We start from the raw sequence: 71574 nt of genomic DNA, 5'->3' as shown, positions 1-71574 counted from the left end.
ACTTGAGCGTGAGAGTGTGTGTTGGTCGTGTGGTGTGTGCATGCATGTGTGCGTGTGAGAGAGAGAGAGTGTGTTGCATGCGTGTGTGGTTGTGTGTGTACGTGGGACTGTTGCGTGCGTGCATGGTTGCGTGTGTGAGTGTGAGTGTTGCGTGCATGCAGTTTGTGTGCATGCATACGTGTGTGTATAATCACCACACCAGCTCCTGTGTCTTAAAACAGACGGCTCAGCATATCAATACAAGGCCACCTTGTCTGCTATGCCCCGGTCATGACTTCGAACCACCGTCCAATATTTTTTTATTGTTTTTTCATTCTTATACACGCCGACGGGTGGGCCCAATGGTAGTGACATAATGTGATGCAACACTAGAGGTGCCACATGGAGCGTTTAACTGGTCAACTAGTCGTGTCTTCAGCAAATACAGAGCTGTACGGTGAGCCCATGACTGTATAATAACCACAAATCATAAATGGTGACCGTAATGAGTGGATTCTGAAGTCCAATGTACGTATCGTGCTTTCGCTTCAAATTGTAAGTGCATCTAGTGCCCCTTAGTGATTTTGGTGTATTGAAGACTTATAGGTTAAGGGACTGATGCATTTGTGAGTGTACACAGGTCTATAAGTCTATGAGGAGTTTGATATTTACAGAGAAAGTCGACCCCTAAAAATGAATGTTTTCAATTGAAGACTTTGGATTTCTGAAAACTTTGAAAGTGAAGAAATTGGTGTGCACCTGAAGACTTGGTATTCATACGAGGAACATGAAGCGTGAAGACTTTTGTTTTCGTAGTTTCATTTTCTCTTTCTTGAGTCATAGGAAACACCATACTGTTAAAGGGGGTCGAGGAAATACTAAGGAAAAATTTCCGAGTGATGCTCAACTCAAAATCCTACACCTACCAATCCCTTCGAGTGAAGCCATTGGAGATCTCATATAGCTCAGTCAATTTCTTCAGTGACAGAGACGAAGTTCTTCTGGTCTCTGAGGAATTTGTTCTGACTAAGGAGTTAGGAATTCGCCAGTGCGGATTGCCTACAAGTGAGGAACATGATAGCCCTGAGGAATTTCATAGTCAAATTTCCGACCGTTGCTGTGCTACGCGCCAGCTGTCCCAAAATATCTACCCACCTAACGGTCATATCATTGAAGGGCATTTATGTCTTATCATGTCGGGCTGCTCCCTAGGCTATAAATAGCCGCCCCCTACAACCAATAGCTGGTTGGCTGCTCCGAGAGAAACTGACACTTGTCATTTGAGAGCATCCCATCCTCCAAAGACTTTGAGTGAAAATCATCAAGTGAGGAAAACCCAAACCCAAACACCTACAAACCCAAAGTGATTGAGCATCACTGAAGAGATTGATCCTACGTGGATCCGACGTTTGTTACCTTTGAAGACTGTGCATCTTCCAGACGGTTAGGCGTCATGGTCTAGAGCGTCCAAGAGGAAATTGTGGATTGCCGAGTGACCGAGTTTGTGAAGGTTTGGAAGTCACGTGAAGACTTACCACGAGTGATTGGGCGAGGTCTGTGTGACCTTAGCTCAAGGAGAATACGGTGAGGACTGTGTGTCCGGGACTGTGTGTCCTCAGGTTTAAATACCTAGCCGCTTCAACCAGATGTACAACTGTCACAGCAGTTGGAACTGGTCTACCAAATCATTGTCTTCACCAAGCCTACTGGTTCTATTTCCTCAACTCTTTCATTTCCTCATAACTATGTTGTGTTCTTATTCATATCTGTTTGAAGACTTTGACTGAAGACTTCCTCAATTTCCTCAGTTCAATTTCTTCAGTCTGTTTGTCTTCATTCTGTTTTATCTTGTGCTTACGCTTGTTGTACTCTGTGTCTGTTATCATTTCATCATGATGTCCATGTTTATGTTATGTCATGTATGCATCTGAGTACTTATTCCGCTGCAATTAGTTCTTCGCTTAGGAATTTCCTCACCCTGAAATTCCTCAGTGAAGAATTCTTAAAAATCGCCTATTCACCCCCCCCCCCCTCTAGTCGACTTAACGCACTTTCACTTGGTATCAGAGCAAGGTACTCCCTTGTTCTGTGTGATTTTGGTTTAACCGCCTGGAGTTTTAGTTATGTCGACCGCAGGTATGATCAAGGTCTCTGCTGGGAGTCCTACCTTCGATGGGATGGACTAACCCTACTGGAAGAATAAGATGCGAATGCATCTTGAGGTAATAGACAACGATCTCTGGTATGTTGTGGAAAATGGTGTTCCCTTTGTCACACCTTCTGTGAATGCTGCTGATGTGAAGAGATTCAAGCAACTCAATTCTCAAGCGAAGAACATCATATGTGGCCATCTGAGTAAAGGACAGTATGGCAGAGTGAGTGCTTTGGAAACTGCTAAGCTTATCGGGATAGGCTGTCCAAAGTAAATGAAGGAGTCTCGACACAGCGTGATTCTCATGTTGACATTCTTTGCAATCTCTTCAACCGCTTCAAAAGACTCGACAATGAAAATGTTCAGCAAACCTTCGTTCGCCTCACTGACATCTCAAATGAGCTTCAAGCAATTGGTGCCACTGACATCACCGACCATGAGGTGCTGAAGAAATTGCTAAGATCGCTTGATTCCTCATTTGATAATCTGGCACTGATGATACAAGAACGTGGAGATTACAAGTCACTTGATCCCGCTGATATCCTCGCGAGGCTAAACACTCATGAGTTTCAGCTTGCTGAGAAGAGAGATCTCTATGGTTCGAGCTATGGTAGATCACGCGCCCTAAAGACCAAGACAGTCTCTGAATCTGAAGGTGAAGATTCTAGTAGCAGCCTTGTTGATCCTGAAGAACTGAGCCAGGAGCTAGCATTGCTCATGAAGAAATTTCAGAAATTCTCAAGGCGTGGTCGCTTTGGAAATCCTCAAGGAGTGATGATTCCTCATCCCGTGACTACAAGAAGAGGCTATGCCACAAATGCATGAAACTTGGTCACTACATTCAAGATTGTCCTCAGTGGGAAAAGGAATCAAAGAAGAAGAAATACAAGGATTACAATTCTGATGACTCAAAGAAGAAGAAGAAATCTTCAAAGTCTTCATCATCAAAATCCTCGAAGTCTTCATCTCACAAGAGGAGCAGCTCTAAGAAGGCTCGGGCATTCATTGGCAAGGAAATGGACTCTGAAGCCGAATCTGAGGAACATGAGGAAGAGGAGGCATCTGAGGAGTCAGAATCTGGTGTGGCGATCCTCGCCCTCGCTACTGCGTTCGTCAGCAAGTCCATCTTCAACACTGAAGAAAATGGCTTCCACAACAAGGCTGATGACGATGATAACTACGCTCCCACCTATTGCTTCATGGCAAAGGGTGCCAAGGTACTCAAATATCCCTCCTCTGAATCAAGTGAGGATGAATCTGATGAAAACCTCAAGCCTAGCTACTCTAAACTTGCTAAGATTGTTGTGAAACAACAAAAGGCCTTTGAAAAGGTTCAAAACATGCTAGACAAAAGTGATGATATGTTGGGTGAAAAATGGATCGCACTAAAACTTTGACTGAAAATCTTCAGAGACTTCAGACTAAGTTTGACAACCTTCAAAGTCATCATAACACTCTCTTATCTGATCATGAGAAGCTTTCTTATGAATTTCTTCAAAGAAAGCAAGATCCTGAAAAGCTAAGGGTGAGTTATGAAGATCTTCAGAAGGAGCGTGATTCATTACTAGCTCAACAAATCAGCGCTGCTCAGGAAGAATTTATTCCTCCATGTTTGAAGTGCATTGGACGTGAATCTGCTAATTCTTCACCTGAATGTTCAAATGCTTCTAATATTACAAATTCTTCGCTTGTCTCTGCTATCACTAATTCCTCATCTGAGGATATTGCTATTATCACTAACGATGCAGGGCTGAAGGAATTGTATATGGCAGGCATGTACAAAAGCCTCAAAGGGCATCAGGCTCTTTGTGATGTGCTTAAAAAGAAGATCCTCAACAGGAACCCTAGGAAAGAGGGTATTGCCTTTGAGAGGAAACTCAATGCTAATGGGACATACTAGAAGCCTGAGCAGTACCCCAAAACCTCATGGGTTGCTGCAAAGGGACCTCCAGTAGATCCATCTACTTTATCTGGCTTTACATGTGAATCTCCTCATTCTTCTAATGAGTCATTTGACTCCAACTATAAACTGTTCAAAAATGAGAATGGTGAAGTATTTACTAGATATGTTGGCACTAACTGCAGGAATAGTTCCCCTATGAAGAAAATCTAGGTTCCCAAAAGGTGCCCTGAAAGTCTTCAGGTGAATGTCATCATGACACCACCTGTGAAGAATAGGACCCCAGATCGAATTCTTCATATGGACCAAACTCTTCATATGGATCCAAGTCCTCATACGGACCAAATTCCTCACGTCGACCAAATTCCTCAAAAGGATCAAAGTCCTCATATGAACATCATCGTGCTAACACTTCTGTTTCACAGGGAAGACCTAAGGGCTATGAATATGAGCATTATTCTTCTAAAAATTATGTTCATAAGTCCTTGAAGAACTTCTGTAACATCCCAAATTTTCAATTTGGTATGTTATACATAGATCATCATTGCATATCATGTTTTATTGCATTTTGACAAATCCTCGATAAATCCTAAGCAACTCAAGGACCCTCGGAGAGAGTTGGGGATTTTCTCGAATTTTTATATTTGATTTTCATCAAATAATAAGACGAGGATTTTGGTTTTAAATATTTTCTCTCCGGAAAAATATTTCATTTTAAAAATAAACGAGAGGAGAAAATATGACTTCTCCAAAACAATTGAAATACTGGAGGAAAAGTGTTAAAATCATTTATTGGAATTTATTTGGATTTTATTTGCAATTTTTATTGCATTAAAAATATTGCATGTTTTCAAAATATTTATTTTTTGTTAAAAAACTGTTCACCCTATTCTAGATTTTCTAACTAGACGGGGAAAATTTATTTTATATTTGTCTGACTTTTATTTATTTTTCTATGAATTTTTTTCCGCGGAACGTATTTTAAAAAAAAAGACGCGCGCCCGCAGGGCCGAGCCCAGGCCGCCGGCCCACCCCGCGCCCCTCTCCTCTCCCCGCACGGCCGCCGCCGCGCCGTGTCCGCCATGGACACGGGAAGCCCCGTCGCTCGCCCGCCCCCTTCCCCAAGCCACCTCCGGCTTCCCCCCCCTCCTATTTATACCCCCCTCTCTCTCTCCTCTCATCCCGTCGCCGCCGCCGCCAAACTCGCCGAGCCGCCGCCGCCGCACGGGAGTCGTCGCCCTCGCACCCCCCCAGCCCGCACCTCGCCGCCCTCACCCGGAGCACCGCCGGAGCCCCGCCGGAGCACTGCCCCGACGAGGTACTGCCTCGCTGCCCCGTTCGTCGTTGCCGGTTTTTGTTAAAAAAAACCCTTCGTTTTAAAAAAAACCATAGATCGGTGTTTTTTTCGGTTTTATTATTTTGCGAGCGTTCACCGAACCGTTCGTTTTAACGAACGCGTTCGTCGGTTTTTCTCTGTTAACGAACGTCCGTTCTTTAACCGTTCGTCTGTTTTTCTTTTTCGTCGGATTTTTCTACGATTATCTCAGATTCGATTTCTGATCGAATTTTCGTTTCTGTTTAACTTCTCGCTCGTTTATCGAAATCAGGCGATTCAAGCGCCTAGAATTTCGTCTCGAAATTCTCTTTCCGTTTAACCTACTCAAACAAGTTTTTGCTACAGTAAAATTTGACCTAGATCCAGATTGGTAAACGATGTTTCTTTCTTTCGCCGTTTGACTTTCGTTGTTTCTTTCGAGTTGATTCTTTTTGCAAACCGGAGTTCTTAAGTTGAACTTTCTGGTTGGATCTTTCATTCGAGTTTTACCTGTGCATTAGATGAGTACTGATTGTATGCTTGTTTGTTTGCGATAGAGTACCCGGAGTGTGCCGCTTGTTACTTCGAATCGCTAGGTTTTGTGGATCATCAGCAAGGCAAGTAACACTTTGATCATATACCTTTCATACCCAGTTTTTTTTTATTGCATTAGATCTGTTTTACTCAAACACTTGCATTATTAGGATCTAATTAAATTGTGGGTATTGGGAAGTAGTTGAGGTAGAACCTATTACCTGTTTTCTTATCAAACCCTTGGGAGTTACTTCTACGTTGCTATTATATTGCCATGCTATGCTCGTAGACGTGGATTGGGTTTGAGTGAAATTCATGACAGATGTGAGATTGTTAATAATGGTTTACTTAAGGTGGCAACTAAAACTCACATCTGGGTGGATTGAGGTACCTGGGTATTCCAGGATTGCCTGTTTTTCTTTTGGACCGCCACCCAGGTTCAAAGGGATCATGAGATTATTCATGCTAGAAACTTCCGTGTGCAGCCGCAAGCTATTATGGGCTCTAGCATAGTTGACTAAGTTGTGTGAACTCTTACAGTGGTAGACTAGCAGATGTAGGGGAAAGTAGGTGTAACTGTCTACCCATACGTAAGGTGCAAACACTTCTGAAAGACTGTGTCTCGGTCATCCGTTACTCAAACACCATGTAGTGCGAGTAATCCAACGGAGGAGATCGAGTCTTGTGGGGAAAAGTGCACAAACCTCTGCAGAGTGTACAAACTAATCATGGTTAGCCGTGTCCCCGGTTATGGACAACTTGAGTATCTAGTACTTAGATTATCATGTGAATCTCATCACTATGTTACTTCTAATTAATTTTGTTGGGTTATTGATGACATTTAATTGGGATTGAGATGCTGTCAACCATCTCAATGTTTCACAACCACCATGATAGTTAAATAAAATTTATTCCTTTGAAGTAGGATAAAATTGGCTTTTCGCAAAACTGTAACCATAGAGCTTTCCACCAGCCATATATGCATGTAGTATAGCATTGTTATTGTTCATTATTCTCTATGTGTTACATTGCCAGCATATTCTATGTGCTGACCCGTTTTCGGGCTGCAACGTTTCATGTTGCAGACTTTTCAGACGACGAGTAAGGTGCCTTAGGTCGTGGTCTTATACTCAGTGATGCCGCTGGAGTTGATGGACTCACTTATCTTCCAAGTCTTCCGCTGTTATCATTTTAGATGGCCTTAAGCCATGTTTATCATACTTAATCTCTTCGGAGATATTCGATGTAATAAGTGTGTGATTGCTACTCTGTTATAAATCCTCCATTTGTACTGTGCGTGTCAGCATTACTGATCTAGGGATGACACTGGTGCACAGCAGCACAGAGCATTTGAGGTTTGGTCGCTACAAAGTTGGTATCAGAGCACACGCTGACTGTAGGACACGACCACTAAGCTTAAGCCCTAGAAAGCTTCTCTCTTCTCATTTCTGACCCCTCTCCACTTTCTACTCTTTTAGGAATGGCGAATGCAAGGAGCAAGTTCATGCAACCAGATGAAGACACGCCGTTTGGTCGACATTTGAAGGAAGTCACTAAGTACTTGAACATAGGAATACCAAGCATCACCGGAACCTACAACGCCACGTTACCCGAAGAGGAGAGCTGGAAGATTCAAGTTCTCATTCCAGGAAGGACGTTTGTGCCAGTTACTGAACCCATAAGATTGGTTTTCGAAGCACCAACTTGGAGTTTAGGGAAGAGCATGGCCGCACACATCGCCATGGGACGCATTGGAGAAGTCTATCACCAGGAGCTTAAGGATACTATTTACCAAATTTGTGGACGCCGAGACGCGCAATGGGAGATGATCAAGACCAAGAAGGATGGATCAATTGCAACCTTCATCCAGGAGCAAAATCAACATATTCGTCGCCAAGAGAACCAGATGTGCACGGACAAGGAAGAACTGAAGAAGGCATTAACGAAGATCAAAGAGCTCCAAGAAGAACTCAAGGCTACACGCGAAGATTATTTGGAGGAAATCAACGCACTAGTAGGGAAGAATGACGACCTGGAGAAGAAGATTGGAGTATTCATGGGAAATCCAGTGCCACAAGCAGAAGCCGATGAATGCACTTGTCCGGATAACTACATCATCATCGACGACACCGATTCGGAACCAAGTGAAGACGACTGGGTTGATGAAGCTGGAGCAGACATCATGGAGTCTTCAACGGATCAGAATTTCTAGTAGACCACCATATCAGTAGTAGTTTTCCCCCATTTATTAGTATAGTTCAAGCACCTTGTAACGCTAGTTAGATCGATTGTTTTGCCTTGTTTGAATTGATTGAGTGATATTGATTGTATTTGTATCATGAGCATATGGGTAGTGTTTTCCCTCTAGACCTCATTCTATTCTTAACTCTCATCTTTTCTAAACCTATCAGATGCCTCCGAGGCGCGACACCGGATTTGTTTTCCCGCCAGAGATCACCCAGTTGATTCAGCAACAAAATGCCCTGATGCAAGTGTTAGTGCAGAACCAAGGCAACAACAACAACAACAACAACAACAACAACAACAACAACCCACCGCCACCACCACCTGTTGATCACTTAGCCCGTTTCTTAAGGCTAAACCCGCCGGTGTTTTCCAGTAGCACCGAGCCGATTATAGCAGATGATTGGCTCCGCAAAGTTGGAAGGGAGTTGACCACTGCAGGATGCACAGATGCGGAAAGAGTGTGTTTTGCCGCACATCAGCTTGATGGACCCGCAGCATCATGGTGGGAGAATTATACAGCCACGCACCCTATTGACACTGTCACATGGGACCAGTTTCAGCAAGCTTTCCGTACAGCTCATGTTTCAGCAGGAGCTATGGCTATGAAGAAGCGCGAGTTTCGCAACCTACGCCAAGGAGGACGCACCGTAGGCCAGTATGTGGAGGAATTCAGTAAGTTAGCACGTTATGCACCAGATGACGTTGCTACAGATGCTGCCAAGCAGGAGAAATTTTTGGAAGGGCTGAATGATGAGCTGAGTATGCAGTTGATGGTAGCAACCTTCAACAACTACCAGGAGCTGGTAGATAGAGCTCTCATGATTGAAGGGAAGCAACAACATATTGAAAACCGTAAGAGGAAGTATGGACAAGGGAAGTACAACTCAGGAGCTCAACAGAAGCCTCGTTTTGCCCCGAAGCCGGGAGGACAGTTTCAGCATACCCATGGAGGAGGAAGTTCGCAAGCATACCCATGGAGGAGGAAGTTCGCACCACCATAATGGCTCTAAAAATGGTAATGGGAATGGAGGAAGCAACGGACAGAACCGCACCAACCCATCTACCCCAGCCAAGAGGGACCTGAGCCAAGTCACTTGTTTTAAGTGCCAGAAGAATGGACATTATGCCAATGAATGTCCTGAAGCCCAAAATGGAAATGGCAATGGAAGCTCTGGGAGGAAGCCGAACCCGTTCAACAAAGGACACGTGAACCACGTGAGCGTGGAGGAGGTTGAAGCTCAGCCTGATGCAATAACAGGTAAGTTTTTGGTTAAGTCATTTACTGCAACCGTTCTTTTCGATACTGGTGCATCGCATTCATACATATCAAGGGGATTCGTGAATAAGTTTAAGATGTCCACCAAAGTTCTCAGAACCCCTATGTTAGTAACCTCGCCAGGAGCAGAGTATATGGCCACCCAAGGATGTTTTCAGATACCATTGTCCATTGGTAGGCATGTTTTCCCCTCAGACCTCATTGTTTTGGAATCGCAAGGTTTGGATGTGATTTTGGGTATGGATTGGCTATCGTTGTATGGAGGAAACATCGACTGTGCCAGCAAGACGATTTTGCTTACCACCCCAGAAGGAAAAAGGATCAAGTATGTATCCCGGCATATGCCGAAGAGGACTCAAGTAAATTCCTTATCAGGAGTTGTACAGGAGGAAGTACCAGTGGTGAAGGATTATCCGAATGTATTTCCAGAAGAGTTGCCAGGCATGCCACCAGATAGAGACATTGAGTTCTTGATTGAACTTTTGCCAGGCACAGGGCCAATATCTAAGAGACCGTACAGGATGCCCGCAAAGGATTTGGAAGAAATTAAGAAGCAGATCAAGGAGTTACTGGATAAAGGCTATATTCGCCCAAGTTTGTCACCTTGGGGATCACCAGTACTTCTAGTGGAGAAGAAAGATGGATCGCTGAGGATGGTTGTTGATTACCGAGGATTGAATGAAGTGACCATCAAAAACAAGTACCCACTGCCGATGATCAATGATTTGTTTGACCGCCTACAAGGAGCTAAAGTATTTTCCAAGATCGATCTACGATCAGGATACCATCAGTTAAAGATTCGAGAGCAGGATATACCAAAGACGGCTTTTACCACCAGATATGGATTGTATGAGTATACCGTTATGTCATTTGGACTGACTAACGCACCTGCCTATTTCATGAACCTGATGAACAAAGTGTTTATGGAGTTTCTGGAAAAGTTCGTCGTGGTGTTCATTGATGATATTTTAATCTTTTCCAAGGATGAGGAAGAGCATGAGGAGCATTTACGATTGGTACTTGAGAAGCTCAGAGAACATCAGTTATATGCCAAGTTCAGCAAATGTGAGTTTTGGCTGAAGGAAGTTGGATTCCTTGGACATGTTATTTCTGGAGAAGGAATAGCAGTAGACCCAGCCAAGGTTGACACAGTGACAAGTTGGGAATCACCCACGACAGTTGGAGAAATCCGGAGTTTTCTTGGACTTGCAGGATACTACCGTAGATTCATCGAGAATTTCTCGAAAATTGCTAAACCCATGACTGAGCTATTGAAGAAGGACACCAAATTCAATTGGACTGAGGAATGTGAAGCTAGTTTCCAAGAGCTGAAGAAACGATTGGTTACATCACCAGTGTTGATTCTGCCAGATCAACGCAAGGATTATGAAGTTTATTGCGACGCTTCTCGTCGAGGACTTGGAGCAGTGCTTATGCAGGAAGGAAGAGTTGTGTCATATGCTTCACGACAACTTAAACCCCATGAGAAGAATTATGCTACGCATGATTTGGAATTAGCAGCCGTGGTGCATGCATTGAAGACATGGAGACATTTTCTCATCGGAAACCATTGTGAGGTGTACACGGATCACAAGAGTTTGAAATATATTTTCACGCAGAAGGAGTTAAATCTCAGACAGAGGAGATGGTTGGAGCTCATTAAAGATTATGATATGAGATTGCATTACCACCCAAGAAAGGCTAACGTAGTAGCAGACGCGTTGAGTCGCAAAAGTCATGTCAACACCCTCATGACAGGAGAGTTACCTCAGGAGTTAGCCGAAGACCTTCGCGAGCTATGTCTGGAGATAGTCCCAAGAGGCTATTTAACGACATTGGAGATTCAGTCTACCTTGATGGAAAGGATCAGAGAAGCTCAGAAGACAGACAAGGAGATTGAAGAGATAAAGGAGAAGATGAGCAAAGGAAAAGCCAAGGGATTTCGTGAGGACGAGCACGATACCTTATGGTTTGAGGACCGCGTATATGTACCAAATGATCCGGAGATCAGGAAGTTGATTTTGCAAGAAGCCCATGATTCACCGTACTCGATTCACCCAGGGAATACCAAGATGTATTTGGATTTGAAGAATACTTTCTGGTGGACCAGAATGAAGAAGGATATTGCAGAGTATGTAGCAGTTTGTGATGTATGTCAGAGAGTGAAGGCAGAGCATCAGAAGCCAGCAGGATTGCTACAACCATTGCCGATACCCGAATGGAAGTGGGATAAAATAGGCATGGATTTTATCACGGGATTACCCAGGACTCGTTTAGGCTATGACTCAATATGGGTTGTAGTCGACCGTTTGACGAAAGTGGCTCATTTTATTCCAGTGAAGACCACTTACACCAGTGCTAAGTTGGCAAAGATATACATGACCAGGATCGTATGTTTGCATGGAGTTCCGAGGACCATTGTATCAGACAGAGGAACCCAATTTACCTCGAAGTTTTGGAAGCAGTTACATGAAACATTGGGAACCAGGCTGGAATTCAGTACAGCTTTTCACCCACAGACAGATGGACAGACCGAGAGAGTCAACCAGATTTTGGAGGACATGTTAAGAGCTTGTGCACTAGATTATGGATCTAGTTGGGACGACAATTTGCCATATGCGGAGTTTTCGTATAACAAAGTTATCAAACCAGTTTGAAGATGGCCCCTTTCGAAGCCTTGTACGGAAGGAGGTGTAGAACACCGATGTTATGGGACGAAGTTGGAGACCGTCAGTTGTTTGGACCAGATTTGATTAAGGAGTCTGAACAGAAAGTGAGGTTGATTCGCGATAGGCTCAAGGTAGCCCAGTCCAGGCAGAAGAGTTATGCTGATTCTAAACAAAAAGAGACAGTTCACGAAGTCGGAGACCGAGTTTATCTTCGAGTATCACCCCTTCGAGGAGTGAAGCGCTTTGGAGTTAAGGGAAAGTTAGCGCCCCGTTTTATCGGACCATACAGAATTGTGGAACGTATGGGAGAGGTTGCCTACAAGCTGGAATTGCCCGAAGGATTGTCTGGAGTTCATGATGTATTTCATGTTTCCCAGTTGAAGAAGTGCCACGCAGAGATGGCTGAGATACCACTGAGAGATACTGTGCCACTGGAAGCGATTCAGCTGGAAAGTGATTTGACTTATGAGGAGAAGCCAGTTAAGATTCTTGAGTATGCCAGCCGAGTTACCCGCAGCAAGGTTATCAAGTTTTGCAAAGTCCAGTGGAGTCACCACACGGAAGATGAAGCCACCTGGGAGCGAGAGGAAGATCTACGGAAAGACCACTCCCACCTGTTTTCTAGCCAACCCGAATCTCGAGGGCGAGATTCATCTTAAGGGGGGTAGGTTTGTAACATCCCAAATTTTCAATTTGGTATGTTATACATAGATCATCATTGCATATCATGTTTTATTGCATTTTGACAAATCCTCGATAAATCCTAAGCAACTCAAGGACCCTCGGAGAGAGTTGGGGATTTTCTCGAATTTTTATATTTGATTTTCATCAAATAATAAGACGAGGATTTTGGTTTTAAATATTTTCTCTCCGGATATTTCATTTTAAAAATAAACGAGAGGAGAAAATATGACTTCTCCAAAACAATTGAAATACTGGAGGAAAAGTGTTAAAATCATTTATTGGAATTTATTTGGATTTTATTTGCAATTTTTATTGCATTAAAAATATTGCATGTTTTCAAAATATTTATTTTTTGTTAAAAAAATGTTCACCCTATTCTAGATTTTCTAACTAGACGGGGAAAATTTATTTTATATTTTTCTGACTTTTATTTATTTTTCTACGAATTATTTTCCGTGGAACGTATTTAAAAAAAAAGACGTGCGCGCCCGCTGGGCCGAGCCCAGGCCGCCGGCCCACCCCGCGCCCCTCTCCTCTCCCCGCACGGCCGCCGCCGCGCCGTGTCCGCCATGGATACGGGAAGCCCCGCCGCTCGCCCGCCCCCTTCCCCAAGCCACTCCGGCTTCCCCCCCTCCTATTTATACCCCCCCTCTCTCTCCTCTCATCCCGTCGCCGCCGCCGCCGCACTTGCCCGCCGCCGCCGCCGCACGGGAGCCGCCGCCGCCGCCGGGAGTCGCCGCCCTCGCACCCCCCCCCCCCGAGCCCGCACCTCGCCGCCCTCGCCCGGAGCCCCACCAGAGCACTGCCCCGATGAGGTACTGCCTCGCTGCCCCGTTCGTCGTTGCCGGTTTTTGTTAAAAAAAACCCTTCGTTTTAAAAAAAACCCTAGATCGATTTTTTTTCGGTTTTATTATTTTGCGAGCGTTCACCGAACCGTTCGTTTTAACGAACGCGTTCGTCGGTTTTTCTCTGTTAACGAACGTCCGTTCTTTAACCGTTCGTCTGTTTTTCTTTTTCATCGGATTTTTCTGCGATTATCTCAAATTCGATTTCTGATCGAATCTTCGTTTCTGTTTAACTTCTCGCTCGTTTATCGGAATCAGGCGATTCAAGCGCCTAGAGTTTCGTCTCGAAATTCTCTTTCCGTTTAACCTACTCAAACAAGTTTTTGCTACAGTAAAATTTGACCTAGATCTAGATTAGTAAACGAAGTTTCTTTCTTTCGCCGTTTGACTTTCGTTGTTTCTTTCGAGTTGATTCTTTTTGCAAACCGGAGTTCTTAAGTTGAACTTTCTGGTTGGATCTTTCATTCGAGTTTTACCTGTGCATTAGATGAGTACGATTGTATGCTTGTTTGTTTGCGATAGAGTACCCGGAGTGTGCCGCTTGTTACTTCGAATCGCTAGGTTTTGCGGATCATCAGCAAGGCAAGTAACACTTTGATCATATACCTTTCATACCCAGTTTTTTTATTGCATTAGATATGTTTTCCTCAAACACTTGCATTATTAGGATCTAATTAAATTGTGGGTATAGGGAAGTAGTTGAGGTAGAACCTATTACCTGTTTTCTTATCAAACCCTTGGGAGTTACTTCTACGTTGCTATTATATTGCCATGCTATGCTCGTAGACGTGGATTGGGTTTGAGTGAAATTCATGATAGGTGTGAGATTGTTAATAATGGTTTACTTAAGGTGGCAACTAAAACTCACATCTGGGTGGATTGAGGTACCTGGGTATTCCAGGATTGCCTGTTTTTCTTTTGGACCGCCACCCAGGTTCAAAGGGATCATGAGATTATTCATGCTAGAAACTTCCGTGTGCAGCCGCAAGCTATTATGGGCTCTAGCATAGTTGACTAAGTTGTGTGAACTCTTACAGTGGTAGACTAGCAGATGTAGGGGAAAGTAGGTGTAAATGTCTACCCATACGTAAGGTGCAAACACTTCTGAAAGACTGTGTCTCGGTCATCCGTTACTCAAACACCATGTAGTGCGAGTAATCCAACGGAGGAGATCGAGTCTTGTGGGGAAAAGTGCACAAACCTCTGCAGAGTGTACAAACTAATCATGGTTAGCCGTGTCCCCGGTTATGGACAACTTGAGTATCTAGTACTTGGATTATCATGTGAATCTCATCACTATGTTACTTCTAATTAATTTTGTTGGGTTATTGATGACATTTAATTGGGATTGAGATGCTGTCAACCATCTCAATGTTTCACAACCACCATGATAGTTAAATAAAATTTATTCCTTTGAAGTAGGATAAAATTGGCTTTTCGCAAAACTGTAACCATAGAGCTTTCCACCAGCCATATATGCATGTAGTATAGCATTGTTATTGTTCATTATTCTCTATGTGTTACATTGCCAGCATATTCTATGTGCTGACCCGTTTTCGGGCTGCAACGTTTCATGTTGCAGACTTTTCAGACGACGAGTAAGGTGCCTTAGGTCGTGGTCTTATACTCAGTGATGCCGCTGGAGTTGATGGACTCACTTATCTTCCAAGTCTTCCGCTGTTATCGTTTTAGATGGCCTTAAGCCATGTTTATCATACTTAATCTCTTCGGAGATATTCGATGTAATAAGTGTGTGATTGCTACTCTGTTATAAATCCTCCATTTGTACTGTGCGTGTCAGCATTACTGATCCAGGGATGACACTGGTGCACAGCAGCACAGACCATTTGAGGTCTGGTCGCTACAACTTCTCTGCTTACTCATATGCTTATCCTAACTCCTCCTATGTGAAACAAAGTGGACTGGCTTCTATGCCACCTTTCTCTTATGGAGCCCGCAAAATTATGAACTCTTTGCCACCCCTTCAGATGTGGGTGGTGAAGAAAAATAACTAATCTCTTATTCAGGGTCAGGTCTCCAGACGTACTTAAACGTCTGTAGAATTTGTTGGAGACCTGAATTTGCCTGAAAGGACGCAGGCTAATCATGAAGAAATGAATCCTCATTTCTCACATCCTCATACTGCTTTATCTGTTCTATTGCTGGATGAAATTGTTCTGATGAAATTGATGTCATATTCTTCACTGATGAAGTATATGAGTTTGTAAGTTGCACTAATTCATCTGCAGGATGATGTACCCAAAGCCACTGAGTGGGTCCTCGATAGTGGATGTACGAATCACATGACTGGTGACAAGAATCTATTGATGGATGTTCCCTTATCTCCATCGCATCTGAAGCATATCATCTTCGCTGACAAAGGCAAAAGTAAGGTATTGGGTCTAGGTAAGGTTGCGATCACAAAGGATCGACACATGGACAAAGTCATGCTTGTCGAGTCCTTAGGATACAACCTCAAGTCAGTCCCAATGCTTTGTGATCTTGATATGGTTGTTATCTTTGGCAAGTATCGTTGTGTTGTGATCATGGAAGCTGACAACTCCAAATTCTTCGAAGGCTTTAGGATAGGAGATCTGTATATTGTTGATTTCTCTACAGGACCACAACCAGCTATATGTCTACTTGCAAAAGCTTCAGAAGGCTGGCTATGGCATCGACGACTTGGTCATGCTGGCATGAGGAACTTGCACACGCTCGTGAAGAAGAAGCATGTCATTGGCATTGATAATGTCAAATTCCTCAAGGATCACTTGTGCGGAGCCTGTGAAGCTGGAAAGATGACCAAGGCCAAGCATCCAGCGAAGACTATCATGACTACCACTCGACCATTTGAATTGCTTCACATGGATCTCTTTGGTCCTAACCATTATTCTGCATTCACTAATGAAGCATCTCTATATGGCTTTGTTATTGTTGATGATTACTCTCGTTACACATGGGTGCATATTTTCATTTACAAACATGAAGTGCAGGAAGTCTTCAGACGATTTTCCTCGAGGGCTTCCACCAACTTTGGTGTGAAGATAAAGCACACCAGAAGTGACAATGGAACTGAGTTCAAGAATACTGGTCTTGATGACTATCTTGATGAACTTGGTATTACTCATGAGTTATCTGCTCCTTATACTCCTCAGCAGAATGGCATCGTGGAGCACAAGAACATGACTCTTGTTGAGATGGCTTGCACTATGCTTGATGAATACAAGACGCCTCGTCATTTCTGGATTGAGGCGATTGATACTGCGTGCCACATCATCAACAGGGTATATCTTCACAAATTCTTCAAGAAGACAGCATATGAACTCCTCACTGACAAGAAACCCAATGTGAGTTATTTCAAAGTCTTCGGTGCTAAATGTTGGATTTGAGATCCTCATCACAATTCTAAATTTACACCGAAAGCACGTGAAGGTTTTATGCTTGGTTACGGAAAGTACTCGCACACCTACAGAGTCTTCAACAACGTTCACCACAAAGTTGTAGAGACTGTAGATGTGCGGTTCGATGAAACTAATAGCTCGCAAAGAGAGCACCTACCTCCTGTGCTAGATGGAAGGTCACCTGAGGAATCCATCAAGTTCAAGGCTACTGAGGATGTCATTCCTACCGAAGAATCTGCTGAAGAAGTCATTCCAGAACGCGAAGAACATCATGCTAATGCACCTGAGGAAAATGGTGCTGATGAAAATGTTGATCCAATTCCTCAACGACAACCCGCTCATCCTCGTGTTGCAAATGAAGTGCAGATTAAGAAAATCATCAGCGACATCAACATACCAGGTCCTCTCACACGCTCAAGAGCTTCACATTTGTCTAACTTTTGTGGGCACTTTGCTTTTGTCTCTATCACAGAGCCCACTAAGGTAGATGAAGCATTTCTGGAGCCTGAGTGGATTCAAGCTATGCAAGAGGAATTACATCAATTCGAGCTCAACAACGTCTGGTAGCTGGTCAAACGTCCAGATCCTCGCAAGCACAATATCATTAGCACAAAGTGGATCTATCGCAACAAGCAAGATGAAAATGGCCTTGTGGTGAGGAATAAGGCACGGCTTGTAGCTCAAGGCTACACACAGGTTGAAGGAATTGGTTTCGATGAAACTTTTGCACCTGTTACTAGACTTGAGGCTATTCGCATATTACTTGCTTATGCTAACCATCATGATATCATCTTATATCAAATGGATGTGAAAAGTGCATTCCTCAATGGTAAGCTTGAGGAAGAAGTATATGTTGCTCAACCCCCAGGTTTTGAAGATCCAAAGCATCCCGACAAAGTCTTCAGCTCAATAAGGCCCTTTATGGCCTCAGGCAGGCCCCTCGCGCATGGTATGATACTTTGAAGGAATTCCTCATGAAGAAAGGCTTCAAACCCGGTTCACTTGACCCAACTCTTTTCACTAAATCCTATGATAGTGAATTGTTTGTGTGCCAAATATATGTTGATGATATCATTTTTGGATGTACTGACCAACGTTACAGTGATGAATTTGCCTATATGATGAGTGAAGAATATCAAATGTCTATGATGGGAGAATTGAAATTCTTCTTATGTCTTCAAATTCGTCAACAGTGCAATGGCATATTCATATCTCAGGAGAAATACCTCACGGATGTACTGAGGAAATTTGGCATGCAAGATTGCAAAGGCGTCAAAATCCCTATGCCCACAAATGGCCATCTATGCACTGATGAAAATGGTATTGACTTTGATCAAAAGGTATACTACTCCATGATTGGTTCTTTATTGTATTTATGTGCATCTAGGCCAGGTATTATGCTTAGTGTTTGCATGTGTGCCCGCTTTCAAGCTACACCGAAGGAATCACACCATAAGGCTGTGAAGCATATTCTTAGATATCTAGCTCACACACCAACACTTGGATTGTGGTATCCCAAGGGCTCGGCTTTTGATCTCATTGGATATTCAGACTCTGACTGTGCTGGTGATCGTGTGGACCGCAAGTCAACATTAGGCACATGCCATTTCCTCGGACGATCTTTGGTCTGTTGGTCCTCGAAGAAACAGAACTGTGTATCACTGTCTACTGCTGAAGCTGAGTACATTGCTGCTGGTTCTTGCTGTGCTCAATTGCTGTGGATGAAGCAAACCCTCAAGGACTACGGTGTCAACATGAAGAATGTGCCTCTCTACTGTGACAATGAGAGTGCTATCAAGAATAGCTCATAACCCAGTGCAGCACTCGAAGACAAAGCACATACAGATTCGTCATCATTTTCTTCGTGATCATGTGTGGAAGGGCGACATCTCTATTGAGCATGTGAAGACTGAAGAACAGCTAGCCGATGTCTTCACAAAGCCCTTGGATGAGAAGAGATTTAGCAAGTTGCGGTGTGAGCTAAATATCCTAGAATCCTCAAATGAAAAAGACACACATCCTAACACTTATGCAAAATTGATGACTTAGATGTGCAACACACGAAGAAAAGTTTTTCTTCAATCAATGAAGACTAACACTCTAAGTGTGAAGAAATTAACGAAGAATTTGATTCTCAGAACCCTACGACAATTGTACGCGGTGTCTGAAATCATCATTCCTATACGGTGGGTCACGCCACCAACAAAAGTTGAAATCTTCAATTTGAGTTTTTCTTCATTTTTGAAATTCCTCAGTTGTTCAATTTCGTCAACTTTTAGAAGTCTTCACTCTTCCCATTGTTGTTCTTCACTGGCTATATATATATATATATATATATATATATATGAGTTTATGTCCTCTACGGCATTCACAAATTCTTCATGTGCGTTCTATTTGAAACTCGTTCAAAAAATTTCACTGTGTCCTTGTCAGCTGAAGAATTTGCGAACGAAACTTTAAAATTATCTTATCTAAATTTTCAGCGTTTGCCGCTCAAACTGTTCCACATTCCACGATGGATTTATCTATTCACCCACGATCTCGCACGATCGCCACCTCTCAGTACATGGGTGACACATGTCACGCGAATGAGAAAGGTCAGGGCACGTTCGTCCAATTTCCTCGGGCGAGCAGTTTTTCACCACGGCTATAAATACCCCCTCCCTTCCTCACTTCATTTTTACTCCGCTCGACCTCACTCCCTTGCTCGAGCTCTCAAACCCTAGCTCCGCCGCTACTTCCATCATCGCCGGTGAGGAAGAGCTTCACTGCCTCGACCTCGTCGCCGTCGTACTCGCGTCGGCCGCGGATTTCTTCACTCCGCCGCCGCTGTAGCTGTCTTCCTCTGCCAAGTTAGGACGTGGAAGATCTGAACTGACGAACTTCTAAATCTAAACTTCCCAGTTCGTCGTGTTCTTCATCAAGGGTAATTAAAAGTTACTTTTACTGCCCTTGTTGATTCTGATGTTTTCTACAAATCTTCACACATTAAACACCTCACACGACATCTGTTTTTGATCTATTTCCCTAAGCAACATTTTTCTTCAAGATTCCTCAATTGTGTGGATTTTCAATCTGTACAACTCTAGAACCTAAGACAAAGAACGCTTAGTGAAATTCCTCAAGACTCATCTGGTCAAATTCCTCAAACTTGTTCTATTTACAAAAACTTCTGAGAACGCATATGACCTCTCTAAATTATTCGCAACTATATTCTGTTCACAGGTACACATGTCCGCTGCTAAATCACTAGGTTCTCATCAACTTAACTCATTTGCAGCGTTCCTCGAAGAAAAGTTGCACACCTCTTCAGAGAATTCTATTGTTCAGATTCCTCAGCTGAAGAAAATGGCAGATGGCAAGAAACCTCAGAAGGGAGGTAAGAAATTGGAAGTCAACACAGTGTTTGAAATCCCTGAGGACATCTATGATGAATATTGCACTCCTGATGAGGCCAAACATGGCAAGGAGACCAAAAATCAGCGCAAGGTGCGCATACAAAAGATAGAGAGGAGATGGGCCAGAGAATGGAGGGAATATCACTATGTTACTCCCAAGTACATGAAGAAATTCGCTGTACACCCTCCATGCCCAAGACCTCCATTGGCACCTGGCCAAGAAGCTAATCCCTCTAGCATCAGAAGAGGTGAGGAATTTCCCAAGGAATGGGCCAAGCGTCAAGCTAAGCTGGCCAAAATGGCAAAAGAAGCAGTGAAGAAATTCAATGAAGATTCTGCTGCTGCCACTGCGGAGGCATCTGCTAGCAAGCCAAAGAAGGCTATGCCCAAGAAGCCTGCACACAAGCCTAGTGCTTCTGCTTCAATGCCCTCACGGCCAAGCTCCTCAGCAATGCCCTCACGGCCCAGCTCATCAAAGCCCTCACGGCCAATTCCTCAAGCTGCTCCAGCTCCTCCAAAATCCTCAGTTCCTCCTTCCAAATCCTCAGCACCTGCGCATCTCGCCTCGTGCCAAAGGACAACTGGCATCTCTATTGCCTCAGGAGCCTCTGCAAGTTCTTCCGCTCCTCCGCACTCCTCAACAGGCCCCACTCTGCTGAAGACAAAGTCCACTACTGGACGAGGTTCTTGACCAAGTCCTCACAAGAAGCAGGTCGCCTTCCAAGTACCGTCTGATGACGACGAAGCTGATGATGAAGAACTCGCTGAAATCATCAGAGACAGGCAACACAGGGCCGCTAGAGCCAAAGGCAGTAATGTGCCATTGATGTTGGATCCAAAGTTGATCCTCGACTTCATCGACTTGTGGTATAAGGAACCCAACACACCTCTTCCTGAGATGAACCTCACTCCTGGTCAAAGTCATGTGTTGACGGCCTTCATTGATGAAGAGAAATGGAAATATGAACAGGGGAGTAAGGTGAAGAAAGCGCAGTACAAGAAAGAGCGCTTTCTGAAGCAAAATGTCTTGAAGCTTTCACCTGAAGAACTTGTAGCTCTGCAATCAGCGATCAAGAATCTGAGTGATGAATTTGATCGTTACTATGCTGACTGGCTTGGTACCAAGGTCAGATTTATGAAGATAACTGAGAAGTTCACTACCAATGTTGCAGCCCCAACGCAACAAGAAATCCCTCAGGCTGAAGCATCTTCTCAGCCTACAGAAGAACATGCCAGCACCGCTGATGAAAATCAGGCTATTGATGAAACTGCCAGTACCAGGGCTGATGACTGCATCCCAGCCGCTGATGAATATGCCAGGGCAACCACTAGTGTTGCGCCTAAAGAACAAGTCATGCCAGCTGAAGCTTCAACCGCTGTGCTTGAAGAAATAGACCATGCCAGGACAACTGCATTAGTTGTGCCTGAAGAAACTGAACGAATATCCTCTGCTCCTCCTGCACCTACACCAAGTACAATTCTTCCTTCTGCATCAGATGTGAAGAAGACCAAGGCTGCAGAGCGTGCAGCTGTGAAGAAAAGGAAAGCATCAACTTCATCAGAATCTTCAGCTCCGAAGAAGATGAAGAAATTGACCAGCTCTTTTGAGAATCCAATTGATGATGTTCCAGTCTCAAGCATACCATCAAAGGAACTCGTTCCCTTTGGTGAGGACTATGCGATCCCAAGCGGATCAGATGAAGATATTCCTTCTACTGCTACTTTAGAGCAGTTGGATGAAGAAATTGAAGTGGATACAATCCCTTCAACCCCAGTCGTCTCATCGTCAGTGCCTCAGTTCACAGCTGAAGAGGCCGGCGTTGAAGAAATGAGTGAAGAAGATGAGGATGTGGACATTGGGAGCATGACACCAGTGATGAATGATGACTTTTGGGAAAGTCAGCACCCCAATTCTCCCTTGTTCACTCCTTTGCAACAAATTCCTCAGTCCCCAGTGCTTACTGAAGTTCAAATGGGCTCTGACGAACCTAACTCCACTCCTTCCATTCATGAAGAGATTCCAGCCACTACTGCTGATGAAATTGTTGCTGAAGAATTGAAGACACGGGCTGCAACTGAAGAAGAAACTGAAATTCCTCAGCCTGTGGATCCTGATATTGTGATTCCTAAGGTTGTGATTCAATTGACAGACACTCCTCAGCCCAAGCCAAAGGATCCTCTCTCAAAGAAGCAAAAATTCAAGGCCGATAACTTCTTCCACGAGCACATGTTTTTCACGGATTACAACCCATATGACTCTGCTCGTCTTAGAAGGAAGCGTTTCTGGACTGCCAGCCAGGCCAACTTCTATTCTTCACTGCTTTTCAACAAAGACAAAGTCTTCGACCATGAGCATATTCCTCACGTGGACATGGAATCACTACCTTGCTTCGCGCCAGTCCTCGGTATTCTTCATGAAGCTAGACTGCTCAACTTCTGCACGGATATTGTTGATTGGAATGAAGAACTAATTCTTTAGTTCTATGCAATGCTGCACATCACAGGAAATGCTGAAGATGTGAACTCTTGGGTGTTGGATTGGATGACAGAGAATACTCATTACAAAGCACCGGCCTCTGAATTGCTTCATGCCCTGCCTGTCAGTCCTCCCCTTGAAGGTGCTCGTTGTATATACCATGAACCTGAGCTTACAGATCATTACATGCAAGTGTTGATGAAGCCACTGAAACCCGGTCAAGCCCCAAGGACCAAGTCCCTCGTCAAGGAATTGTTGTATGTGCCTAGAACTGTCTATTGCATTCTGTCGAAGACATTGAGTCCAATCAAAGGCCACGACTCGAATGATGAAGAAGTCGTTGGCATCATGAAGAATCTGCTATTCAATATCATGCATGGCATTTCAGTCAACTACCATGATTTCTTCATGAGGACTCTTGCAAATGTTGCATTATCTCCATTTGAGTTGAAGCCTTACGCTCCTTGGATTATGAGATTCCTCAGAACAAGGTCTTCACTCAACTACAAGGCTGACACACTCAACCATGGCAACTACTTGCCCCCCATTGAAGTCCTCAAATGGACATTTTCCTCAGCTGATGAAAAGGGCAAGGCCAGTGTTGTTATTGATGAAGGCATTCGTCCATTGGATGGTCAATTCCACAAAGTTGTATCCTACTCCACCAATGATGACTCTGCCACTCATGACTCTGCCGCCAATGCTTCCAAGCAAAATCCTCAAGGCACAGCTCCAAGGGTGATGACTGATCATGAGTTTCTCCTCAGTCTTCACCAGAAGGTCGATCGCAACCACAAATGGGTTAAGCATCAGTTTGGTTCAATTCTTCACAACATGACTGCTACACACAATGCAGTGAAGAAAAACCATTACTACCTCCATGATGTCTTCGGTCGCACCTGGGCTGGTCTGTCACATCTTTATGGTGAAGAAGATCTGAAGCAAATGGGTCTCAAGCAGGACTTTGACTGGTCTCAGCCGCCGGCGAAGAAATACAAAAAGTCAAAGTTCCCTCCTTGGTGGCGATCTCATATTCTTCATCACGCGACACAGATGAGCATGAAGATTTGGACGACACTGCGGCAGGCCCTACTACAACAACCGACCCCAACAACGCTGGCGCTCCTCCATCAACATGATATTCTTCAGGGGCGTTAGTCCTCATTTTTTCGACCCTTTTGGTCATTCGATGACAAAGGGGGAGAAATTTGAGTTAGTCTTCAAGCGGGTCTCTCTATATGGGCATTCTTTTGCTAAGTTACAACTCTTGTTCTTTTGAAGACTTTATTGGATCGAGTTGTAAACTTAAACCCGATGGTGGTTTGATACTCTTGCTATGTTCCTCTACATGCTTATTCCTCATATATGTTAATGCATGCATGCTGAATTACATCAGTCACCATATTTCATCATGCATTTCAAATTCTTCATATTATATGTTAAATGCGTGTATGAATTACAAGATATAGGGGGAGATCTCCATGATTCTACTCTTCAAGTGTGCATTGCTTCAAAAGCAAATTCCTCACTATGCACATCTTCAGGGGGAGTTCTTCTATATCTTGCAATAAAATTCCTCAATATAGGTATTTACACTCCATATGTTTTATCCCCGTTGAAAACTTAACCTATATTGTCATCAATCACCAAAAGGGGGGAGATTGTAAGTGCATCTAGTGCCCCTTAGCGATTTTGGTGTATTGAAGACTTATAGGTTAAGGGACTGATGCGTTTGTGAGTGTACACAAGTCTATAAGTCTATGAGGAGTTTGATATTTGTAGAGAAAGTCGACCCCTAAAAATGAAGGTCTTCTATTGAAGACTTTGGATTTCTGAAGACTTTCTGAAGACTTTGAAAGTGAAGAAATTGGTGTGCACCTGAAGACTTGGTATTCATACGAGGAACATGAAGCGTGCAAACTTTTGTTTTCGTAGTTTCATTTTCTCTTTCTTGAGTCATAGGAAACACCGTACTGTTAAAGGGGGTCGAGGAAATACTAAGGAAAAATTTCCATGTGATGCTCAACTCAAAATCCTACACCTACCAATCCCTTCGAGTGAAGCCATTGGAAATCTCATACAGCTCAGTCAATTTCTTCAGTGACAGAGACGAAGTTCTTCTGGTCTCTGAGGAATTTGTTCTGACTGAGGAGTTAGGAATTCGCCAGTGCGGATTGCCTACAAGTGAGGAACATGATAGCCCTGAGGAATTTGATAGTCAAATTTCCGACCGCTGCTGTGCTACACGCCAGCTGTCCCAAAATATCTACCCACCTAACGGTCATATCATTGAAGGGCATTTATGTCTTATCGTGTCGGGCTGCTCCCTAGGCTATAAATAGATGCCCCCTACAACCACTAGCTGGTTGGCTTCTCTGAGAGAAACTGACACTTGTCATTTGAGAGCATCCCATCCTCCGAGGACTTTGAGCGAAAATCATCAAGTGAGGAAAACCCAAACCCAAACACCTACAAACCCAAAGTGATTGAGCATCACTGAAGATATTGATATTGCGTGGATCTGACGCTTGTTACCTTTAAAGACTGTGCATCTTCCAGACGGTTAGGCATCATGGTCTAGAGCGTCCAAGAGGAAATTGTGGATCGCCGAGTGATCGAGTTTGTGAAGGTTTGGAAGTCACCTGAAGACTTACCACGAGTGATTGGGCGAGGTCTGTGTGACCTTAGCTCAAGGAGAATACGGTGAGGACTGTGTGTCCTTAGGTTTAAATACCTAGCCGCTCCAACCAGATGTGCAACTGTCACAGCAGTTGGAACTGGTCTACCAAATCATTGTCTTCACCAAGCCTACTGGTTCTATTTCCTCAACTCTTTCATTTCCTCATAAATGTGTTGTGTGCTTGTTCATATCTGTTTGAAGACTTTGATTGAAGACTTTCTCAATTTCCTCAGTTCAATTTCTTCAGTCTATTTGTCTTCATCCTATTTTATCTTGTGCTTACGCTTCCTGTACTCTGTGTCTGTTTTCATTTCATCATGATGTCCATGTTTATGTTATGTCATGTATGCATATGAGTACTTATTCCGCTGCAAGTAGTTCTCCGCTTAGGAATTTCCTCACCCTGAAATTCCTCAGTGACGAATTCTTAAAAATCGCCTATTCACCCCCCCTCGAGTCGACTTAACGCACTTTCACAAATACAATGATAGTCACTGTATATATCGCGAGAGAAAGATGAAACATGCGTGAATGTGTTGGGGCGTACTTTTAGAGGACCTGGAGATAGTTTGTGTGCGTACGTGAAAGGGGCGTAGAGGGGGTGTATGCGATGGAGAGAGAGATGTTCTTCGTTTCTTTATTATGACTAACTTTATATATAGTATAAAAATATAAAAATGCATAGTGCGGAATAAATAACATTGGGGGCACCATGCAATGCAAATTAACGTTCATACTCCTCCATATAACTTTGTAATGTTGTATATATGTAGAAATTATAAAATAATTTTTTGGCCACACTTTGTGTGGTTTTATTCAAAAGGAATGTTGTATGCGAAATAAACGTGAAGAGAGGTCTTTTTAGATCAATGGGTACGTGATGTAACATGTGTGAATGTGTAGTTGATGTATTTGGCAAGGCCTAGAGAGGTATGTGTATGTATTACATATTCAAGAGAGGCATGGATAGAGGGGCCGGCGGGGGGCATGGGAGGGATAGCACGAGAAATGAGAGAGGTCTAGAGAGAGAGATGAATAGGATGTCACGGCGAGAGATGCCCTTGAGTGTGTATATGCAAGGGGGAGGGGATAGAGGCATGAGGAGAAAATGTTTTGTGTGGTGTCTGTGTTGGTATGTGTGGGTGTGAGAAGATAACAAGACCTGGGGCAGAGGGTGTGTCACCGCGTGAGGTCCGGTGGGCCGAGGTGAGGCCCTTAGTTCGGTTCCGTCCTGCGCCACATTGGTCGGCCCGTGACGCATTTAGGGAGACCCATGGAGGACTAGTCGTACAAGACAAAGATAGCAGAGTCGTGAAGGACTTTGTGTCCACTGACAAAGTCGTCTAGAATTTGTAACCCTAGGTCCTCGGACTAAGGTAACCCCTTATCTCTGATATTACTATTCATCCAACCTAACTTTAAGGGGCATCCTACAGAATGCTCTACTAGAATCATACTCGTCAATTAGGAAGAGAGGTGGAGACAATGCATGAGAGACAGGCCTAAAGATAAAGTGCGGGCGGGAGACACGTAGGCAGGTCTATGTGTATAGAAAGGGTCGATGGGGATTGTGCGTGTGTATGCTTGTGAGAGGAAGAGTGCTTGTGATAAAGGTTAGTGAAAACAGCCGTAAATGGTTACGATAGGGAGGGAGGGTTATATCGAGAGCATGCCTGCGAGAAAGACACCTCGGGAGAGAGTGTGTGAGCATGTGTGAGAGACCACCGATGGATATACACCGTGTGCGCGTATGTGTGAAAGAGGAAGTCAACGTGTGTGTGAGGAGGGGTCTATGGAGAGTGAAACTACACGTAAAAGACTGATGTACACATTGATTAAAAATATAAATTGTATCCGAATATTAGGATGGAATCATGATATTTGCAATTCGCATAAGGAACGATCATTGATCCATCAGACATCTATATTCTATCGAATTTGAGCATGTCTATGTTATTATTCGACATAATTGATCCACAGAGTTAGTATTTTGAACTCCGGACAATGCATCGCTTTAGCAATCGAATATAAATGTGAGTATATAGTTCACGTTGTGTGTGTAAAGCACATTATACATACAAAAGTTACACAATGAACAATATAAATAGCTAGCTATTAACTAGCATACATTTGAATTCAACTTAAGGTGGTTTAAAAAGTTTGAATTCAACATGAAGTCCATTCAATTATTTGAATTCGATATCATGGCATTTGTAAATCGTACCTAAATTATGGGGCATGTCATATCCAAAGGTATAATGTGTAAGCTAAGCAGATGATATTTAACCAAATTGGAAGCAATACAAGGTAGACATCCGGCTGGCGTGGTGAGCATGATCATCGAGGACCTGAGAGCCTGGTGGGAGGCGGTCTGCTTCGCAACCTTCGTGGCTTTTTAGTTGGCTTCCAGGTGATGCCTGTCTGTGCATAATTTAGGTACGATTTACAAAGCCATAGAATAACAATCATCAGCTTCGTACCTTGATGGTCTCGGAACATCGTACCTTGATGGGTATGGTGGTTGAGAGGATTCTGTCCGCGAAAAGCGGATTGAATGAAGCCTTCATGGGCCTTCTAAGAGGCTTCGAGGTACGTAATGTTATATTTTCGATTGTGCTCTATACGCAAAGTGCACCTGTGTATAGATAGTAGCCCCTGAGACTCTGGTTGGCGTCCCAAGGGAGGCAATCAGAGGATCAAAAAGATATGCCCAGGAAATAATCTAATTAATTGGAACACATGCTGTTACCTCCATGACGACTGCCCACGCTACAGAGGTTGCAGGTCTGAAGCAAAAACTTGATGTGGCGAATGACGACATCACGCTTATTAACAGGCGGCTTGACGAGGCACAAGGTATGTTTTGGGGCAGTCAGTGTATGCATGTATAATAACATGAGCACGAAGCTAGAACTATATACTGAGACATGCGTAACTGCAGATAGTGCTGCCACGGTGGAGACCCTTCGGGCTGAACTTGCCCGAGCCAAGGAGCAAGCCCGGATTAGTAATGTGGCTGCCAAGAAGGCAGCTGATGAGTTAAAAGCCGAATAGGCTGCTCAGCGCCGGTGTGAGGAGAGAATGTCTACTATGGCGCGCGAGCTAAAGGAAGCCACTGTTCGGTGCGAATTCCTTGAGAGGGATAACAAAGCCAAAGCGGCCGATCTCGACAAGGCCTTACAAGAGGCGAGAGAAGCACGGTCCGAGTCTCGAGCGGCTCCGGAGGAGATCCGACAAGCTGGGGAGATAGCGGCCGGTAAGCCTTTTTTGTTACAGACTAAATTCGGCGATCCGAAGTATTCCCCGCTTAATCAAATGTGGAGCTATCCAAATGCATTCTTGGACTTGCCGAAGAGCGCCTCCAATGCGGCGCAATTTTACGAAGCGCAAGAAGGGTATGCAACGGAGAAGCTTTTCTGGTCACAATTCGGCACGCCAAAGCGCCCTGTGCTGAACGAACAGAGGGCCCAGTGGGCCGAGCTCCACAAGATATCCGGTTCTGCCATGAAGGACGTCGTGGTTCGGCTGTGGCCGACTGAGCCAATTCCGAATAGTTATTTTGGTTTGGTGCAGCGACTTGTGGATGTGGTGCCGCGTATCGACGCCGTGAAGCGATCAGCGTGCATTGAAGGTGCACGGATGGCCTTTGCCCGTGTCAAGACGTATTGGGCAAAGATGAAGGCCACCGATATTGCAGCGAAGAGTCCACCCGGGGGCAAGGACAAACACACGTCGGAGCATTATTTTGAAGATGTCCTAGAGGGCGCCCGCTTAATAGAGGTTCAGTGCTCAAAGGATATGGTCTTCGAGTGAATGTGACGAAATTGTAAGAACAATATTATGATACTTTGAGGCTATGCCTAAAAGTTTTTGGCTCCTCCTGTGCGGCCGTTTTTGTATAATCTAAAAGTTTTCCAGTCGTCGGCCTCAGCCCCCTCGCATAAAATACGGGGGTGTTCGGAAAAGCACTTGATCACTCTTGACCCAACGTCTTGGTCCGTGAAGGAGGTGTCAGTGCGGCGAACTAGGCAATCGGACTATAGGGTTTTAACACTTTCACTTAGCCATAGGAGTTTGACGGTGGGTCTACGATATAGCCCCTGGTATGTACGTAGTTATTCGAATACGGTGCATTACATATGTGACCAGAAGAACGGTCCTTCGTGTAATACGGAAGGAATCGCGAAAGATTCTGATAAGTCATCTGGTTGACCAGCTCTCGCCGCATCATGACAGACAATTTTCGGCTTTCTCTACTGAGGTGCTCATCCGGATAAACCAGGACACAATCGCAGTAGTTCTCCATTTACTACCCTAGCCGATAGAGCGGAACGTAAGGTAGTAAGCATAGGAGTCGGGCAACCCAACTATTGACCAAAGACATGATTCGGAGCTGATGCATATAAGGCCAAACTTGTGACGCCGAAGTGTGCTACAAAGCTATTCGGACTTGCCGGCAATTCTTTCGTTCCCATATTAAGCCCCTGGAAATTTATGCCGAGGTGCGTGTGAAACAACCGAAGAAGCAAAATTCAGTTCTTTAGAAAAAGCGAATACTAAATACGGATTATGCTCACTGGAACCTGATTGATATGTCAATTGCCATTTTACAGATAATAACGCCCCGACTCAGGCTATTTGACATGCCGGTGGTCGAAGGTTGAGGGAGAAGGCACCTTACATGCTCGAAATAGAGAGTGCGGTCTACGAAAAATTATTTGGACCTCCTGTCGCACGTCTGTGCCGCCTTGCCCCTGTGAAAGGACTCCTTAACAGGAATAGCCTTTGGGTAAGTGTACAAAGCCGAACTCCGAAAGAGTCCGTGAGATGACCAGTCTTTGAGCCACCTGTGGTAAAAGATAAAAATAGTTAGAAAAGAAAAGGAGGTTATGGGAGTGCTTGAAGGCCTGTCCGTATTGTTCCTTCGCCAATTGTCACGACCGGGTTTTCGGGATAATAATTCTCCAGAAAACGGCCATTGTGCTCACCAGCCCCAGGATTACTGTTAGCTGATGAGACACCAACTTGATACAAGAAAATCCAAGCAAGTACAAAAATATGTAGTACAAGGCCATAGTGGCCTAGGGGTACAATTTGGTTTTCTAGTGGTTGATGGCGGAAGCGGTTGTGGTTCATCTGCGTCTATGGGACTCCATTTCCCACAAGAACAGCTGACCAGGATAACTCCTATCTTCGCGAGGCTGCAAAAGTCAACACATAGGTTCCGAGGTTGCCACCGCGATGCTTATCCCCAAGAAAGGAATCTGGCCAAGACAATAGCCAGGGACAAGCCAGTGAGTACATTTGAATGTACTCGCAAACATTAAGAACACGGGTATAATATATCAAACACGTTCCGGATTATTATGAGATCACACGTCTGTCACGAAATATACGAAAAACCATGATGTACACATGTGGTTAAAATAATCCAAAGTAAAATACTGGGTGCCAAACGAGGGTCTGAATGACTCCTCGAGAGGAAACTGCAAGAATAATAATACTGGTGCCAAACGAGTGTCTGAATGACTCCTCGAGAGGAAACTGCAAGAATAATAATACTGGTGCCAAACGAGTGTCTGAATGACTCCTCGAGAGGAAACTGCAAGAATAATAATACTGGTGCCAAATGAGTGTCTGAATGACTCCTCGAGAGGAAACTGCAAGAATAATAATACTGGTGCCAAACGAGTGTCTGAATGACTCCTCGAGAGGAAACTGCAAGAATAATAATAGTGGTGCCAAACGAGTGTCTGAATGACTCCTCGAGAGGAAAATGCAAGAATAGTAATGCCGCAGTCGGGCGTCAGGGCGACACCACATAAAGGGCTTTTAACAGAAAATAAAAGACATACATGCCACAGTCGGACGTCTGAGCGACATCACATAAAGGGCTTACTAGAGAATAATCACAGTGAATATCCAGGAGGTAGAACCATCCCAGGGATACTCGATAAAATACATAACATAAATAGTTAGTCCAAAATAACAAAGATCACAATCCATATGTGCCACAAATATAAACAATATTTAGTTCAGTCGTTTCTCCATCCGAAAACCGATAAGCCGTATCTCCATCCGAATACCGTTACTACGATCCAGTTAAAACGTTCTCCATCCGAATACCGTTACTACGATCCAGCTAAATCGTTCTCCATCCGAATACCGTTACTAGATTTAACTCAGACTGTGGTTCTTACTCAAGAACATGACTATCCAACAGGATATATCCTCTGCAGAGGGAGTACCATTTTCCCACGAGTAACGGGTTTACTTAGTCCATCGGGACTAATTCCGTCTACGGTCTTTTAATTGAAAACACGCCTGACCTGCACACACCAGCTTAACTCACCAGTGTCTGGAATCACCCACGACACCCGCCAAGCAAAACTCTAAGTGGGGAGGCTACAACCTCGACGTAGCATGGGATCAAATTTCTATTCGCGCGCTCTAAGGGGGTGCCCCCCCTCTCGGTCCCAACCGGAAACACCCATGCCCCCGGACCAGGTGGCCTGCCTACCGGATGCACCCGGTATCTTCCACCATGGCCTCTCTGTACGGTGTGTGCCTTGGTGAGGGGTTGGCAACCTACTGAACCATACCCCATCCACGACAGGGACAAGTGGTGGTACCAACAAATAGGGAAGCTACTGATCAAGACTCGATCTACGACCGACTCAGGTGGTCCGAGTATCCTCCAACAATATTACCATTTATGAAGTAAATCACCACTCCTCAAGCCTCACCATGCCATACCGGATATACTCGTCTCGACGAGGGACTAGGGACAAGCTCGTGTCTACCCAAGACCACGACTTTCCCAGCTTCCTTCCGGTATGCATGAGAAGCTTACGAGGATGATCCAAATCACTCGTGTATCCATTGCTGACCACAAAACAACTCCAAAGTGTCCTCATGTACAAGACCTCATCGTTACATGGAAAAGACTCATACTCCAAGCCAAAAGGTGTTGTAATCATGTCAGAACACCACAACAAAATATTATGCCAGAGTTCAGAAATGCTTGCCTTCAAGTGTATGCATGTGGGGTGCACTTTTGAAGGTTGCCTTTATCTCCAAAAATCCTATTTGAGAAATATACAAACAACACACATTTCAACAACAGTACAAAAAGTTGCCTCAAATATTTTTAAAAAACTCTTAAAATAAACTAGAGGTAATTTGAGAGAGGTGGGAAAAAGAATCAACTCATTTGGAGTTCTATTTTAAAAGTTATAGCCAGTCAAACATCAGTCAAAGTTCTGTTTTAATAAAATCAGAAAAAAGGAAAACGCTGCGGGGAAAATACGCTTTCAAAGCAGAGGTGACGTACTCCGGTCTTTGCGCTATCACTTAAACAGAGAGAGTGGCCGCGCGGGTCACAGACAGTGGGTCCAGAGGGCCCACTGGTCAGGTTTGACTGGTCTCCCTCTCCCTCCTTTCTCTGTGCCCGAACGGTGGCGGGGCTCCGGCGATCGCCGGCGACGAACGGCGGCTCCCCAAGGGGTCCCGAGGGCGTGGATGGATCCGTCAGACCGAGGCGGCTCTCCCGGTGGGCGTTAGGCAGGTGGGGACGGAGGAGGTCACCGGCGGCGAGCTCCGCGGCGGAGGTGGCTACGGTGGTGAAGTGATATTTGGGTTCCTGAGGTCCTTGGTCGAAGCTGATGATTGTTATTCTATGGCTTGTGATTTTTCGTTAGTTAGATTTGAACATTGTAATAAGGAGGCAAATAGAATAGCTCATGAAATTGCTAGAGTAGTTAAATTTTCTGAGACATGGGATTGGTTTGAGGAACCTATGAACGATATTGTAAATTTTCTTATAGACGATGTAATCATTATTGCTAATAAATAAAGAGGATGTTTTATTAAAAAAAAAAGAATGTCGGCAAGGGATCCACAGGAGTTACATGACGTGCTATGCACGAAGGAGTGGGAGTGGTGGCATAGCATACCAGAGGAGGAGAGCGTGATGTGCTACACTCTGGGTAAAATACTGGATGGCCGAGGCCATGGATGAGGACGTTGGAGGTTACCTTGACCCAAGGCTCGCCTAAACCTACCTCATTAGTGAGAGCGACATGCCTCTATTTTGTGACAGATGTCATTGCCGCCAAGGTTGGTTGGCGGGCGAGGAATGTTGGGCAGGGGATGGCAAGCAACGACGGGGGACGACAATGTTGGGAGGGTGCAAAGGTCGGGATGAGGTTCGGGTGGCGGTGGGGAGGACATCGGGATGATGACCGCGGTGGCGAGGTTCAGGTAGGACAAGAATGGGTCGGGGCGATTGGGGTCGATTGCGGTAGCGAAAGCGGCGAAAGCGCAGGCAACGGCGGTGATGGTTGGAGGAAATTACTTTGTCCATTTTGACCAATGTTGAGGATATCGCTTATCGGTAGCGTATCGGTCAACTGGGGATTAGAGATTAATCAAAAATCGACCGATTAAACAATAATATCGTTTGACTATTAATCGGTCATTTTTTGCAAATTCCAGGTTCCCAGCACTAAAATATGTTATATTCATCACCAAAACAATATTGGACAAGAAGTGTCACCTTGATTCCTAGCCTTTGAATCCTCGTGTAACGACAAACAAAATAGGACAATAGTACATATTGCATAACAAGGTCCACAAAACGCAAATAAACATAGTTTTTACAAACATAGTGCTATGAATAGAGCCGATTTATCGGTAGATTCCTAATAAATCCTTGTCATGGCGATAAATCAGCCCAAACGATAAACTGTGAAGATAAGGCATAATTTTATCGGTCACCCCAAGAATAAATCGGACGATAAATCACCGAATTGGAAGAATTTTTTAATAATGATTTTGATCAGAATTTCTTAAGATTAATTGCTCATTTATCATGCATATTCAACCATCATTATGCTATTTTATCTCTCTCGTCAATCGAGGGGGTCCATAGAATTAATCCAAGGTGATTCTTATTCAATCAAATTTTGGGCATAACTGATTGTGACCCAAGAAAAGAAGGGGCCAAATTAACCATGAAAGGACAAAATAGGTGAGCTGAAATGACCACAACGGAAGACATGAATGGGCCAAATTAGTCGACCAAGCCCATTTAGATGACTACGATGGACAAGAACAGCAAAGCTTTTGATGAAATGCTTGTTGAAAGTATGCCCTAGAGACAATACTAAATGTTATTATTTATTCCAAGTTTGTAATTAATGTGTACTTATGTTTTGTGCTATAATTGCAATGGTTCTCGAGTGTGCAATAACCAGGGGGCTTAGAAGAAAACTCATATGCATGTATGGACAATAAACGGTAAATAGATTCCTAGTCTCACCTCTAAGACTAGCCCAAGTGGTGCATGATGGTTTCGTTTTCCTGATCATGAGCATAAGCTAGTGTAACGAGGATGCCAACAACCTTGAGGACACAATGTTAGAAGAGCACTTGTGTTGAAATGGCCAAAATTAAATGTTATACTATGAGATTCTTTCGTCACGAGTTTATAGTATATAGCACAGAAATGTTAATATTTGTGCGATTTTTTAGACCATGAGAGTATCGAGTTCCTTCATACCGGATGATGCACTTTGGGGTTCGTCAAACGTCAACTGTAATAGGGTGATCATAACGGCAACTTGTTGGTTCATCGGAAAAGTATGGCGACGGATTGAATAGCTCGAGACTGAGATTTTCTCCTACGGTGATGGAGATATATTCTTGGGACCCTCTCGATGTGACGGTGTCCATCATCGTTTGGCCAGACACAACGTGATTAGATCACAGGGATGCTCGAACATGGGAACAAGAAAAGAGAAAAAATAGGTAACGATGAAACTGGCATAGTTATTCACGGGGATGTTGATAAATCTCACCTCGGGTTTTTTAATGTACTGCAAATCAAAAGGAATAACACACGGTAACTATAGGTTAACTCGATAATAATTTGTGTAGGTATAGGGATCAATATTAATGTCCATGGTTCAACTATTGATCATTGAACACAAGGAGTTCCGGTCATGTCTATACTTTACCGAACATGTGGGGTCACACGCTTAATGGTCATTGATCTATTGAGTACTAGATGGGTTAGGAGCTTGAAAGGAAATCACTGAAAAGGTTTAGTATACGTTGTATATATTTTTGAGAGAGAATCGAATGTGTTTCAGAGAAAAAAGGGAGACCGGAAAAGTCCCAGAGGAGAAACAAAAGACATGGAAGTGCTCCGGGAATTTTTTGAAGCCCCCTAGAAGTGTTAGGGGGCATGGACTGCCACATAGGCAAGCCCTATAGGTTGTTGGTTGCATGGTCCTTTGAGCCCAATAGGTGGGCGCCTCCCCCTAGCCTTGGCGCCCAAGCTAGTTGGTGCGGCTAGGGTTAGGGCTGGGACCCACCCCTTAGTGCGCCGCCCCTAGGAGAGAGAGCTCCTCCTCCAAGTCTCCTCCCTACCCCTACACCTATATATAGTGGAGGGGCAGGCCCTCTATTCACAAAATTTCAGACGCAAGGGTTGCCCCTCTCTACCTCGTTCTCCACCGGAAAATTGTTTTGTACGTTAGGCTCCTCCACCCCTTCTAGGTCTCCAACGCCACTAAGTTCTGTACGGAGAAGCACTATCAGAGCGGTGACTACGTACGCATGGATACCCATAGAGAGAAATTATCGCGGTTTCAAGATTGTAAATCCTAGCTGCGGGAATCTGCATCAACGATCTTCACCAACTCTTCTTCCGCTGCAACTCTATTTAGTAAAGATCCAATCTAATCCTCATGTGTACCTTCATAATGTTCTTGGTTCGATCTGTAGAACGAATTTTTTCCTACTACATTTTTCAACAATGATTTTGCCATAGATCATGCCACATCAGATCCCACCTAGCATTCACATCATCCCACACACTACATGGATAACACCAGGTCTAATCTGACATGGTGTAGGCCCATGGGTTAGACAAAAAAAGAGCCATAGAGAACAAAGTGTAACTCAGTTTGGCACGTTCCTTGAGGTGGAACCTACTCATTCGGCTTTAAATCCTAGAGTAGGTATGTGTGCTCACATTTTTCTGAATTTGTTTCATAATTTAACAGATTCATTCTTTCAATGATAAGCACTGCAGGAATTAGTGTATGTGCATGTGTGTGACATTGTGAACATCCATGATTCACACTGTATTTCACAAAAAAGATGGTGATGGACATCTATGATGAAAATGTTAGGAATATCATGCTATAGTCCATTAGTGGAGAGCTCAACTTTTGGCGATCCATTTTTATCATAAAAGGAGCATAGATGAAGTATGATGACAATTATGTGGCCAAATATGCCTCCTCCCCACGAAAAGAGTAGCGTTCCCTGCCTCCTGTTGGCACCGCCGCCGGTCCGCCTCATCCCCGGTGGCCTTAGGGCCATGGTGGGGCGGTGGATCCCGGCCCCTGCTGGCGGGAGGGCTCCGTTTTTAATTGTTCCATTGAGTATTGTTAGGTTCGTATTAAGCTTAGGAAGACGAGACGGTGGCGGCTCCCTGAAGATGGAACAAGGTTCTCCTCGCCTAGCCCCTGTTCCGATGGTGCGTCTAGAATCATCGGTGGGCGCGTGGAGGTGTGTATCCGACAGATCTGTCCTTGGTAGATTTGCTCGGACCTGGTCGTAGTTCTATTGGAATAGTTGTATTGAGATAGGACTAGTGTTTAACTTGTAATCCTCTCATATCTCTGCTTCTATTTATATCCTCCTGTACCGACCTTCTCCTGTATTCACAATCGATCTCTCGATCGTCAGACTTGTAAGCCACGGCATCCCTAATATAAATACAATCGCGGCCCGAGAAAAGGGTTCAACGCTTCCCACAATATTTACATGGTAATCAGAGCATCTTCTTCCTAGATCGAGAAGAGATCACATCTAGCCTTCCCCAAAACCTCGCCAAACCTCGCTATGACTTCGGCCTCCACCCAATCCAGCACCATGAGTGCGCTCACCACCTCCCTCGCCTCCACATCCACCTTCGCCCCTTCATCCAGTAGTTCTCAGGCCATGTCCCTTGGATCACCACCGCAGGAGAAGCTCACGAGGAACAATTTCCTCATGTGGAAAGCCATCGTGCTGCCACAAATCAAGGGTGCCCAGATGGCGCACCACCTCAATCCGATGAGCCACGCGCCGCCAGAAACTCTCACCATCACCAAGGATGGGAAGGAGGAACAGATTGCAAACTTCGCAAGGTATCTCTGGTACGCTCAATAGCAGCAGGTTCAAGGTTTCTTGATGGGCTCCTTGTCTCGCGAGATTCTTGCATATCGTCACCTTGGAGACTCCGACGGAGGTGTGGGCAGCGACCCACGCCACGTTTGCTGCCCAAGCCATCAACACTCGAATAGAGCTCACAAATCTAAAAAAAGGTAACCTAACCATGACTGAGTATCTTTCCAAGATTAAGATGTTGTCTAATGAGATTGCATGCACGGGAGTGGCACTAGGCAGTGCTGAGATCGTCTCCCACGTCTTGGCCGGCCTCGACCTCGACTATAACCTGGTCGTGTCTTGCAGCGCGGGTCGAGCCCGTGACTATACAGGAACTCTTCACCCAGCTGCTGAGCTTCGACGCTCGCCTCAACCTTCTTCATGGGACGAACATCCGCCAATCCTCTGCCAACGCCGCTTCACATGGTCGTGGAGCAGGCCGTTGGCGCATCACCAAGGACGGGGCCGCAGCAGCGGCGGCTGCGGACGCGGCAACAGCCAAAACATGTGCTCTAGTGGGGGCAGCTTCACCAACAACAACGCCCCCATGCGCTCTGGAGGAGGTGGCTACACCAACAATAACACCTCCTCTGGATCTTCCTCCTCCAACTGCGTTCGATGTCAGCTATGCAAGAAGGCAGGGCATGAAGTCATGGATTGCTGGCATCGTTACGACAAGGACTATCTCCCTGATGCACGTCTCGTTACGGCTGCAATGAGGGAGCAAGGTGGTGGAGATGCCAATGTTTGGTACGCGGACTCGGGAGCTACTGATCATGTCAACAACGAGCTAGAGAAACTGGCCATGAGGGAGAAATACTTCGGCAACGACCAGATTCACACCACTAGCGGAGGAGGTATGGACATACATCACATTGCTCAAGCATCTATTAATTCCCCTACTCTTAAACGTGATCTAGTTCTTAAAGATGTCCTTCATGTTCCACAAGCCGGTAAAAATCTTGCATCTATGTCTTGTTTGACTGCCGATAACAATGTCTTCTTTGAAACTCATCCTACTATTCTTTTTATTAAGGATCGGGCAACGAGGGAGCTCCTTCATCACGGTAGATGCATTGGAGGTAGGGCTGGAAAAAAGCTCGAAGCTCGCGAGATAAACAAGTAGCTCGTGCCTCGGCTCGAATCGACTCGAACTCGAAGAATAACGAGTCGAGCCGAGCTTTAGTTTAAGATCCTTTATAGACCAAGTTAAACGAGCCAATCTCACGAGTACTCGTGTAACTCGTTAGGCTCGATACAATAGATCAGCCACTCCCAATACAAAGAAAGATCAGCCACTTAGCACCCTACGTCCCAGGCGCACAACACAAGGCTCGGCCGTTGAAGGCCTAGCCGCCTAGGAGACTCATGCGTTACAAGGAAATTACAAATTTTAGTGATATATATGTTTAATATATACATAATCATTTTTATCATATTTGAGGGCTTTATGTTTATATCTTGAACGAGCTTAACAAGCTAAACGAGCCAACTCGCGAGTTATACGAGTCGAGCCAATCTTGGGTTTGAGCTCGTTATAGTAACGAGTCGAGTCGAGCTAGCTCGTTAACGAAATGAGCTCTAGCGAGTCGAGCCGAGCTGGCTTGACTCGGCTCGAATTCCAGCCCTAATTGGAGGCTTGTATCCCATCACATCCGGAGCATTTAGTCGAAAGCGTCATCGTCAAGTTTACTCCGTCGTCAATCCCTCCTTGGCAAGATGGCATCAAAGATTAGGACATCCTTCTTCAATCATAGTCAAGCAAGTAGTGAATAAAGACAATCTTCCATTGTCATCTAGTCAAAATATTGAGTCTGTTTGTGATGCTTGTCAATGTGCAAAAAGTCACCAACTTCCCTATCCTAGGTCAAATAGTGTGTATCATGCTCCTTTGAAACTTATTTTTAGTGATGTATGGGGTCATGCAAGAGATTCTTTTGGAAGAAAAAAATATTATGTTAGTTTTATCGATGATTTTACGAAATTTACTTGGATATATTTGCTTAAGTTCAAATCTGAAGTTCTCTCCGCATTCCAAGAATTTCACAAGCTTGTTGAGCGTCAATTTGATAGAAAAATCATTACAGTCCAAAGTGACTGGGGAGGGGAGTATGAAAAGCACAACTCATTCTTTCGTGATATTGGCATTGCTCATCATGTATCTTGTCCTCATGCTCATCAACAGAATGGCTCTGCCGAGCGTAAACCCCGCCATATAGTCGAAGTAGGTGTATCCCTTCTTGCTCATGCATCAATGCCACTAAAGTATTGGGATGAAGCTTTTATTGCAGCCACTTATCTTATCAATCGTCTTCCTAGCAAAGTTATTGGTAACATCACTCCTTTGAAAAAATTGTTCCAACAAAAGCCAGACTACAATTCCCTCAAAAAAATTGGATGTGCTTGCTATCCCAATCTTCGTCCATACAATCGTCATAAACTTGAGTTCCGTTCCACTCAATGTGTTTTTCTTGGCTATAGTAATCTCCACAAAGGATACAAGTGCCTTGAAATTGCTACTGGACGAATATATATTTCTCGTGATGTTATATTTGATGAAACAATCTTTCCCTTTGCCAAACTTCATCCAAATGTCGGAGCCTTAGTTCGTGCAGAAATTGCACTTCTTCCTGATTATATGCCTAGTCCAGATCACGACGGAGAGTTAAATAGTGCTGATCAGATGACTAGTTCCAAAGAAAATTTTAATTCTGATGCTAAGTGTGCAGATTCAGAGTGTCATTTTATGCAAGCAAATGAAGACAAAACTGGCGCTGGATCCCAGGCGGATCTGGATGGCAGCAACGGCGCGCGATCTAGACGAAATCTCCGCGCGATCCCAGGCGGATCTCAGCAGCACGCTGCATGCGTCGAACGCGGCAATGGCTGACAGCCCCAGCAGTACGGGCCCCTCCAGCCCACCCAGCGTGGGCAACCGCGAATCACCAAGTGCCACTTGCATGCGGAACGGGCCGGTAGCCGACCGGGCGACAAGGGTGGGGTCTGGCACAGGCGTCGCGTCCGACCCGACCGAGCGGCTGGCCGTTGTGGATGCCACGCGGCATTCTCCTAATGGCGCACCAATCGCTAGGAGGATCTTTGGCTCCCTGATTGACTCGGGTCGGGAGCAGGATCAGGAGCTGCATGATGCAGGGGGTCCAGTGGGATTTTCTGAGGCAGCGAACTTTGCTACAGAACCTGAAACACCAAGATCTTCTGTGCCGGGGACCACTCAAGCTTGTGTACCAACTCCTGCATCGGAACTCCCATGTCGCCACACAAGATCAAAGTCTGGTATTGTTAAGGAAAAAGAATACAAATATGGAACTATAAGGTATGATAAGATTAAACGTGCTTTTCTTACTAGTATGGGTGAGCCAAGTCATCTACATGATGCACTTGCTAGTAAAGATTGGAAGGAAGCTATGGATAGTGAATATGAGGCACTAATGAAAAATAAAACATGGCATTTGGTACCACCAGGAAAAGGCAAAAATGTCATAGATTGCAAGTGGGTGTATAAGATTAAAAGAAAGTCTGATGGACGCATAGACAGATATAAGGCTAGGTTAGTTGCGAAAGGTTTTAAACAAAGGTTTGGTTTTGATTATGAATATACCTTTAGCCCTGTTGTTAAAGCAGCTACTATTCAACTTGTATTGTCCATTGTTGTTTCCAAAGGTTGGAGTTTAAGGCAGCTAGGTGTTCAGAACGCGTTTCTTCATGGTGTTCTGAAAGAAGAGGTTTTTATGCGGCAACCACCAGGTTATGAAAACAGGAGCATACCTCATTATATTTGCAAGTTGGATAAAGCTTTGTATGGGTTGAAACAGGCCCCAAGAGCCTGGTACTCAAGGTTGAGCAAACAGTTACAACAACTTGGGTTTATACCATCTAAAGCTGATACCTCATTATTCTTCTACAATAAAGGCAATGTTACTATCTTTGTTCTGGTATATGTTGATGATATAATTGTTGCTAGCTCAAGTCCAGGTGCTACTACTTGTCTGCTTAAGGATTTAAAGATGGAATTTGCTCTCAAGGATCTGGGTGATCTTTATTACTTCCTTGGTATAGAGGTTAAATAGATGAAAGATGGCATACTTCTGTCACAGGAAAAATATACCAAAGATGTTCTCAGGAGAGTAGGACTGGAAAATTGCAACCCTCTAATTACACCAATCTCAACTTCATAAAAACTCACTATTGATAGTGGAGAAACACTTGGACCTGAGGATGTGACAAACTACATAAGTGTTGTAGGTGCATTACAGTATTTAACTCTTACACATCCTGATATTTCTTATTCTGTAAACAAAGTGTGTCAGTATTTGCATTCACCCACTACTGTTCACTGGACTGCAGTTAAAAGAATTGTGAGGTATCTCAGTTTTCAGGAGATCTTGGACTAAAGATTGTCAAGTCTCCCTCCTTGATTGTGTTTGCCTATTCTGATGCAGATTGGGCAGGGTGTGCTGATGATAGAAGATCTATAGGTGGATTTGTTGTTTTTCTGGGATCAAATCTTGTATCATGGAGTGCAAGAAAGCATGCTACAGTCTCAAGGTCAAGCACTGAGGCTGAGTATAAAAGCTCTAGCAAATGCTACAGCTGAAGTAATGTGGATTCAGACATTACTGTATGAGCTTCGAGTTAAAGCTCCACAAGCTGCAAGATTGTGGTGTGATAATATTGGAGCAACTTATCTTTCAGCTAATCCTGTTTTCCATGCACGCACAAAGGATATTGAGGTTGATTTCCACTTTGTCAGAGGAAGAGTAGCTCGTAAGCTACTCGACATAAGGTTCATTCCTACTGATGATCAACTAGCCGATGGCTTTACAAATCCTCTTACCATGAGAAGGCTCAATGAATTCAAGTACAATCTCAACCTTGGAGTTCCTTAGGTTCAGATCGAGGGAGAGTGTTGGAATAGTTGTATTGAGATAGGACTAGTGTTTAACTTGTAATCCTCTCCTATCTCTACTTCTGCTTATCTCCTTCTGTACCGATATTCTCCTGTAACTTCACGATCGATCTCTCGATCGTTAGACTTGTAAGCCACAGCATCCCTAATATAAATACAATCGCGGCCCGAGAAAAGGGTTCAGCACTTCCCACAATATTTACAAGTTCGTCTAGGTTCGTGTGTTTTCGGGGCGGATCCTTCCGATCAACGTTACTCTTCAATGGCAACGGTTGCTGTTCTGGTGCGCCGGTCCTATGGGGTCTTAGCTCGACGACTTCCCGACTGTCTACTACAACAAGTTTTGCCCGGCTCCGACTTCTGTGCTTGTAGTCCTCGCTAGATGATCTACGGATATGGATGTAATTTTTATTATTTTTTTATATTCGTTGCACTGTCATGATTGAAGATGAATAGATTGGAAGTTTTCTTAAAAAAAAAGTATGTGATCAAATATGACGTCAAATGTTAGCATATACTGGTAGTGATCTTGTAGCGATTTGCAACGGTGGTGCTACTCAAGCAAAGTGATATCAGTTCGCACGCAATCGTGCATATTTTTTCAAGATGACAACCATAGGGCTAATCCTCGTGTTATTATAAGTTCATCGTTTCTTGAATATTAAAGCTACGTAAGGATTGATAGCAACAAATAAAGTTGCAATAAAAAAGGTGATCCCTAACCACCCCGTTGATTATATTTTTAAATCCTTCATCTTCTTTCAACTGGGGTTATCTCTGAGGAAGAGGAAAGATAGGGCAGTGCCCGGAGTGGTGCTAAACAAGTTTAAGGCAATCTACTCCTTCCATAGACACTGTCACTATATATGCGTTTATAGAGGTGAATGTATACGCGTATATACGAGCGTAGGAATGTTTAAAATATAGACACCGGCACTAGCTGTTTTTTGTTGGTCCTCTTGGGCGATCTTTGTGTGTGGGCTATCTTAGTATTCTTAGTTGGCCATCCCGACCCTGTAATTTTTCTTTAACACAGTACAGATGCAAGCGCTCATATACACGCGCATACAGTCACCTCTATGAACACACACGCATACCCTACCCCTGTGAGCACCTCTAAAAGACTGAGCCGGCGTATCATCTTGCAATTTACGAGTCACCGTAGGCACCTCGTCATCGATGGGAACGTCTCCTCCCACTGAATGTGCATCGCCAAAAATCCTGAAATAAATCCAGGAATAAATGCGAGCATCAAGATTTGAACCCTGATAGGCTGGGATACCACATTCCCTTTAATCATTTAACCACAGGTTGGTTCGCTGTAATTTTCTTTTTCATGGGCTCTTTTGTTTGTTGTACCTTGGTGTAAGACTTTGTTCCCTTTGCGAAAGTCCTATTCTGAGCTCGAGCTCAGATGGACCTATTATCCCAGCCGTTGTCTGGCGCTAAGATTCACATCAGAAGATGTATTTTACTGCGTATTGTGAGTAGTATGGGATGCTTTTTCACAGACTAGGGCCCACTCACCAACCGCATTTATTGGGACGTCCATCAACCAGCACTAGCCGGCTCAGATGGACACTAGCGTTGTGGTCCACGGCTCAGCTGTTACACACCCAACGGTGGCTTCCAGCGAACATTTTTTTAATATACATGCACTGCATCCACCGCACACACCCTTGCTCTGGAAGATTCACTTTTCTTCCTCGCAGCCTCAGGAAGTGCCGCCACCGATCTCTTGCCCTGACTACCTCGACAAGGTGGTCACCTTCGCCTCGCGCGCCGGAGCTCGCTTCTACAAATGCGTCAGGAAAGATGTAAGCGCCCATCTGCCACGAAGAACAATCTTTTGGAGCTTGGATCCCCACTCCGTGTCTGAAGTTAGAATCCATGCAGGCTGAACTATGCGGGTTCATTAGATCCACGGACACGTACCTGCCGGAGCTGACTCGCGCAGGGCTGACGCAGCCGTCGGCTCCCCTTCAGCAGAGATACAGGCGAGACCACAACTTCGACCACGGCAGCCAGGCGGAGATTCAGCCACCACATGTGCGCATGCAGCCACAGGTGCAGCGAGCCTCCCCTGTGCCGCGCCTCCACGCTGCTCTTGGCCGGAACCAACTTCATCCTCGTCCTGCCAGCTAATCCAACCCTAGTCCTGCATGACAAATGAGCAAACTGATTACACATCCTGGCCGAGACTGTTCGTTTGTAGTGGAACACATATACTTAACACATTTCTTTCATCATACTTCTGCACAATCATGGAAATTTCAAAACATACTCGGAAAACATTACAATTAAACCTATTTTTTGGGCAAATGACTCCTGAAAAGCTCACCGGATATTCTTCACACAAAACGTAACTATCACTAGTGCCTAATCATAATTTGAACAAATAATTTCTTTACAAACACTTGATCTCTGGCTATGGTGATGGGTCACAACTTTATGTATTTTGCATAGTGCTACAGGGCCTAAGTTTAGATGAAACACACTCGCTGCTGTCTAGCCGCTACATACATTCAGGAAAAGTGGAAAACCCATGCCTTCGAACTAGTTTTGTCTTAGTGAGTTTAGACATTTCCAAAATCAGCAGCACTAATTTATATGGTCAATTACTTCGAACTTCTGTTCATAATAAGCATCAAGTTCATAAAATCCAAGGGGCCCTACAGGTTGCAATAAGCTGAATATCAACCGTAGACATTTCGAAAATTCAGCAGCACTAGTTTCCTAAAATTCAGCAGCAGTAGTCTGCAATATTAAACCTACACATTCCGAAATTCAGCAGCAGTAGTTGTCCTCCCGTAGTCTTAGTCAATTTCTTAAAATCCAAGGCTAAGGGTTTTACCTTCAAAAGCATGCACACAAATTCATGAAAACCTGGGGACAAGCCAACATTTGAAACTAAACCAGACATGCCAAGCTGGAACACAGTTCGACTTATTACATTACCTAGCCACTGGCCAAAATGCAGAGTTGCGAAAAGCATGTCAACACCTAAAAATTAACCATGGTCTAGATTACGCCGAAGCTAAAACATGTCACCTACAGGCATATGCCTCAATAGCAAATAAGATAACTGAAAAGACATCATGAGCCCATCAGCTCCTACCCAGTGCATTCCCAAACTGCATTCTACTTGCCAGCCTTAGTTCCATTGCTTTATTACAATTATTTTGCTGGTGCCCGTCAAACTGCATTCTACTTGCAAGCCACAGTTCTTACATTTGGCAGGCTTCCGAGGTTGCTTAGGGACATCACCACATCAGGGCATGTAGTTTGCTAATGCCCTTGTTTTCAGCATATCGTGCAAAACCTAGTCCTCTTGCTTAGACCTTCATATGGAGCCTTCTCCGTACTTGTCGTTGGCCATCCCATATCTTTCTTTTTCGCTGGAGCCAGCAGTCCTTCCAACCTGTTGCTTGTCCTCGAAACCGAATCATTGTCAGCTAAAACAGCAGTAGCTGCTTTGACGTTCAAGTTTTGTTCCGCCAAAACCAGCTCCATGGGGGTCTGATTCACCACAGCCCCCCTGTCTGCCAGTCTATCCTCGAGGCCAAGACCATCCCTAACTTCTGTATAGGGTAACATCACTGTCAAATTCGACTTGAACAACTCCATCAATCGATTGTAGGCTTCAAAACTAGTGTCGCCCAGCCTGACTAGTTCCATTGCGTGCATGTACATCGTGAAGTTTCTGTACGAAAAAGGGTTGTTCTGCATGCTGCCCTTCTGGTATTGTATCAGATGAGGTGGCAGATGTCGTGAGCATCCCTCGTCCATGTCTTCACTATATGCTTAGCTGGTATTTTTTAGCCCTAATGAAACCAAGCATCTCTTCATTATGTGCACGCTTTTCATGAGCTTCTCAGATAAAAATTCTACTCTACTGTATCTGATTTACTAACAACAAATCAGTGAGAGCATCACCAGAAGCCTCGCCCAAGGAGTCGAATGTAATGCCGAGAACAGGTGTGATCACATTTTCAGCCAGTTTCTCTGCAAAACATCTGACAGCCTTGTCGAACGCACTGATTCGATTTGGGCATGGTGTCCTGCACCAAGCCTTGGCCTGCAAACACCAGGCAGTAGGCATGATTTATCCAAATGCATTGTACCAACTGCTCTGAATCCACAAAGCTATAGCTGACTGATTTCTTTTCTGCAATCCAATTTTCTATAATAAAATCTTTGCATCTCTCGTATCAAATGGTTTCATTTTAATACAGTTTGCTAACTACTCTGAACCCATACATCTCTAGCTGCCTGATTTAGTGTTACCAATTTTTATTTAATAAAATAATTTCCATGTGTGATCACATAGTTAAGCTTTTCATTATCTGATTGTCAATAATCAGAATGCAGTGTACTTACTCCTCTGAACTCAGCAAACTGCAGCTGCCTAATTTCTTTACCGCACTCAATTTTTCTTTACTAAAATCTTTGCATCTCGCATATCAATGAGTTACAACTGAATGCGGTGCACAAACTACTCTGTTTTACTGAAATCTTTCCTTATCTGATGACATAAGGAAGTTTTTTCTTATCTGAATTTCAACTACGTGAATGCAATGGAGTTAACCCGCTGAACCCGGTAAATTACAGCTGCCTGATTTCATTAGTGCTACCAATTTTTCTCCACTAATTTCTTTGCATCTCTCATATCAGGAGGGTTCAGCTAAATGCATTGTACTAAATACTCTGAATCTAGAAAGATATAGCTGCCTGATTTCTTTACTTATGTCCATTTTTCTTTACTAAAATCTTTGCATCTCTGATGACATACGGAAGCTTTTCCACTGACCTCTTATTCCATCCGGGCGCCTGGGGATTCGTCTTCCCCGTTGAGAGCTCGGGCGTCGGAGGGGAGCTATCCCTTCTGCCCGCTGCGGCCTCCGCCCCTGATCTGTGCTTTGCCGCTGTCCGCCGCCCTGTGATGCTGCCGCACCGCATGCTCCGCCACCACTTCGCCATCGGCAACCAGAGGGGCGGGCACCAGGCTCTCTTCTATCTCCTCAAGCACAGCAGATCTAAACCAAGGGTAAAAACAAATCGCTGTCAACAAGCTGACCCAAACGCCCGAAAAATGCAGACAACCTCGCGCGGCGAAGAAAGGATCGACGTACCTGAAGATCGGCTGCATCAAGAACTCCATGTTGGATCGCCGCTGCCGCTCCTGACCTTTATCTCCCAGTCGTCGCCTTCAAATCGCCAGTCGCTTTGCAAGAGAAGACGGCTGGACTCTGGATTCAACTCGACTTGTGCGGTGAGACGGTAAAGCGAATTTCCTGATCCACGGATCAGACAGCGGCTCTGATTCTGATCCATGGAACACCTCCCAGGCGGCAAACTGCCGTCCTCCCCAGCGTTAAATCTGGCCCACTGGACACCGCTGCCGGGGATGTATTTCGGAACAGTACCCGATTTTTGGATGACCACCAGTGCTAGGATAAATTAATGGCACACATCCAGAGGGGCTAACCAACGACGTGAATAACGAGCTCATTTGAGCTCGCGCTCAATTACTCCACGTCCTTCACTTTGCCCTTTTGTTCGAGCCTTATTAACTTGCAGGGACACGATACGGCACAACGATCTGGGGTGGCACACTTCAGCCACAGGTCACCATGATGCACCGGCCGTGAGCATGTTAACTATCACGGAACGTGCGGCCGATGGTACGGGTGTAGCTCAGTCAGTGCTGAAAAACTGAAGAGCGGACATTTGTCACATCTACTTGGATGTCGTTAATTTTAAGCTGGATGCTGCTTGCGCCTTTGCTCTAAGAAACATCGCCAACTGTAGTGAACTCCATATCTTGAGTTTTGTAATACAGTTGTGAAGCAAAATCTTGGAAGAATGCAAAGGCACGCTACAACGATTTACAGCAGCTCTTGTTTAAAAAAAACGATTTACAGCAGCTCAGAAAGCCCACGATGCGTAAACCCCAATGCGGCGGGGTGGAGACAAAATGTCAATGCAGATTCGTGAAGAGGATCTCAAACGAGCCCGATGCCATTTGAGCCCCAAAGTCCGTACCTAGCGACGTCACACCATGTGAAAGGTGGGCGCGCCAAACCTGATCCACCAATCACCATTAGCAATCTAGCATCATCGCTGCGCAGCAGATTATTTTACGGCGGGGCTCAAGAGTCAAGGCTCCGCTGCGTGCGTCTGCAAGATTAGACTACTCTTTCTAGTGCCATCTACATTGATCAGCCACCAAGAATTGATTGGACTCCAAACCGGAGAGCAGCACGGCACGAGATCCTCGTGGCGTCTCGTTCACGTTACTACGTTACTGCTCCTTCGGGGGACACACGAGATCTTCGTGGCATCTCGACTACATTAGTGAAACCAAGGTCTGGTTTGGCCGGCAGATTTTGGCGCCATCGAAAGCCTCTAGGACAATGCAGGGATTCTATACGCTGGAATGGCGGTCATCACTGGTGCCGTCACTTGTCCGAATCGCTCGACCCCAACCGCCCATCCGGACGAGGACATGTCGGATATTCCAAGATGCTCCCGGCGTTTGCTGCCCGTTGTCTGATCCCGCGAGAAACTCCATCGAAGTTGCTATAAATGGAGGTCAATCGTCCTCCTCATGATTGCAGGAGGATCAGGCTTTGTCACTATCAGAAATCCAGAATGCTGAAAGCTACTACCTCTCCTCCAAATGCCTTGAGGCCTTCCCGTGCCTACTACAGGCCTGCTTTCTCTCTCAGTGCAACAACTTCGTCCTCGTCTCTAACCTCCAACCCAAAGGTCGACCCTCCCTCCGTCTCCTGGACGTTTACCGGTTTCTGTCGTCGGAGAAATCAGTTTGTTTCTTGTTAAGTTTCTATCTGATGATGTTCTTCCTGCCCTCTTGCCTCAGAAATCTTTGATCCAGGAGCTCCGAAGGCAGCTCTCTTCCACCATCGACGATGCCTCGCAGGTGCTGAAGAATGCGCCACAGAAGCTTCTGGATGCAATAGTTGACTCAACCTTCAAGTTTACTCATCAAGCTCTGCTCCCGTCTGAGGTACTCTAGTCCATGAAACTCTACTGCAACTTCCAGTGTAAAAATTCTGGCAATGACAACCCACAAACTCAGCCGTGCTTCCTTTCTCGCAAATTAACATTGCTTGTGGCATGTCTGCAGAGCAACTTTGCGCCCGTCGATGAGATCGGTGGATCCATAGAGATACTCCAGATTGAAGGAGAGATACCCAAAGATTTCCCCGAGGGCGTGTACATCAGAAATGGTGATCATCCATATCTTCTGGTTCCTGTGGTGTAAGTAAGTGCAGTAGGAATCGCAAACAAGAAGCTAACTGTCAGCTAAATTATACCAGGCTCCAATCCTCTCTTTGGCGCCCTCCACTCGACTGTCTCCGTCTTCGGGGAGTCCAGTGAGATATGGGTTGAGGGCGAGGGCATGCTCCATGCCCTGTACTTCACCAAGACCGGTTCAGCTTCTTCTTGGTCAGTCTCCTACGACAATCGCTACGTGCAATCCGAAACATTGAAGATCGAACAAGACCGCCAGAAACCATGCTTCCTCCCTGCTATCGAGGGTGACTCGGCAGCCATCATTGTCGCCTACATTCTCAACTATGTAACTAACACTTGCAAATTCCAAATTATATATATGATGTTTACTAGAAACCCTGACCTGAAATGAGTAAACATGCGATGCAGCTGAGGTTTGGCAAGGTGAATAAGAACATCACCAACACCAATGTGTTTGAACATGCGGGTAGGGTGTACGCTGTCGCAGAAAGCCATCAGCCCCAGGAAATCTGCATACAAAATCTTGAGACAGGCAATACCTGGGATATTGGTGGGGAGTGGGATCGGCCCTTCACAGCTCACCCAAAGGTATGGGTGACCAGCAGCTCTATCCTTCATAAACCCCATGGCTAACAAGAACAGTAAATCAAGCAAGTATAGACCACAAAAACAGAACTACTACTACTACCTCTGTAACTAAATATACGACGTTCTTGCAGTTCAATTTGAACTGCAAAAACATCTTATATTTAGTTACCGAGGTAGTACTATAGAAGGTACAAATACTGCAGTCACATAGTAACTTGATCTTAAATATCAATCAATAAAGAATAACATATTGATACATCTGCGAGAGAACAAGATTATTTAATTTTATTGATACATCTGCCAGAGAACAGAATTAACATCCTTGTTTCAGTTACATCCGTGTCCTCAATCTGTTGGCTCAAAAAATAAGTGAACAATACAACCCAGGTGTGGAAAGAACTCAGCTGCGGTACATATGATGGAAGCTTACTCCAGATCTGATCTGGAAAAAGGGGGAAAAGCAGCCACGTCGGATTTATCTATCATCTATGTTACATGCCTTGCTTATATAACCCTGCGTTTTGCAAGATGAGTAGTCCGTACCAATGCGCTATTTAACTGCAAAAATAACAGAAGTCCAGGGTTTATCAGAAGCAAATATATAAATATATACTTAAAAAAGAGGAGGTACTCTATTTTACACAATCATATATGTTGCACATAATAATGAATAACTGCAAAAAAAACACCACACTGCATACAAAAGTATGATTACAAGATGTTTCCAAATACATGCACATGTTGTTATCCTTGTTCAGTCATCTGTTTGATTTAAGGCACTTCATTCACATGACTGTAGGTAGCTCCTGGATCAGGAGAACTTGTCATCTTTGGCTCAGATGCAAAGAAGCCTTTCCTAGTTGTTGGTGTTGTCTCAGGTAATTTATAATATGTTGCACTTCTCTAGAATTTTACACCATGTTCATGTGCCAAGGTTGAAATCAAGTTATAACCACAACTCGAGTTTATTTGAATGCAGATGATGGAACCAAACTAAAACATAAAGTTGACCTCAAGCTGAACAGATCTACACTTTGTCATGACATAGGAGTTACTCTGAAGTATGTGGATTTAAGAAATACCATTTGCTCCCAGCAATTTATCGATTACAGTACATACTATTTATGAATTTTTAACTTGATTGGTAATACTAGAATATCTCAGAGTAGAATATTATGGTAAACAGTGATAGCAATTCACAGATATTGTTTCTCTTGATGTAGGTACAACATAATCATAGATATACCACTTACTATTGACATTGGTAGACTCACTACAGGCGGTCAGTAAGTACTTCATATAAACTTATCCAACAATAAGCAGCTACATTATTTTGTAAAATCAAAATCACATATTACACGTTGCATAGGCTGATCGAATTTGAGAAGGAAGGTTATGCAAGAATTGGGATTATGCCCCGCTATGGTGACGCAGAGTCAGTTATGTGGTTCGATGTTGAACCATTCTGCATGTTCCATCTTATCAACTGCTTCGAAGAAGGTGATGAGGTACATAGTATTCTCTTGTTAGCTTTTTTCATATATTTGTAAATAATGTCTGAAATTTATTGAAAAAATATGTGTTCCATCCCTTCAAGTCCCTTGCAACTACCTGCACTACAAATTTCATCTTTTCCTGGTGGCCTAGGTTGTTGTTCAAGGCCTCCGTTCGGCAGACTCCGTCATACCAGGGCCAAGATTAAACAAACAAGAAATACTCCCTGAAAGGTCCGAGCTTAAAAAAGATGGCAAGGCCATGAAACAAGGCATTAATGAGAAATTATTCTCTCGCTTGTTTGAATGGAGATTAAACCTGAAAACGAAGACTGTTTCAGGGGAATATTTGACTGGGACTGAGTGCTCCTTGGAATTCCCAATGATCAATAACCACTACACAGGCGTGCGTCATAGTTATGGCTACGCACAAATAGTGGATTCTTTAACAAGATCTGCTAGCAGTAGTGAAAAAGGTATTGCTAAAATCAAACAACACTCTATATTACGAGCATGTACATTGGGTGCCTACGTCTATTTCCGTGTTTACAGTACTATGTATCACAGCTTGACTCAGTTTTTCTTTATATCTTGCAGTACTACCAAAGTATGGGGGCTTTGCAAAACTATGCCTTGAGGAGAGAGAGAATACAGAGGTATGTATAAATCAGCTCCGTGCATCAGTTCAGCTACTATTTAACCAAGATTTCCTCACTCAAATTCAAGCTGTACACCAGACATCGGCAGAAGATCTAATAAAGATGGAAATTCATCGGCTTAGTGAAGATGAGTTCTGCTCTGGAGCATCATTTGTTCCAAGAGTTGGTGGCTCACATGAAGATGATGGATGGATAATATCTTTTGTACATAATGAAAGAACAAATACGTCACAGGCAAGTTTTCATTGTAACACATTACATACACACCCCCCAATTTTCATATGAAACACGAGTCCAATTTTGAAGCTTTATGTCTTATGTTGCAGGTGCACATTATTGATACCCAAAAATTTGAAGGTGCTCCTGTTGCAAAAATAACATTGCCACAAAGAGTGCCCTATGGCTTTCATGGAACTTTTGTCCATAACAACATACACGGGCACGTGAATACCAGATCAGAAAAAAAACTGGACAACTTAAAGTTTATATATTGAATTGGGTCTTTGTAAGTAGAAATTTTTGATCCAGTGAATTGTACAAAATTTTAACCTGTATGAGTATATTCGTAGGTTATCTCATTCATTGCTATGTAGGTTATCTTGTACAAGTGTATCTCGAATCACAAAGAAGCTGTCTTCAGCTAACATATGGCTGTCGTTCTAGCTGTAATCAGTTCATTATACAAAAATGTTGTATTGCAAAAAATTCAATACGCCACAGTATCTTGAAAAAGACTCAGCTAGGTTTTATAATTCTAATGCAACCGGACTTGAAGTACAATTAGAAGAGAATATCAACATCATCAGAACAGATCATAGTCTCTGATGCCAAGTTCATATGACCCCCAGGAGCTTAGGGAGAAGTCGTTTGTTGACGTGTGATCTTCGATACCGGGGATTAAGGGCAAACACCTTTTTTGTTCAGGTAGGGGCTAAAACACTTCAGTAAACTTCATGTCAGAGACACGTTTTTTTTACCCAGGTTCAGGCTACTGCGAGATGTATTACCTTACGTCCTGCTCTAGCTCTTGACGAGCTTATATGAGTGGTTAGAAGCTACTGCTAGGGGCAGTTCTAGTGCTCGGGATAGTTCTACTGTTCTCCTAGCTTTGGTCTTCTGTTAAGTTCGTAGAGAGAGATCACCTAACCAAGAACTGATCCTTTGATTTGGCCACGGTCCTCCCTTATATAGGCCTGGGGGGTACCACAATGGCCTTTACAATTAAGCTGATACGTTGAACCTTTGGGGGTACAAACTGCATGCCCCATGCTGGCCCGCCAGCCGGTTGTGGCGTAGTGGACGACAGGCCAAGTCGGTTCCTCGAGAAATGCATCCATCCTGTCATCTACAGCTCACTGGGGCCCATAAGGCAGTGGCACAAGGCTAATGTAGATACGTCGCCCGTGCTGGTGCCAAAGTCAAAAAGGTGGGGCAATTGTGACGTCTCTAATAAGCGTCAGGCGCCGTCTTGGGACAAGACAAACCGTCATACTGTAGACTCATGATGCGTATCTACGAAGCGTAGATCGCCGTAGGAATGCAGGCCTGGATTTAATTCGTCGGTCGGCCCTTCCAACTCTAAGAGAGTAGAATTGCGCAGGCCTTGCATTAAATGCCTTGCCAACCGGTAGACCCCCGGGAGGGCCCACCAGGATCAGAGCTGCTGCTCAGGGGAGTTGAAGGTGCTCGGGGGCAGCCCCGCGCACTTCCCCTGGCTCCTTATGTTTGGCTGTCGTTGCTGAAATCATCATGCTCGGGGGCGACGCCTTGCCCAAGCTGGTCGAGGAACCATGCTGGGGGAGTCCAGAGTACCGGTCCTTGGTGCTTTTACTCCTTGGCCTTGATGTTGTCGATGATGCGACTTGACAATGGTGCACTGCTGGATCTTTGTGGCGCCAAGCTCGGCCCATTACAGCAAGCCCGGGGTACCTGTCCCCCGTGATGCTGACATAAGCCCTCGGCCCTGCCACCTGGTGATGGTCGAGAGAGCCTTTCTTCAAAGGTTCTGACCGGGACCGGCTCCCTACGGGAGGCCGATCGCAATAGATGGTCGGCGAGCTCGTTGTCCCAGCACGGCACGTGTTGTAGCTGCAAGCCGTCGAAGTGTTGCTCCAACTTCATGACCTGATCCAGTTATGCTGCCATTTGTGAGTCCAAGCATTGAAGGTCCTTCGACACTTGATTGATGATGAGCTGTGAGTCACCCTTGATGAGTAGGCATCGAATTCCGAGGGAGGCTGCGGCACGGAGGCCTGCGAGCAGCCCCTCATATCCGCCCATGTTGTTCGTGGCACCTTTGAAAAGGAGATGCACAACATACTTGAGTTGTTCGTCCGTCGGAGAGGTGAGAACCACTCCAGCCCCCGGGCCCTGGAGCGTGAAGGATCCGTCGAAGTGCATCGTCCAGTGTTCGGAAGACCGACGATCCGGGAGTTAAGGACACCTCCTCCTCCTTGTCTTTGGGCACTGGTGTCATTTTTGTGATAAAGTCGACTAGGGCGCGACTTGATTGCGTGGGAGCTGACAAGCAGAGATCAAACTCCCCAAGCTCGATTGCCCACTTCACAAATTCATGCCGAGACCAATGGCCTCATGGTTGTGAAGGATGCGATCAAGCGGGAAGGGACTGACGACGGACACCTTGTGGGCTTGGAAGTAGTGTCAGCTTCCTTGATGCATAGAGTAGCTTCTGGACCTGCGGGTACCATGATTTGGCATCACGCATGACTTCATTGATGAAGTAGATTGGTCGTTGTACGAGACGTCCTTGAATCGGGGAGCCCGCCCAGGCTCCTCGACCAGCTCGAGGCCAAACAGGAGCCTGGGCTTGCCTGCCAGCTTGGGGCTGGGCGGGAGCTCAGGGTCGGCCATCTTCTCGGAAGGTGCTGGGAGCTTGGACCCAGCAGCTTGATTTGACGAATGAGCGCGGCCGGGGGCTCGAGCCTGAGCTCAGGCTCCGACGTTTCCTCCTGTATCGCCACAAGACGATGCTCACGACTTGGGGAGTGGCCATGATGTATTGATGTATATAGCAACAATGGCTCTTCGGGTCTTGGTGCCACCAGGATCGGCGGAGAGGTGAGGGACTGCTTGACACCTTGGAGTGCTTGTTCGGCCTCCAAGGTCCACTTGAATGGACCCGACTTCTTGAGGAGCTTGAATAGGAGGAGGCCTCGCTCCCCGAGCTTGGAGATGAATCTCCCCAAGGCTGCCATGCAGCCTGAGAGGCATTGCATGTCCTTGAGGTGCGTCGGTGGGTGACTGGGCGCATCTGGCTAATGGCGTTGATCTTCTATGCCCCTGCTCGAGACGAGGAAGCCCAGGAGCTTCCTCGAAGGCACGACCAGAAAAACATAATTCCTCGAAGGCACATGTGGCAGAGGTTGCCAAAGGTTTCTGCAAGATCGCAGAGGAGTGTGGGTTGATCTTTGGTATTCACGAAGAGGTCGTCGATGTTGCGACCTATCTGGCACTCCGATGCGATGAGCATGGCCCGTCGATATGGGGGGCCGGTGTTTTTCAAGCCAAAAGGCATGCAGATGTAACAGAACATTCCAACTGGGGTGATGAATGTTGTTTTTCCTCATCCTCTTTAGCCATGTGAATCTGGTGATAACCAGAATATCCATCTAGGAAGCACAAGAGATCACATCCCGCCGTGGAATCCACGATCTGATCTATGCCGGGCAGAGGAATCCTTGGGACATGCTTTGTTAAGGCCGGTGAAGTCGACGCACATCCTTAGCTTGTCGTTAGCCTTCGGGATAACGACGGGGTTGGCAAGCCACTCAGGGTGGATCACCTCGAACCAAGCTTTTTTAGTCTATCCACCTCCGCTCAGATGAAATCTTAGTGCTCGGGTGCTTGACGGAGCTCGAGTTTGGCGATGTCGAAAATGATGCTTTCCTTCCGGTAGTGTCTCTGGTACCGAAGGCGACCATCAAGGACACCTGCCCGAGCGGCACTGTAAACGCCTTCATCGGTCGCAGGCACCCTAGGGGCACTTGCATCTTATCGAAGACGTCGAAGGAAACATGTTGAGGCCCGCACCTCCGTCCACCAGCATGTTTGTCGGGGAGACCACCGATGAGACCTTGGGGTGGTTTTCGTGGCTGAACATGATCGCGGTGTCCGACCACTTGAGTGGTCAGGATGCGTCAATGCTTGGGAGCACCGCGTTCACTTCCCATGCTAGCAGCTTGAGCTGGCGGCGTGAAGCGGGTGCGGAAGCATCCCCACGGATGCATACCACAGTCTTCCACTCTTGAGAGCTTGTTGTCTCGGTCACGGTGGGTAGTACACTTGTCCCAACCGTGGCACCTGCTGCGTGCACCGAGATGTCCTTTGCGGCGTGCTTGGTGTCGGTTGTCAACGGGGGCTCGAACCTCCCACCCATTCGTGAGGCCATGCTCGTCAAAGAGGGATGCGGGACATCACTCGCTAGTGCCTTCTTTGGGGCATTTGCCTTCCTCTTGTGGTCAAGGACATCATGGAGATCATCAACAAGCATGAAAGCGGTGATGGTGAGATGGGACGCAAAACGATGCTTCTTTGCATTGCCTCGCAGTGGACTTGGCAGCTGTGATGGCAACGAGGCCATCGAAGGGATCGAGCGAGAAGGGTTGCGTCAAGATGCAAGCGCTTCTAATCGTCGACTGGCGGCGGGCAATGTCCACCAACCCCGCAATCTCCCAAAGCCAAGGGCCCATGGGAGATTCATCCTCCACGAGAACCGGGGGGGGGGGGGGCGTTGAAGAACTCAAACAGTCCACAGCACAGCCTCCTGACTATTCCCTTGGAAACCGCTCGGTAGCATGTCGACCAGTGCATGCTGGTGGAGGCCCATATCTCGAATGGCGCGGTGCCCCTCGAATGGAGCTCATCAGCTGCACCAGTGTGGTCATCCGTGCCGTGAGGATCCGCGCGCGCCGATGACGAACGATGTTACCGTCGTCGCAAGCACGATAGTGCAAGTGCATGGCTGAGGCAACTGGTTCAATGGAAACCGAAGCCTTAGCCTCCTACCTGGCATGCCAGATGTTGACTTGTGATTGTCGATATCAAGGATTAAGGCTAGACCCCTTGTTTGTTTGGCTAAGGACTAAAACACTTCAGTGGACCTTACACTCAGAGACATGGGTTTCTTACCCAGGTTCAGGCCACCGCAAGATGTAATACCCTACGTCCTGCTCTAGCTCTTGACCAGCTTATATGAGTGGTTACAAGCTACTGCTCGGGGCACTTCTAGTGCTCGGGATAGTTCTTCTGTTCTTCTCCTAGCTTTGGTCTTCTCCTAAGTTTGTAGAGAGAGATCACCTAACAATGGTCGATCATTTGCTATGGCCTCGGTTCTCCCCTTTATATAGGCATGGGGGTACCACAATGGCCTTTACAATTAAATTGATACGTTGAACCCTTTGGGGTTACAAACTACACGCCCCAAATGGGGCCATCATACGGTCCTGGCGTAGTGGACGACAAGCCAAGTCTGTTCCTCGAGAAACGCGTCCATTAGACAGCTCAATAGGGCCCATAGGGCAGTGGCACAAGGCTGATGTAGGAACGCCTCCGTGGTGGTGCTAAAGTCAAAAAGGTGGGGCACCTATCACATGTCTGATAAGCGGCAGGCGCTATCGTCTTGGGAGGAGACGGACCGTCGTACTGTAGACTCATGATGAGTATCTATGAAGCGTAGATCGCCGTAGGTATGCAGGCCTGGATTTAATGCATCGATCAGGCCTTGGAACTCTAAGAGAGTTGCGCAGGCCTTGCATTAAATGTTTTGCCATCAGGTAGACCCCCGAGAGGGCCCAGAAGGAGCAGAGTTCTACTCGGGGGCAAGCCCCATGCACTTCTCCTGGCTCCTTATGTTTGGCTGCCATTGCTGAAACCATCATGCTCGGGGGCGACGCCTTGCCCAAGTTGGTCCGGGAACCATGCTCGGGGAAGTCCTGAGTACTGGTCCTTGGTGCTTTTTCCTCCTTGGCCTTGACGTTGTCGATGATGTGTTGACAATGGTGTACTGCTGGATCTTTGTGGCGCCGAGCTCGGTCCATTACAGCGGGCCCAGGGTACCCTGTCGCCATGATGCTAACATCATTGCAAGAAGATCTTCAAGGCCGGCAAAGTGTTGCCCAGCAGGCAACAATGCCACTGGGGTTGGTTAACGGTAACATGACTAGGAGAGAGAGGAGGGGGGTTCTTCTCTATCGATTTCTCCTCCCACCATAATATCTGTCTGGCATTCTATAGCCAGCTCACGTAACAAACTTGGAAACAGAACCATAATTTATGTCTAAGATATCTATGGAAGTCCAAGACTTGGGCACCAAGCATTAAGGTGGCTGTGCAGAATACGGCAGGCTAGGCCCACGCCACCAATGGGTATGCATCCACATAACAAAAATATTCTAGTAAAGCAGTAGGTTACATAAGATTCCTAAGATAGTAGCAATAACAGAGACTTATTTGGAGGTATCGAAGTATTGTAGTAATTCAAAAAAATGCAACACAAAGTTCTGTCAGGCTACCTCTTAAAGTTACTAATGTTCGAATTATTTAACCATGAAGGAACTCTTGCAGCTGCAGCCTCCAACAGCACTTGGATTGGTTGAAACCTGCACATCGTACAGACAGAAATCAGAGAACATTCCTAAGCATAAAACAGAGGGTCACAATTGGGTAATCTAAAATAGCGCCCAAGTTCAGGTATTGAGCAATAGAGCCATTCAAAACTAACCACAAATGCTGAGCTTATCAATTCCTCTGCATAATCGATTGTTGAACCTTTCACGAAGTCGTATGAGACATTGTCGACAACCAACTTAACACCATTCTTCTCGAAGACCCTACAGTTAAATCAACAGCATGTGAGACATGCAACTGTACCCTGACCAGACAATGGTGGTAAACGTTGATGCTCCATTATTTCAACAGAAACATTTCGGAGATTCCATGTCCCACTAAAAATGGTGTTGCAAACAAAGATCATGAAACCTCAATCTGAAGCATGACCACCAACCTATCATCAGCATTTTCCTTGCTATCCAGTGAGAAGGTGTACTGGAATCCAGAACAGCCACCAGCTTCAACGCTCAAGCGCAACATGTTGCCCTTAGCAGATGGTTCTTTAGTATGTAACTCTTTGAGCCTCTGCAGCAAACAAATTACATGATCAGACACTGTACGTGCTAAACTAACTGAAGAAGTGAAATACAGAACATAAAAAGTATCGGAGGTGACTGACACATTTTCCTTATAATAACACAACAATTTTGTGAGCGAACAACAGTATATGATCTGTATTACGAAACATTCATAGAACTCTGCAGTCTTCATACCAAATAAGAAGTTAAGAACTAAGAGATCCTCCCAGAATGATAACCTCGGATTTTAAACCCCTAAATTTCTACAGAGTCATTATACGACTGAAGGAAAAACATAGACAAACTCCACAGTTAAATCTTATAAAATGAATATCGATCCGTACAAGATCCTAAAATATATCCCCGAATTTATGGAACAATTGCCCCTCGAAGCAGCAAAGCAGATTGTAGTTACTGAAATAAAGAGGTTGCAAGACACCTACACGGACGCAGTTATCCGTCATGCTGACGACCTCCGGCTCCTCCGGCGCCGGCGTCTCGGTGGTGGCGGCGCCGGCTGCGGCGGCGGTGGGGTAGGAGGAGGTGGAGGCGGAGGCGGAGGCGAGGAAGCGGTTGTTGGCGCGGATGCGGCTGTTAAGCAGCAGCGCGAGGCGGCGGAGAGGGGGCCTAACCGAGGCCATCGCCGCCCAATGTCGCCGCTGCTATGCGGCGCGCCTCCAGGGGAATTGGGGAACGGAGGAAGGAGCGCTGGCGGTGACGTTTGGTGCGTGGGCTCCACGCCTCCACGCGTAGCGTAGATGCTTTGCTCTGAGTTTTCTTGGAAAGGTTCTTACTCCGTGTTTTGTTTCTCCTCTGTTCCTTTTCTTTTTCTTTTCTTTTTTTGAGCTGTGTTCCTTTTCCTTGATGACCTGTTCAATTGCAAAAATGTACATACTCCTTGCAGGTTGATTTTTTTTTTGAAAGGTCAATAACTATACTTTTAATGTTAAATTGGGGTTCTCTATCACAGAAATAAAACGTTGATTTGAACTTTGGTGTTAAGACATATAGGTGTGAATAGCTATCAACTACCTAGGCCCAAAGAGTAGAAGAATAATGAATGTGTCATTATGGTTCCGAGCTCACATGCTTTTGCGACGATGGTGTTACAATCCAATCGTGTCTCACCTTATCAGTTGTCGGGCCAAGTAGGCCGGCCCAAGGCCCCCGTAGGTCGGTTTCGCCTTAGGTCATCAGTCTGACCCACGGTCCTCGTAAGAAAAGACTTGGAGGCCTTGTCGTCCAAGAGAAGGAAACCGGAGCCATGGAGGACTCCCCTCCATCAACGTAGCCAACTAGTTGTGTAATCCTAGGGACCCCGCTATGTTATAGAAGTTGGGGCCGTGCTAGTCGATAGATACATTACAATCCCTTGGTTTATACATGTATTTTGTACACTTCAATCACAATATACATAGAGCAAGAGTAGGGTTTTACCTCAATACCTCAATCGGAGGGCCTAAATCTGGGTAAACTCACCTCCTTGTTTCCCCTTCGACCTAGTCACCACGCCGGGATTCCCTACCGACGGATCTGCCGGAATCATCTCCGATGGTGGTGGCCCATGCAGGTCCCGCTTGGTGGACGTAGAGGTCTGATGGGATCTCCCATCGGCGACAGTGTAATCTACGCGTTGGTTCAGATGTTCTTCTTCGACAGCGCCACGTTCGTCAATGACTCGACTGGCCACCTCGACCAAATCGAGAACTTCGCCCCAGGCCAGAGCCCCAGGCCAGATCATCAGATTCGGCAATCTTTGGTATGTCACATATTCTCATGGCAAGCTGGTTCTCCAAGGATTGGCGTCATGATGGGCCTAGGTCACTTTAATCTAGACTGTTGAATCAACATGCCAGCCCTCCTGCGTCGGCAACACTCTCACCTGCGTCTCGCTACCCCGTCCTCCCTTGGGCACCACTCATCGATGTCATGTTGCTGCCCCGACTATCCCTCTAAATCCCCCACCTACTCTTCTTCTCCGGCACTGGCACCACCCCTTCACCACCATCTGAACCGTCAACTTCGACTCCCCTCCACTTGCAACAGAAGTTGCCATGTCGTCCGCAGCTCCTGGTCAGGGCCTCGTTGACATCCCTGCGCCTCGCTAGCGTCGCCGTCCTCGACCTCTCCAGAATTTGTTAACGCAATTGAAATTTTAGTGTCCGACATGGAAAAACTATCCATTATAAGAAAGGTCACCGCCTAGCGTCGGCTGGCTAAAAACTTGCGCGGACCTGCCTACTTCTCGACCCTCTGATCTACCACCCCCAAGCACAACCATCGCGTTCCCTTTCTCGCCCACTTGTTCCTTCTGAGCTTTTACCTATGCATAATGTCTCTTAGCCGGCAAATGGGAGGAGGCCAACTTGCAGCAACGAGAGAAGCACTATCGCATTGGTGCCACCGCTCCGAGCATCATCATCAACACCCGACATGGTCGCTCGCAGCACCAACTTAATTCCGTCGGTCGTAACTCCGTCGTCAGCGCCCTCATAGCTTGCCCACCATCGCCCTCCCCCATGTAGGTCACCCAAGTGAACTACCGTTTCCCAGTCGGGTAGGAACAAACAAATGTTTTTGTTCACTCAAAAGAAATCCACTTCCAATTCGCGGAACTACCATGCGAAAACAGATGAATGGGTGCGGCGATTTGGTGCCCGGGCTTAGATGAGCCCGGGTGTGAACAGTACCTCGATTTGACATAGAAAAAAGTTCAAAAAAGTCAATTTTCTTTTGTGGTGCAAGATGCTCCTGTGCGTGAACTCCGTGTAAATTTTTGTGAAGTTTGAACATTCGAGGACCTCGTGGCAAAAAGGACAAATTTCGGATGTCTACTAAACTTTTAAAAATCGCACTGTTCATGCCTGATTTTGTCTTTTTCTTCATAAGCTCCTCGAATGTCCAAACTTCACAAACATTTGCACGGAGTTAACGCACAAAAACATCTTGCACCACAAAACTTTTTGAACATTTTTTTCTATTTCAAATCAAGGTATTGTTCACCAGGCTCATCTGAGCACTGGCTCTGCCTTGAATTATCAATTACAAAGAGTACACACTATGCCACCACAGGAGACACATAAATGTCTTGCAATATTGCATCAAAGACTTCACAAGAAGTAAAACTAGAATTTCACCTCAGGAGAATCTTGTGCCACGCCAAAATGTCGCCCACCATCGTCTTCCATAGTCGTTGAGGCAACACTGAAGAAGTAGGGGAGTTCTTGTCATACCTAGATCTGGAGGAGCACCTTCACATACAAGGATGCTTTTCGAACCGGACCGCCGCAAGCAACAAGACCGAGGCTTTTGTGGCACGTCAACCAGGGTTCTTCCCTGTGTCCGCTAGATCCGAGCGCCGTCAACTTCATCCGACGTGGTTGAAGAAGAGAAATGTCGCTGCTTGTCGTCATCCATACACCTCACTGCAAGACACCAAACACAACTGCAACAGTCGACGCCAACACTATCCAGGAAGGTGTCATGCATCGACCATTGAAAACAAATCTCATCGGATATGAAGATCAACAAGAAGATCGAGTCATCTGCTCCTCGATGCCGCCCATTAGAACGCCACCGAGACGAAGGAAGAGTAGAAACAGATTATTGTCCGCGACTAGACATCTAACAACGCGGAGTTCGCGGAACTTGGCGCTGAGAGAGAGTGAGAGCTCGCTCCTCCCCCACGCCGCGTGCCACTCCGGCCGCGGCGGCCACCCACCAGCCTTCATGGCTCGGGCCCGTAGGCCGAGCTCCAGTAGGAGCGCTAGCCCTGCGTCCGGCTCCTGCACCCCTGCGCCCGACGGTCCTCCGCGTGCCCCGGTCGCGAGCGAGTTCTCCTCTGGCGGCCAGCTGCCAGGTCCGGCTCTTCCGTCGCGTCTCCTGCTCCGGGGTGAGTCCTCCAACGCCGCTCCACCCTCCGGACCGGTAGATCTGATGCCTCCACCCCCCTTCGGGGCTCCGCGCATTAAATCCATCGTGGTCGCGCCATCAAACCTTGCCAATATTTCCCCTTTGGATGAGGCGGGGGGATGGGTTCAGGTCCAGTCGCGCAAAAACCGGCGGGCTAGCAAGGAGCTGGCGGGCAACAGTTGGCACTCGCGGGCTCCTCGCTCGGACCGCGAGCGCGCCCTCATGCCCTCGCTTGGCCGCGAGGCCTTCTTAAGGTGTTTCCCTGGGAAGTGCTTCCGCTGCCTGAGCAAACACCACCGGCACAAAGACTGTCGTGACCCTCTTCGATGCATCTCCTGTGAGCGCCAAGGCCACTTCGCCAAAGAGTGTCCCAGCCGCTTCCGCGGCCCAGGAGGGGCCGCCTCCGCGGGCTCCAGGCCGGCGCCTGTGCGGGTGGTCGGTGCGGGACCGCCTCTGCTTCGACCCACCCCTCCCCCGGTGACGGACCCTCTTCCCCGAGCTTCATCCATGGCTGGCTTCTCCCACGTCGACCCGGCAAGGTGGCCCCGTGACAGCAACAAGATGGTGGTCGCCACGCCGGCCCTGGAGCACGCGGAGTACATCCTCCGGCAGCACGCGGTCACCCTCACGGCCGCGGATCGAGCTCACGCCACCAGCCCCATGGCGATGGGGAAGGCCATCGACGAGCAGTTCCGCACTCCGGCGCACCAGCTTCGTGTCACCGCCCACCACCCTGAAGCCTTTCTGGTGCACTTCGACCTGCCGACGCACCATGACAACGCGGTCCGCCGTGGCATCATCAAGGTGGATGGCTGCAAGTACCTCGTCCGCGCCTGGAACCCGGACGACCACGCGGCCATCCTGAAGCTGTCCCTCCACGTCCGCATCATCGTTGAGAACCTGCCTATGTAGTTCTGGAGCTTGGAGGGGGCGGACGAGCCGTTCGGCGACTTCGGTCGCACCGACCGGCTCGACAACCGCACGTTCTAGCGTGGCCACACAAAGACGTTCGTGTGGTGGCTGTGGGGCTGGGATGTGGCGCACATCCCGACCAAGCGGGCTCTGTGGGGCTGGGATGGGGCGCACATCCCGATCCACTCTCACCGCTGTATTCATCATCGCCATCGACACCCTCTACCGTCTCCTCGACGCTGCTGTAAATCTTGGCATCTGTTGGGTAACGTAGCAATAATTCAAAATTTTCTACGCATCACCAAGATCAATCTATGGAGTTTACTAGCAACGAGAGGGAAGGAGTGCATCTACATACCCTTGTAGATCACGAGCGGAAGCGTTCAAGAGAACGGGGTTGATGGAGTCGTACTCGTCGTGATCCAAATCACCGATGATCCTAGCGCCGAACGTACGGCACCTCCGCGTTCAACACACGTATGGAGCAGCGACGTCTCCTCCTTCTTGATCCAGCAAGGGGGAGGAGAGGTTGATGGAGATCCAGCAGCACGACGGCGTGGTGGTGGAAGTAGCGGGATTCCAACAGGGCTTCGCCAAGCGCTGCGGGAGGAGGGAGATGTGTCACGGGAGGGAGAGGGAGGCGCCAGGGCTTGGGTCCGGCTGCCCTCCCTCCCCCCTCTTTATATAGGGCCCCGGGGGGTACCGGCCCTAGGAGATCCAATCTCCAAGGGGGGCGGCGGCCAAGGGGGTGGCTTGCCCCCCAAGCCAAGTGGGGCGCCCCCCACCCCTAGGGTTTCCAACCCTAGGCGCAGGGGGAGGCCCAAGGGGGGCGCACCAGCCCACCAGGGGCTGGTTCCCCTCCCACTTCAGCCCATGGGGCCCTCCGGGATAGGTGGCCCCACCCGGTGGACCCCCGGGACCCTTCCGGTGGTCCCGGTACAATACCGGTGACCCCCGAAACTTTCCCGGTGGCCGAAACTGGACTTCCTATATACAATTCTTCACCTCCGGACCATTCCGGAACTCCTCGTGACGTCCGGGACTCCGAACAACTTTCGGGTTACTGCATACTAATATCTCTATAACCCTAGCGTCACCGAACCTTAAGTGTGTAGACCCTACGGGTTCGGGAGACATGCAGACATGACCGAGATGACTCTCCGGTCAATAACCAACAGCGGGATCTGGATACCCATATTGGCTCCCACATGTTCCATGATGATCTCATCGGATGAACCACGATGTCGAGGATTCAATCAATCCCGTATACAATTCCCTTTGTCAATCGGTACGTTACTTGCCCGAGATTCGATCGTCGGTATCCCAGTACCTTGTTCAATCTCGTTACCGGCAAGTCACTTTACTCGTACCGTAACGCATGATCCCGTGGCTAACTCCTTAGTCACATTGAGCTCATTATGATGATGCATTACCGAGTGGGCCCAGAGATACCTCTCCGTCATACGGAGTGACAAATCCTAGTCTCGATTCGTGCCAACCCAACAGACACTTTCGGAGATACCTGTAGTGCACCTTTATAGCCACCCAGTTACGTTGTGACGTTTGGTACACCCAAAGCATTCCTACGGTATCCGGGAGTTGCACAATCTCATGGTCTAAGGAAATGATACTTGACATTAGAAAAGCTCTTAGCAAACGAACTACACGATCTTGTGCTATGCTTAGGATTGGGTCTTGTCCATCACATCATTCTCCTAATGATGTGATCCCGTTATCAATGACATCCAATGTCCATGGTCAGGAAACCATAACCATCTATTGATCAACGAGCTAATCAACTAGAGGCTTACTAGGGACATGTTGTGGTCTATGTATTCACACATGTATTACGGTTTCCAGTTAATACAATTATAGCATGAACAATAGACAATTATCATGAACAAGGAAATATAATAATAACCATTTTATTATTGCCTCTAGGGCATATTTCCAACAGTCTCCCACTTGCACTAGAGTCAATAATCTAGTTCACATCACCATGTGATTAACACTCAAAGTTCACATCGCCATGTGACTAACACCCAAGAGTTTACTAGAGTCAATAATCTAGTTCACATCACCATGTGATTAACACTCAATGAGTTCTAGGGTTTGATCATGTCATGCTTACGAGAGAGGTTTTAGTCAACGAGTCTGAACCTTTCAGATCTGTGTGTGCTTTACAAATCTCTATGTCATCTTGTAGATGCAGCTACCACGCGCTACTTGGAGCTATTCCAAATAACTGCTCTACTATACGAATCCGGTTTACTACTCAGAGTCATCCGGATTAGTGTCAAAGTTTTCATCGACGTAACCCCTTACGATGAACTCTTTTACCACCTCCATAATCGAGAAAATTCCTTAGTCCACTAGATACTAAGGATAAGTTCGACCGCTGTCATGTGATCCATTCCTGGATCACTCTTGTACCCCTTGACTAACTCATGGCAAGGCACACTTCAGGTGCGGTACACAGCATAGCATACTGCAGAGCCTACGTCTAAAGCATAGGGGACGACCTTCGTCCTTTCTCTCTCTTCTGCCGTGGTCAGGTCTTGAGTCTTACTCAATACTCACACCTTGTAACACAGCCAAGAACTCCTTCTTTGCTGATCTATTTTGAACTCCTTCAAAATCCTGTCACGGTATGCATTCATTTGAAAGTACTATTGAGCGTTTTTTTATCTATCCTTATAGATCTTGATGCTCAATGTTCAAGTAGTTTAATCCAGGTTTTCCATTGAAAAACACTTTTTCAAATAACCCTGTATGCTTTCCAGAAATTCTACATCATTTCTGATCAACAATATGTTAACAACATATACTCATCAAAAAATTCTATAGTGCTCCCACTCACTTCTTTGGAAATACAAGTTTCTCATAAACTTTGTATAAACCCAAAATCTTTGATCATCTCATCAAAGCGTACATTCCAACTCCGAGATGCTTACTCCAGTCCTTAGAAGGATTGCTAGAGCTTTGCATACTTGTTAGCATCTTTCAGGATTGACAAAATCTTCTGGTTGTATCACATACAACCTTTCCTCAAGAAAATCGTCGAGGAAACAATGTTTTGACATCCTATCTGCAAGATTTCATAAATAATGCAGTAACTGCTAATATAATTCCAACAGACTCTTAGCATCGCTACGAGTGAGAAAATCTCATCGTAGTCAACTCCTTGAACTTGTCGGAAAACATCTTAACGACAAGTTGAGCTTTCTTAATGGTGACACTTACCATCATTGTCCGTCTTCCTTTTAAAATCCATCTGCACCCAACAGCCTTACGACCATCAAGTAGTTCTTCCAAAGTCTATACTTTGTTTTATACATGGATCCTCTCTCGGATTTTATGGCCTCGAGCCATTCGTCGGAATCCGGACCCATCATCGCTTCTCCATAGCTCGTAGGTTCATTGTTGTCTAGCAACATGACTTCCAAGACAGGATTACGTACCACTCTGAAGTAGCATGCATCCTTGTCGTCCTACGAGGTTTGGTAGTGACTTGATCCGAAGTTTCATGATCACTATCATAAGCTTCCATTTCAATTGATGTAGGTTCCACAGGAACAACTTCCTGTGCCCTGCTACACACTAGTTGAAGTGACGGTTCAATAACCTCATCAAGTCCCCGCCATCCTCCCACTCAATTCTTTCGAGAGAAACTTTTCCTCGAGAAAGGACCCGTTTCTAGAAACAATTACTTTTGCTTCCAGATCTGAAATAGGAGGTATACCCAACTGTTTTGGGTATTCTATGAAGATGCATTTATCCGCTTTGGGTTCGAGCTTATCAGCCTGAAACTTTTCCACATAAGCGTCGCAGCCCCAAACTTTTAAGAAACGACAGCTTAGGTTTCTCTAAACCATAGTTCATACGGTGTCATCTCAACGGAATTGCGTGGTGCCCTATTTAAAGTGAATGCGGTTGTCTCTAATGCCTAACCCATAAACGATAGTGGTAATTCGATAAGAGACATCATGGTATGCACCATATCCAATAGGGTGCAGTTATGATGTTCGGACACACCATCACACTATGGTGTTCCAGCGGTATTAATTGTGAAACACTTTCCACAATGTCTTAATTGTGTGCCAAACTCGTAACTCGGATATTCATCTCTATGATCATATCATAGACATTTTATCCTATTATCACGACGATCTTCAACTTCACTCTGAAATCACTTGAACCTTTCAATAATTCAGACTTGTGTTTCATCAAGTAAATACACTCAGCATCTACTCAAATCATCTGTGAAGTAAGAACATAACGATATCCACTGCATGCCTCAACACTCATTGGACTGCACATATCAAAATGTATTACTTCCAACAAGTTGCTTTCTTGTTCCATCTTACTGAAAACGAGGCCTTTCGGTCATCTTGCCCATGTGGTATGATTTGCATGTCTCAAGTGATTCAAAATCAAGTGAGTCCAAACGATCCATCTGCATGGAGTTTCTTCATGCATATATACCAATAGACATGGTTCGCATGTCTCAATCTTTTCAAAAATGAGTGAGTCCAAAGATCCATCTACATGGAGCTTCTTCATGCGTTCTATACCAATATGACTCAAATGGCAGTGCCACAAATATGTGGTACTATCATTACTATTTTATATCTTTTGGCACGAACATGTGTATCACTACGATCGAGATTCAATAAACCATTCATTTTAGGTGCAAGACCATTGAAGGTATTATTCAAATAGACAGAGTAACCATTATTCTCCTTAAATGAATAACCGTATTTGCGATAAACATAATCCAATCATGTCTATGCTCAACGCAAACACCAAATAACAATTATTTAGGTTTAACACCAATCTCGATGGTAGAGGGAGCATGCGATGCTTGATCACATCAACCTTGGAAACACTTCCAACACATATCGTCATCTCACCTTTAGCTAGTCTCCGTTTATTCCATAGCCTTTTATTTCGAGTTACCAACACTTAGCAACCGAACCGGTATCTAATACCCTGGTGCTACTAGGAGTACTAGTAAAGTACACATTAATATAATGTATATCCAATATACTTCTGTCGACCTTGCCTACCTTCTCATCTACCAAATATCTAGGGTAGTTCTGCTTCGGTGACCGTTCCCCTCATTACAGAAGCACTTAGTCTCGGGTTTGGGTTCAACCTTGGTTTCTCCACTAGAGCAGCAACTCATTTGCCGTTTCATGAAGTATCCCTTCTTTCCCTTGCCCTTCTTGAAACTAGTGGTTTTACTAACCATCAACAATTGATGCTCCTACTTGATTTCTACTTTCGCGGTGTCAAACATCGCGAGTTGCTCAAGGATCATCATGTCTATCCCTGATATGTTATAGTTCATCACGAAGCTCCAGTAGCTTGGTGGCAGTGACTATGGAGAACCATCACTATCTCATCTGGAAGATTAACTCCCACTCGATTCAAGCGATTGTAGTACTCAGACAATCTGAGCACATGCTCAACGATTGAGCTTTTCTCCCTTAGTTTGCAGGCTTAAGAAACTTGTCAGAGGTCTCATACCTCTTGACGTGGGCACTAGTCTGAAATCCCAATTTCAGTCTTTGGAACATCTCATATGTTCTGCGACGTTTCAAAAACGTCTTTGGCGCCTCAATTCTAAATCATTAGCATCACACACTAAACTATCACGTAGTCATCAAAACATGTATGTCAGATGTTCGCAACATCTACAGACGACGCTCGAGGTTCACACACCAAGCGATGCATTAAGGACATAAGCCTTCTGTGTAGCAATGAGGACAATCCCCAGTATACGGACCCAGTCCGCATAATTGCTACTGTCAACTTTCAACTAAATTTTCTCTAGGAACATATCTTAGTAGAACTAAAGCGTAAGCTACGACATATTTTGCAAAGACCTTTTGACTATGTTCATGATAATTAAGTTCATCTAATCAAATTATTTAATGAACTCCCACTCAGATAGACATCCCTCTAGTCATCTAAGTGATACATGGTCCGAGTCAACTAGGCCGTGTCCGATCATCACGTGAGACGGACTAGTCATCGTCGGTGAACATCTCCATGTTGATCGTATCTACTATACGACTCATGTTCGACCTTTCGGTCTCTTATGTTCCGAGGCCATGTCTGTACATGCTAGGCTCGTCAAGTCAACCTAAGTGTTTCGCATGTGTAAATCTGGCTTACACCCGTTGTATGCGAACGTTAGAATCTATCACACCCGATCATCACGTGGTGCTTCGAAACAACGAACCTTCGCAACGGTGCACAGTTAGGGGGAACATGTCTCTTGAAATTTTAGTGAGGGATCATCTTATTTATGCTACCGTCGTTCTAAGCAAATAAGATGTAAACATGACAAACATCACATGCAAATCATAAAGTGACATGATATGGCCAATATCATCTTGCGCCTTTGATCTCCATCTTCGAGGCGCGGCATGATCACCTTCGTCACCGGCATGACACCATGATCTCCATCATCATGTCTTCATGAAGTTGTCTCGCCAACTATTACTTCTACTACTATGGCTAACGGTTAGCAATAAAGTAAAGTAATTACATGGCGTTTTTCATTGACACGCAGGTCATACAATAAATTAAGACAACTCCTATGGCTCCTGCCGGTTGTCATACTCATCGACATGCAAGTCGTGATTCCTATTACAAGAACATGATCAATCTCATACATCACATATATAATTCATCACATCCTTTTGGCCATATCACATCACATAGTATACCCTGCAAAAACAAGTTAGACGTCCTCTAATTGTTGTTGCATGTTTTACGTGGCTGCTATGGGTTTCTAGCAAGAACGTTTCTTACCTACGCAAAAGCCACAACGGTGATATGCCAATTGCTATTTACCCTTCATAA

At 45.6% G+C, this 71574-nt stretch overlaps 3 protein-coding genes and 1 long non-coding RNA gene across 9 annotated transcripts; 2 read left to right on the top strand and 2 right to left on the bottom strand.

The window, feature by feature from the left end:
* Positions 1-44159: 44159 nt before the first annotated feature.
* LOC120965030 (uncharacterized) lies at positions 44160-48211 on the bottom strand. 5 transcript variants are annotated; one of them, XR_006664154.2, is made up of 6 exons: positions 47841-48203; positions 47519-47744; positions 46645-46786; positions 45827-46532; positions 44644-44866; positions 44160-44503 (listed from the first exon to the last, which is right to left on the bottom strand). XR_006664154.2 is itself a non-coding variant. In XM_040390168.3 (4 exons), exons 2-4 carry the CDS (start codon positions 47686-47688, stop codon positions 44456-44458), a joined length of 441 nt encoding a protein of 146 aa, XP_040246102.1. In that variant the 5' UTR covers positions 47689-47744; positions 47841-48088; the 3' UTR covers positions 44160-44455. The 5 variants fall into 5 exon arrangements, 2 of the variants coding, with proteins under 2 accessions (XP_040246102.1, XP_040246101.1); XR_006664152.2 differs by having other exon boundaries at positions 45827-46786; positions 47841-48211; XR_006664153.2 differs by having other exon boundaries at positions 45940-46786.
* Positions 44403-45017, top strand: LOC141023402 (uncharacterized). The gene is made up of 2 exons (XR_012184708.1): positions 44403-44525; positions 44605-45017. It is a non-coding gene; the product is annotated as an uncharacterized lncRNA (long non-coding RNA).
* Positions 48212-49191: 980 nt separating the features above from the next.
* Positions 49192-53441, top strand: LOC109787306 (carotenoid 9,10(9',10')-cleavage dioxygenase). 2 transcript variants are annotated; one of them, XM_020345868.3, is made up of 13 exons: positions 49192-49479; positions 49592-49738; positions 49859-49961; positions 50052-50314; positions 50398-50577; positions 51377-51455; positions 51557-51638; positions 51801-51863; positions 51947-52085; positions 52225-52546; positions 52668-52726; positions 52808-52963; positions 53056-53441. In XM_020345868.3, exons 1-13 carry the CDS (start codon positions 49297-49299, stop codon positions 53221-53223), a joined length of 1944 nt encoding a protein of 647 aa, XP_020201457.1. In that variant the 5' UTR covers positions 49192-49296; the 3' UTR covers positions 53224-53441. The 2 variants fall into 2 exon arrangements, with proteins under 2 accessions (XP_020201457.1, XP_040246100.1); XM_040390166.2 differs by having other exon boundaries at positions 52668-52963.
* On the bottom strand, positions 50792-60649 carry LOC109787307 (iron-sulfur assembly protein IscA-like 2, mitochondrial). The gene is made up of 5 exons (XM_020345869.4): positions 60318-60649; positions 59751-59881; positions 59469-59577; positions 59260-59346; positions 50792-51135 (listed from the first exon to the last, which is right to left on the bottom strand). The coding sequence occupies exons 1-4, from the start codon at positions 60513-60515 to the stop codon at positions 59284-59286; spliced, it is 501 nt and encodes a 166-aa protein (XP_020201458.1). The 5' UTR covers positions 60516-60649; the 3' UTR covers positions 50792-51135; positions 59260-59283.
* Positions 60650-71574: the final 10925 nt, after the last annotated feature.

This window comes from Aegilops tauschii, chromosome 5, assembly GCF_002575655.3.
Source record: "Aegilops tauschii subsp. strangulata cultivar AL8/78 chromosome 5, Aet v6.0, whole genome shotgun sequence".
Taxonomy (NCBI): Eukaryota; Viridiplantae; Streptophyta; class Magnoliopsida; order Poales; family Poaceae; genus Aegilops; species Aegilops tauschii.
This window is presented reverse-complemented; position numbering and strand designations above follow the sequence as displayed.

Coding starts and splice junctions, on each gene's coding strand:
- LOC120965030 (XM_040390167.3), bottom strand. CDS start 47,688: ATGGCGAAGTGGTGGCGGAGCATGCGGTGCGGCAGCATCACAGGGCGG. Junction 44,867..47,518: donor GCGCCCGGATGGAATAAGAG/GTCAGTGGAAAA, acceptor TTTGTCATGCAG/GACTAGGGTTGGATTAGCTG. Junction 44,538..44,643: donor GCGCGAGTCAGCTCCGGCAG/GTACGTGTCCGT, acceptor TCTTCGTGGCAG/ATGGGCGCTTACATCTTTCC.
- LOC109787306 (XM_040390166.2), top strand. CDS start 49,297: ATGGAGGTCAATCGTCCTCCTCATGATTGCAGGAGGATCAGGCTTTGT. Junction 50,578..51,376: donor CCTTCACAGCTCACCCAAAG/GTATGGGTGACC, acceptor ACATGACTGTAG/GTAGCTCCTGGATCAGGAGA. Junction 52,086..52,224: donor GCTTCGAAGAAGGTGATGAG/GTACATAGTATT, acceptor CTGGTGGCCTAG/GTTGTTGTTCAAGGCCTCCG.
- LOC109787307 (XM_020345869.4), bottom strand. CDS start 60,515: ATGGCCTCGGTTAGGCCCCCTCTCCGCCGCCTCGCGCTGCTGCTTAAC. Junction 59,882..60,317: donor TGACGGATAACTGCGTCCGT/GTAGGTGTCTTG, acceptor TGTTTGCTGCAG/AGGCTCAAAGAGTTACATAC. Junction 59,578..59,750: donor AAGGAAAATGCTGATGATAG/GTTGGTGGTCAT, acceptor ATTTAACTGTAG/GGTCTTCGAGAAGAATGGTG.